General features: G+C 41.2%; 7 protein-coding genes, 2 long non-coding RNA genes and 1 pseudogene across 10 annotated transcripts; 3 read left to right on the forward strand and 7 right to left on the reverse strand.

Annotated features, from left to right (window-relative positions):
• Positions 1 to 5,017: 5,017 nt before the first annotated feature.
• LOC106373475 lies at positions 5,018 to 7,205 on the reverse strand. The gene is made up of 4 exons (XM_013813644.1): positions 7,155 to 7,205; positions 5,584 to 6,927; positions 5,185 to 5,433; positions 5,018 to 5,071 (listed from the first exon to the last, which is right to left on the reverse strand). Exons 1-4 carry the CDS (start codon positions 7,203 to 7,205, stop codon positions 5,018 to 5,020), a joined length of 1,698 nt encoding a protein of 565 aa, XP_013669098.1.
• Positions 7,206 to 8,677: 1,472 nt separating this feature from the next.
• On the forward strand, positions 8,678 to 10,817 carry LOC106374643 (annotated as a pseudogene).
• A 547-nt stretch (positions 10,818 to 11,364) lies between these two features.
• LOC106376452 (pentatricopeptide repeat-containing protein At3g46790, chloroplastic) lies at positions 11,365 to 13,869 on the forward strand. The gene has a single exon (XM_022695012.2). It carries the CDS (start codon positions 11,657 to 11,659, stop codon positions 13,631 to 13,633), a length of 1,977 nt encoding a protein of 658 aa, XP_022550733.2. The 5' UTR covers positions 11,365 to 11,656; the 3' UTR covers positions 13,634 to 13,869.
• A 5,583-nt stretch (positions 13,870 to 19,452) lies between these two features.
• Positions 19,453 to 23,826, reverse strand: LOC111202312. The gene is made up of 2 exons (XR_002655275.2): positions 19,890 to 23,826; positions 19,453 to 19,752 (listed from the first exon to the last, which is right to left on the reverse strand). It is a non-coding gene; the product is annotated as an uncharacterized LOC111202312 (long non-coding RNA).
• Positions 23,827 to 29,102: 5,276 nt separating this feature from the next.
• On the reverse strand, positions 29,103 to 31,452 carry LOC106373476 (protein PLASTID TRANSCRIPTIONALLY ACTIVE 16, chloroplastic-like). Its single transcript, XM_013813645.3, has 5 exons — positions 30,893 to 31,452; positions 30,293 to 30,760; positions 30,098 to 30,166; positions 29,920 to 29,978; positions 29,103 to 29,743 (listed from the first exon to the last, which is right to left on the reverse strand). The coding sequence occupies exons 1-5, from the start codon at positions 31,313 to 31,315 to the stop codon at positions 29,227 to 29,229; spliced, it is 1,536 nt and encodes a 511-aa protein (XP_013669099.2). The 5' UTR covers positions 31,316 to 31,452; the 3' UTR covers positions 29,103 to 29,226.
• Positions 31,453 to 38,358: 6,906 nt separating this feature from the next.
• Positions 38,359 to 45,364, reverse strand: LOC106376454. Of its 2 annotated transcripts, XM_048745986.1 has the most exons (4): positions 44,313 to 45,364; positions 39,240 to 39,739; positions 39,118 to 39,159; positions 38,359 to 38,608 (listed from the first exon to the last, which is right to left on the reverse strand). In XM_048745986.1, the coding sequence occupies exons 1-2, from the start codon at positions 45,053 to 45,055 to the stop codon at positions 39,358 to 39,360; spliced, it is 1,125 nt and encodes a 374-aa protein (XP_048601943.1). In that variant the 5' UTR covers positions 45,056 to 45,364; the 3' UTR covers positions 38,359 to 38,608; positions 39,118 to 39,159; positions 39,240 to 39,357. The 2 variants fall into 2 exon arrangements, with proteins under 2 accessions (XP_048601943.1, XP_048601942.1); XM_048745985.1 differs by having other exon boundaries at positions 39,118 to 39,739.
• A 1-nt stretch (position 45,365) lies between these two features.
• Positions 45,366 to 45,869, reverse strand: LOC125580811. The gene is made up of 3 exons (XR_007318587.1): positions 45,665 to 45,869; positions 45,513 to 45,586; positions 45,366 to 45,432 (listed from the first exon to the last, which is right to left on the reverse strand). It is a non-coding gene; the product is annotated as an uncharacterized LOC125580811 (long non-coding RNA).
• A 7,626-nt stretch (positions 45,870 to 53,495) lies between these two features.
• Positions 53,496 to 54,635, reverse strand: LOC106374645 (receptor like protein kinase S.3). The gene has a single exon (XM_013814627.3). It carries the CDS (start codon positions 54,483 to 54,485, stop codon positions 53,496 to 53,498), a length of 990 nt encoding a protein of 329 aa, XP_013670081.1. The 5' UTR covers positions 54,486 to 54,635.
• Positions 54,636 to 54,866: 231 nt separating this feature from the next.
• LOC106374648 lies at positions 54,867 to 56,593 on the reverse strand. Its single transcript, XM_013814628.3, has 5 exons — positions 56,433 to 56,593; positions 56,012 to 56,338; positions 55,493 to 55,932; positions 55,182 to 55,392; positions 54,867 to 55,092 (listed from the first exon to the last, which is right to left on the reverse strand). Exons 1-5 carry the CDS (start codon positions 56,533 to 56,535, stop codon positions 55,049 to 55,051), a joined length of 1,125 nt encoding a protein of 374 aa, XP_013670082.2. The 5' UTR covers positions 56,536 to 56,593; the 3' UTR covers positions 54,867 to 55,048.
• Positions 56,594 to 58,208: 1,615 nt separating this feature from the next.
• LOC106373478 lies at positions 58,209 to 60,141 on the forward strand. The gene is made up of 5 exons (XM_013813646.1): positions 58,209 to 58,530; positions 58,824 to 58,890; positions 58,951 to 59,446; positions 59,518 to 59,637; positions 59,698 to 60,141. Exons 1-5 carry the CDS (start codon positions 58,209 to 58,211, stop codon positions 60,139 to 60,141), a joined length of 1,449 nt encoding a protein of 482 aa, XP_013669100.1.
• The last annotated feature ends 9,706 nt before the right edge of the window (positions 60,142 to 69,847 follow it).

Raw genomic sequence — 69,847 nt, forward strand, 5'->3', positions numbered from 1 at the left:
GCAGCGGACACTTTACGTCTTAGGACGATTCCATCGTTCACCATGAAGTGGCATTTTTCCCAATTTAGAACGAGGCTCTTTTCTTCACATCTTGCCAAAATTTTACATAGGTTATCGAGACAGTTTTTGAAATTGGATCCATATACTGAGAAATCGTCCATGAAGACTTCCATGAAATCTTCTATCATATCAGTAAATATTGACATCATGCATCGTTGGAAAGTGGCAGGGGCATTACAAAGACCGAATGGCATTCTGCGGTATCCGAAAATGTTCAGTAAGGGCATGTAAAGGTGGTCTTTTCTTGATTGTCAGGATGTATAGGGATTTGGAAAAATCCAGAGTATCCGTCAAGAAAACAGTAGTATTGGTGATTTGCCAATCTTTCCAACATTTGATCAATGAAAGATAAAGGGAAGTGATTTTTTCTGGTGGCAGCGTTTAGCTTCCTATAATCGATACACATCCGATGTCCAGTGACAGTTCGCGTGGGAATGAGTTCGTTTTTATCATTCTTAACCACTGTAATTCTGCCTTTCTTAGGTACAACATGCACGGGGCTCACCCAGTTGCTATCCAAAATTGAGTAGATGATTCCAGCATCTAGAAGTTTGATAATTTCCTTTTTAACAACTTCTTTCAAGTTTGGGTTTAGCCTTCTTTGATGTTCCACTGACGATTTGGAATCGTCTTCTAAGTGAATTCGGTGCATGCACAGATCTGGAGAGATACCAAGAATATCCTCGAGACAATATCCGAGGGCTTTCCCATACTTGCGCAGTTTATTCAATAATAACACAAGTTCTTCGTTGGTTAGGTTGGCGTTTACAATTACGGGGTAAGAATTATTCAATTTTTGGTGCTTTTTCGGGATCCCAATTTTCTAGAGGGGATGGTTGTCGATCGACGGCGGCCTTTATATATCGATCGACTTTGATTTCCGAATCGTCATCCTCCACATCATCGACATTTTCTATTTCTACACTTGCGTCCATCAATCGCGCGTATCATCAGCTCTGATGTCGATGCTAAATGTTTCCTCTTCCGGTAGATGTGAGCACTTTTTTCAGGGGATCATCTGAGCATTGGTCTATGAAGGATTCTTCAGCCAACTCAGAGATATCGTCCACGTAAGAGGCTTGTTTATCGATTAAGGGTCGTTTTATCAGTTTTTCCATATCGATGGTCATTGGAATGTTTCCAACGTTTAAACATATCCGACCTTCCTTGACGTCGATGATTGCACCAGCGGTAGCTAGAAATGGTCTACCTAAGATGAGGGGATCTTTTGGTTCATTCTGGTATTTCAACACAACGAAATCCATTGGTACATGACAGTCGTTAATTCTTATTGGCATGTCATCTAGTACTCCCTCAGGTACTCTAACGGATCTATCAGCAAGAACCAAAGTTATTTTGGTTGGTCTGAACTCGTTGTATCCCAGGGATATCGCGACAGAGTGTGGCATGAGATTCACACTGGATCCTAGGTCACAAAAGGATCGAGAAAACTCTTATTTCGTATGTTGCAATCTAGAACAAAACTGCCAGGATCAGGTCTCTTGATTGGAGTTTCGCCTTGGATTATTGCACTCACTTCTTCCGAAACTATCATGACGCTGTGTTCAGCAGCTGGGAAGCTGTTGGATACCATATCCTTTACATATTTCTTTATCGAAGGTGACACTTTCATGGCATCACTTAGTGGCATTTCCAACGTGATTTTATCAAATGCTTTCTTGTAGATCGCTTTATCCAATTCTCGTTTAGTTTGCGTCTTGTTAGGAGGAAATGGTGGCAAAGTCCTATACACTCTCTCTACTGCCGGTTTGGCAGGAGTCGAGTGTCGAACGACATTGCTTTCATTCTGTCGATAGTCGGTCGATCGACATTATTCCCTTCTTGTCGATCGACATTATTCCCTTCTTGTCGATCGATTTCCACATCTTCTTTCGACTCCTTGGTACGGCCTTGGATAGGCTGTTGTTCCTGGATCACTTGAAGTGGGATGAATTGAAGTTGTCCTCCGAGGTTTCTAACACTCTTTGTACGGATGGACTTCTCCTGTAAGCCATGGATTGCTTACATGATGTATAGCTACTCTCTAGCACAGGTGTTCCCTGCTGGTTGCTAGGATGATCATGTTGGAGATTCCTCTCCTTAGGTGAGTTCAATGTTCTTGATGCTGAACAGAGAAAGCAATAGGACACAAGACAAGCAATAGCTCAAAGTTCTTAGATTAATCGTTTATCTCCAACTTAGTTGGTTACATGACATTAATAAGAAAGAAAGCGGCTACTACTCTAGCTAGGAAACCCTAAGCATAAACCGAGATGGTTTAGGAATTCTAATCCTAATTGTCTTTGGTTTACTTTAATAAAACTCCTAAATCGACATGTCTTTTGGTTCTGAATTTGAATCAATTACATAACTTGAAAACATTAAACCAACAAGCTGGTTTAGTCTTGATCTCGTCCAGCTCCTCCACTTTAGCTCTCACGAATTTGAGTAAGTCTTGTAAGGCTTTCTCTTGGGCTCTGGCTCTGGATCTCGTGATAGGTCCCTCCCTCAAGACCAAGGGGTCTTGATCTGGCACGCTGTTCCCATCTGCCGGTTCTAGCATGCTACTGTCCTCTTGAACTGTGCCAACGTCTTCCTTAGGTTCCATGTCAGGCTTCCAACTAGATGCACCTCCATCGCACTGGTTCACACTTGACCAAAGTTCAGTTAGCTCATCATCCTTGTACTTGTCCTGCTCATCACCTTCCTCATCACTCTCCTCATCACTGCTGGAACTGTCTTGCTCGGCTTCAGTCTGGGCCGCACCATCCCCTCCTCCTTTAAAAGGATTTGTCCTCAAATCCAAATCATCTGCAACAAAAGAATAAAGGTCAGAAACATTGAAAGTAGAACTAATGGGATACTTACCTTCAAGATCAATCTGAGAAGCATTGTCGTTGATCCGTTTGAGCACTTTGAAGGGTCCATCTTTCCGTTTCATTAGCTTGGACTTTCTCACATGAGGAAACCTGTCTTTCCCGAGATGTATCCAAACTAAATCACCAGGTTGAAGTACTAGCTCCTTCCGACCTCTGTTCTTCTTCCTAGCATACATCTTGGTGCGCTCCTCTATGTTCTTCTTAACCTGTCCATGCAAAGACTTAACAAAATCTGACTTTTGGCTGCCATCAAGGTTAGTTTGTTTTTTCAGTGGTAATGCAAACAAATCAACAGGAACTAATGGATTAAACCCATATACAAACTGAAAGGGAGTGAACTTTGTTGTTGAGTGCAGTGATCTATTATAAGCAAATTCCACATGAGGTAAACAATCCTCCCAAGTCTTAAGGTTCTTTTTAATTAACGCTCGCAATAGGGTCGACAATGTCCTATTCACAGTCTCAGTTTGGCCATCAGTCTGGGGATGACAAGTTGTAGAAAACAACAGTCTGGTTCCCAACTTTGCCCATAAAGTTTTCCAGAAATAACTAAGGAACTTAGTGTCTCTATCCGAAACAATTGTCCTAGGCATTCCATGCAATCTAACTACTTCTCTAAAGAAAAAATCAGCTACAATAGATTCATCATCAGTCTTATGGTAGGGAATGAAATGTGCCATCGTAGAAAACCTATCAACCACCACAAAGATACTATCCCTACCTCTTTTAGTTCTAGGCAAACCTAAAACAAAGTCCATAGAGATATCAACCCAAGGATGTTCAGATATGGGAAGAGGAGTATACAAACTAGTCGGATGTACCTTTGATTTAGCTTGCTTACAAGTGACACACCTGGAACACACTCTCTCCACGTCTTGTTTCATCTTAGGCCAATAGAACTGTTCCTGCAGGGTGCTTAGTGTTTTCGCAACACCAAAGTGTCCCATCAAGCCTCCTCCATGAGCTTCCCTAACATACAGCTCTCTCAAAGAAACACACGGCACACACAGGCGGTTATCATAGAAAATAAATCCTTTTCCTTGATAGTAACGACCACTAGCATGCTTATCAGTTTCCTTATAAATTTCAGGGTCATCAGTATAACAAGTCTTTAGGTGTTCAAAGCCTAAGAGTTTTGTTTCCATGGACGAGAGAAGAGAATACCTGCGTGAGAGTACATCTGCTACTACATTCTCCTTACCTTGTTTGTAGTTGATGACATAAGGAAAGGTTTCTATGAATTCTACCCACCTTGCATGTCTCCTGTTCAGCTTCTGTTGTCCTTTGAGATGTTTGAGAGATTCATGATCTGTATGGATCACAAATTCTTTAGGCCAAAGATAGTGCTGCCACGTCTGAAGGGCTCTCACCAGTGCGTACAACTCCTTGTCATAGGTAGGGTAGTTCAGAGTAGCACCTCTTAGCTTTTCACTGAAATAAGCTATAGGTCTCTTCTCTTGCATCAACACAGCTCTAATACCTACTCCTGAGGCATCACATTCTATCTCAAAAGTTTTAAGAAAGTTAGGTAACACAAGTAGTGGGGCATTAGATAATCTTTCTTTCAACAATTGGAATGCCTTATCTTGGGTGTGATCCCATAAGAATCTCACACTCTTCTTTATAACCTCAGTGAGTGGGGCAGCAATAGTACTGAAGTCTTTTACAAACCTTCGGTAGAAACCAGCTAATCCATGAAAGCTCCGGACCTCTCCAATGGTCTTAGGCGTCGGCCATTCCCTGATGGCTCTCACTTTCTCCTCATCAACCTGTACACCCTGTGAAGTCACAACAAAACCTAAAAAGACCAGGTTATCTGTCCCAAAAGAACACTTCTTGTAATTGGCAAACAAAGTTTCTTTTCTAAGCACATCTAGTACATGTCTCAAGTGTTCAACATGTTCTTTCATTGATTTACTATAAATGAGAATGTCATCAAAGTAAACTACCACGAACAGTCCTATGTAAGCTCTCGAAACATGGTTCATCAATCTCATGAAAGTACTAGGTGCATTAGTGAGGCCAAAGGGCATAACTAGTCATTCATACAATCCTAATTTAGTTTTAAAGGCAGTTTTTCACTCATCTCCCTCTTTCATTCTAATCTGGTGGTAACCACTCTTTAAGTCAACCTTAGAAAAGACACATGAACCATGTAACTCATCTAACATATCATCTAAACGAGGGATAGGATGTCTATACTTAAATGTAATGTTATTAATTGCTCTGCAATAAACACACATACGTGCCAGCTCCCATCCTTCTTGGGAACTAGTAGTACTGGTACAGCACACGGGCTCATACTTTCTCGGATGTGTCCCTTCTCCAGCAGCTCATTGACTTGTTTCTGGAGCTCCTTAGTCTCCACAGGGTTGGTCCTGTAGGCTGGACGATTAGGAAGTGTAGCTCCTGGTACAAGATCAATCTGGTGCTCAATGCCTCTGATGGGTGGCAAGCCAACGGGGCTATCATCTGGAAAGACATCCTTGTATTCCTGTAAAAGATTTTCAATTTCTCTACGAATAGAAGGTGCACTGTTAGTTTCAGTTAGTAAACCTCTGTAAATAATCAGGACCAGGGATTGTTGTTTAAACACGGCATCTGTAAGATCTCCTGAGGTTGCTAATAAGTTGAGATGACTTACCTGATCAGCTCCCTTTACCAGTAGAGCTTTTGCAGCAGCTTCGGCTGCCTCCTTTCTTTGCTTGAGGCACATCTGATCTTCATATACTTCATGTGGCGTCAAAGGAACAAGTGTGATCTGTTTTCCTCCATGGGAAAAGGAATGTCTATTGGTGAATCCATCATGCAGCACCCTTCTGTCGAATTGCCACGGCCTCCCCAACAGGATATGACTGGAACCCATGGGTAATACATCACAAGTGATTTCGTCTTGGTACCTTCCAATCGTGAGTGGTACCTTCACTTGTTTTGTCACCCTTAGCTCTCCTCCTATGTCGCTCAGCCATTGAAGCAAGTATGGTCGTGGATGTTTATGTACGGATAGCCCAAGCTTCTCCACAAAGGTTTCACTTGCTGCATTGGTACAACTCCCTCCATCTATGATCAGACTACACACTTTACTTTGCACCAGGCACCTTGTGTGGAATAAGTTCTCTCTCTGCTCTGTCTCCTTGGCTTTAGGCTGGACGTTCAAGGCTCTTCTAGTAACTAACATCTCACCCTTAACAGGGTAGTCCATATCTTCTTCCCCATCAGACTCGTCTTCTTCTTGTTCATCCTCTGAGATAACTTCTCCATTAGCTAAGACAATCATGACTTTCTTACTGGTGCATTCATTGGCATAATGACCATAACCCTGACACCTAAAGCACTTGATGTTTGTGGCCCTTACTGGTGTTGCTGGTCCCTTGCCTTTGTCCTCACGGGTAGTTGTCGATGGTGTTGATGAAGTTGAGGGAGTTCCCTCCTTTGGCTTGGCGTTTGACTTGTCATCCTTGGAGTAAGAAGATTTTGAGTTAGAACCAAAAGGACTTCGTGTGGCATTCCATCTCTTGCGCTGTTGTTCAATCAGTGTGGCTTTATGAACCATCTCCTCAAGGGTATGGAAGTCTTGCATCTCCAACCTGTCTTGGATATCCGTATTCAGTCCATCTTGGAATCTAGCCATCGTGGCTTCAACTTCCTCCTCAACTTTAGCCTTGATCACGAAGGTTTCCATCTCAAGATGATACTCCTCTACGCTCCTGGTTCCTTGAGATAGTTTCCTGAGTTTCTTGTGGAGATCGCGCCCATAGTGGATGGGAACAAATCTGTTTCTCATAACCTCCTTCATCTCATGCCATGAAGTTATTGATTCATCATTGCGTCTCCTGATGCTGGAGAGATTTTGCCACCACGTAATAGTATATCCCTCAAACTCTGTTGCGGCTAGCCTGACTTTCCTCTCCTCACTGAACCTTTGAAGCTTGAATAAAGCATCCATCTTCTGTTCCCACTCAATGTATGCGTCTGGATCAGCCTTTCCCTGGAAGGGTGGAATCTTAAGCTTAAGATTGCCAAAGCTATCATCATGCTGACGTCTGTGGTTGTTGTTGTTGGTATTGTTGTTGTTGTTGTTGATGAACCTATGAAGTTATCTACCGTCTTCCTCATCAGCAAGTTCTTCTCGTTCCTCATCCTCCTCAGCTTGTTCCCCTCTCCTAGCACGTATGGGTTGTTGTGCCAAGGCTCCTCGAACTTCTCCAGCTATACCTGCAGGATCAACTTCACGAGGGTTAGCTTGCGCATAAATCTGTTCGGCATGTCCTCTTAATTGGCGTGTAACATCCGCGAGATAGAAGTGGCTAGGTCAGTGGCGATGGAGCAACCGTGGATTAAAGCTAGAAGATGAAGTTAGAGTTTGCCGCTTTCTTAGTTCCACTTAGGGGAGTTTTTTATATGAAGTCTATGATATAATAGTTAAATGATTTGAACCTAAGTGCTATTTGGAAGAAGCGAGAGTAATGAAGCTCGAAACAAGTATGCGCATTACCATTGACACATCCAATGCTCATTACCAATTGACCGAAGCTATGACATTGACACCAAAATGAGACTATATATGCTCACACTGTGTACAACTATAAAAACTGAAAGTATTTTAAAATTTTCAATAATACGCTTGGAACATGTTCTTACTTTTCTCAACACGACGTCGTTGGAGTTTTTGTACTTTTCTGAATACGACGTCGTTTGTGTACCATGCCACATAAAATCTTGTATAGATAGACACGTACACCACGCGTATATATAATTTATTTATTTTGATTCCTCTTTTTTGAAGAAGAAGAAGCCCAACAAATTAAATAGTTTCAGAATTTTCCTCCATTGATTGGTGGGAGAGAGAAGAACATTCGCAGATTGTTAAACAAGGAAACGTAATCTCCTCTCAATTATTTTCTCGGTTCGGTTCGAGTTCGGTTTTAGTATTTTTCCAATTGAAGTAAACCATAGTTAGTTTAGTTTGGTTTGTGTTCGGTTCGGTTTATATTCGGTCCGGTTTGTATTCAGTTCGGTTTGTATTCGATTCGGTTTGTTTTTTTTGGATCGGTTTAATTAGATTCTTTTTAGTTTAATTTTTCTAAGAGAAATTATGTTTTACGACATAAATTACGTAAATATAAACTATGTGAATTAAATTCAATATAAAACTGAAAGAAAAACCTTTAAGAAGTAACAAAAAGTATATATAAGAATTAAAACAAATGAAAGTTAAATAAAATAAAAAAAACAATGTTATTAGTAATGTCTCTTATATCATTAAAAATTTAAAAATCTGCGATGAAAGAAATATTTTAAATCAAATATTTTGATGATTACATATTAGGTTAGAAAAATATATGTTAATGAATAAAAAAAAGACATGTGGCTTAGTATTAGAATTTAAGTATATTGGTATTACTAATTTTTTTAATATAAATAATTACAAAAACACATCGGTTTCTCGGTTCGGTTCGGTTTTAAACCAAACCATTCGAGTTGGGAAAATCTTTAACCGAATGGTTTGAAATAGACTTTGGTTCGGTTCGAATCGGTTTCAGTTCGGTCGGTTCGGTTTAACTCGGTTCGGTTCGGTTCGGTTTTTTTTGCCCACCCCTAATACAAACTTCCTTCCTTTTCAGATCTGAATCGGTTCTTTAAAAATTCGATATCTTGACTCATCCACCAGCGAAAGGGGTACGTACCTCCACGGTCGTCTTAATTTCGTTGGATCTGTTGAGTTTTCAAACGGTTATGGGTGTTTGATTGTGTAGGGTTGATTTCGAGATCGGAAAATGACGCATCGGGTAGATCAGGAATACGATTATTTGTTTAAGATAGTGTTGATCGGAGATTCAGGTGTCGGCAAATCGAACATCTTGTCGTGATTCACCAGGAACGAGTTCTGCTTGGAATCTAAACCAACCATCGGCGTCGAATTCACCACCAGAACTACTCAGGTCATTCTTCATTTTCTTTCTATTTTCGATATTCTTTTTCATCTCTTGAGATCTAACTGGGTTTGAATCTCTCAAGTGGAAGGAAAGACGATCAAGGCTCAGATCTGGCACACTGCTGGCCAAGAGAGGTACAGAGCCATCACCAGCGCTTATTACAGAGGCGCTGTTGGTGCACTTCTTGTCTACGACATTACCAAACGACAGACCTTTGACAATGCCCTCAGGTGGCTGCGTGAACTTAGAGACCATGCTGATTCCAACATTGTGATTATGATGGCTGGGAAAAAATCTGATCTTAACCACTTGAGATCCGAGATCTGTGGCTGAGGATGACGGGCAGAGTCTGGCTGAGAAGGAAGGTCTGTCTTTCTTTGAGACTTCTGCTCTTAAAGCAACCAATGTGGGGAAAGCGTTTCAGACTATCTTGGGAGAGATCTACCATATCGTAAGCAAGAAGGTGTTGGCTGCACAAGAAGCTGCTGCTGCTGCTAATTCCGTGATTCCGGGGCAAGGTACTACGATCAACGTTGATGATACATCTGGAGGCGTGAAACGTGGATGCTGCTCTACCTAAAACCTGAAGGTAAAAGCTGTTGTTTCGGGTGTTCCTCCCTATTCAAAGGTTTTCAACTTTTTGTTTGCACTTGCTTTTCATTCTGTTTTCAAGTTTTGGCTGATGAAAAATAACTATGCAAAGACCATGTAAAATACTTTACTGTCTATTTGCTCTTCGGTTTGTGTTCATTTAAAGATATTGTGAGATTGTTTAGTCAGTAAAGCTTTGTTAGTAGCGTACGTGGAATGCTGCTGGTGCCTTTTGCTCTTCTTCTTGCGTAGTTTGTTATGGCTATTTCTGGTTTATAAAGTATCCTCTCTCTCTCTCTCTCTCGACAAGCAAAGAAAACTACATAGTGTTTATTCTCTTTTTCTCGTATCCGGTTTAGGCCGGTTTGTCTTGGCTTGGATCATTTTTGGATTTTTATTAATGTAACTATCCACTTCCAAACCCTATGTTACACACTGAGAGGGTGCAACTAATAAATAATTTTGATTTTTTTATTAAGAAGGTTTATATTTTCATACATAAAACTAAGACATAAAGCAACCTTTTTACTTTAAATGTCAATCTCTATAATTTTTAGTAAAGCTTTAAGTAGAAATTAATTTTCATTTCTATTGTATAAAATAAACTGGATGAATACCATATGGAATATAGATATAGTGTTCCTAAACTGAAACACATTTTATGGAGCGTTTATTCAAGGTAATAGCAGTCTCGTTGTCTTAATGCTCGTGTTTAGAAAACATCAGCTTTCTCACACTAACACCTTTTGAATACGTCAATGACAAATTAAAAATTATTCTTCTCTTTCCAAAGGAGTCCATCGAATTCGAAAGAGGTCCAACTACTTCCATTTTGGATTATGGAAATGTCGAGATGTACTGGTTTTTACTTCAGTCATAAGATTTTAGATGATAAAAATCTTGGGTACTGCTCTACTCTAGATGTTAAGAATAGATTGAATACTCAAAACATTGATCAAGAACCATATAACGGTCAAAGGTCAATACGAAATCATGTAGGAATATGAAATAACCTCCGAACGGTGTCATCAAATGCAACTACGATGCGTCTCATCACGAGGGAGATAAGGACTCTGGTATGCGATGGACATTCAAAGACTCAAAAGGAGAGATTATAACATGTGACATGGGGAAGCTTGAAGGAGGACATACGACAGAAGAAGATGAATGTTCAACACTACTATGGGCAATGCAATCAATTCGGTCTCTAGGTTTTCATAAGGTGATCTTTGAAAGAGATAACCAACTGCAGTCAATATTGTGGCTATTTCTGAATTAACAATCTATGTTTTATAAACAGTGTTATTTCAACATTTTTTTCTTGTTACATAAAAATTGTCATTTTAAGATTCTAATATATTATATGTCTAATTTAGGTTTAACATTAATTGAAAAATACATTGATTTATAAAAAATTTTATCTATCTCAAATTTTATTGGTTAAATGGAACGCCCACAACCGCTCTTTGAGATTTATGCCTAACTGTATTGTTTGCACCATGTTGAAGATAATATGCATCATTCACTTTCTCCGAGACTCGAAACCAAAACCTCTCGGTGTATAAGCATTATTAAAAACCCTTAGTTAAACCACTAGACTAAAAAGAAAATGTGTTTAAATTTATATAAAAATTGTCAAAATAACACAATTATTTTAGTTTTTTAAAACAAAAGAGTGTAAGAGAACGAAACACATGTGCATATCTTTTATCTGGGAAAATCAGCATGACATATGTTTGAAACTTATATCACACATACATTAAGAAAATATTTACGTTTTTATATTTATAAAACAAAAACATCATTATTCTTTGTACCAAAAAAATAATCTAGCTAAAAAAAAAAAAAAAAAACTTTTGTAAAAGGGTCTCTCTGGAACAGTTGTGATCCTCCGTTGGTTGCCGTGGTAGAATTTATATCCGGCCGAAAGGATTGGCGATGGAAATGTGATCAACCTTATCCTAAACCATCCATATATGGGCGTCATCCACGAAAAGCCCAATAAAACAGGCATTTTATTACCACGTGATTGGCACGTGAAACCAACCAGGAAAAGTAGAAGAGAAACTAGTGGTGGCATCGGCAAGTTCGCACCCCTCTCTTCTCTTTCATCGATTCGATAGAGCGGTCGCGAAACTTTTATGTTTTCCTTTTTGCAAAAAATTCCGGGAAAATATTAGTCACCGGAAAATGTTCCTATCTCATCCTCCTCAAGCTATACAACCGACTTGTTATACCGTCAATTTCTTGCCTCGCTCTTCTTCGAAACCACCGTCGTATTCCGTTGCCTTTTACAATCATTCGACAACCTCCGCCGCGGGAGCTAAAATCTCAAACAATCATCTAATCCAGTCGTTGTGCAAAGAGGGTAACTTAAAACAGGCGCTTCGCCTCTTGTCTCAGGAACCAAGCCCCCCTAGTCAACAGACTTACGAGCTTCTGATTCTCTGCTGCGGTCGTCGAAGCTCTCTCCCCGATGCTCTACGTGTTCATCGGCACATTCTGGATAATGGGTCTGATCAAGATCCTTTTTTGGCCACGAAGCTTATCGGTATGTATTCAGACTTAGGCTCAGTTGATTATGCACGCAAGGTGTTCGATAAAACGCGTAAGAGAACTATATACGTATGGAACGCTTTGTTCCGAGCTCTTACGTTAGCGGGTCATGGAGAAGAAGTGTTGGGTCTGTACTGGAAGATGAATAGGATTGGAATTGAATCAGATAGGTTCACTTACACTTACGTTCTCAAGGCTTGTGTCACATCAGAATGCACTGCGGATCATCTAGCGAAAGGGAAAGAGATTCACGCACATCTTACCCGACGGGGATACAATTCGCATGTTTACATCATGACTACATTGTTGGACATGTATGCTCGATTTGGCTGTGTGGATTATGCTAGCAATGTATTTAATGGGATGCCTGTTAGAAATGTGGTGTCCTGGAGCGCGATGATAGCCTGCTATGCAAAGAACGGGAAGGCTTTCGAAGCTCTGAAGACTTTCCGCGAAATGATGACAGAAACCGAAGATTCATCCCCGAATTCTGTGACTATGGTGAGTGTGCTTCAAGCTTGTGCTTCGCTTGCGGCTTTAGAGCAAGGGAGATTGATTCATGGGTACATACTCAGGCGTGGGCTTGACTCCATATTGCCTGTGATCAGTGCTCTTGTGACAATGTATGGTAGATGCGGTAGGCTCGAAGTGGGACAAAGAGTATTTGATCGGATGCGTGAGCGTGATGTTGTATCCTGGAACTCCCTGATATCAAGCTATGGCGTTCACGGATATGGAAGGAAAGCAATTGAAATATTCGAAGAGATGCTGGCCAATGGGGCTTCCCCAACTCCTGTAACATTTGTCAGCGTTCTGGGAGCTTGCAGCCACGAGGGACTTGTTGAAGAAGGAAAAAGATTGTTTGAGTCAATGTCGAGAGACCATGGGATTAAACCCCAAGTCGAGCATTATGCTTGTATGGTTGATCTGTTAGGTCGGGCGAATAGGTTAGAGGAGGCAGCGAAGATGGTACAAGACATGAGGATTGAGCCAGGGCCTAAGGTTTGGGGTTCCCTTCTCGGGTCTTGTAGAATTCACGGTAACGTTGAGCTGGCTGAGCGTGCGAGTAGAAGGCTATTTGCTCTTGAGCCGAAAAATGCAGGGAACTATGTGCTGTTGGCAGACATTTACGCTGAAGCTCAGATGTGGGATAAGGTTAAGAAAGTGAAGAAGCTTCTAGAATACCGAGGACTGCAGAAACTGCCTGGTCGGTGCTGGATGGAAGTGGGGAGGAAAATGTACTCGTTTGTCTCGGTGGATGAGTTCAATCCTCTAATGGAACAGATTCATGCTCTCTTGGTTAAGTTAGCAGAAGATATGAAGGAGAAAGGGTACATACCGCAGACCAAAGGCGTTTTGTATGATCTTGAGACGGAAGAGAAAGAGCGGATAGTGCTGGGACACAGTGAGAAACTGGCGTTGGCGTTTGGGCTGATAAATACAGCGAAAGGAGAACCTATAAGGATCACCAAGAACTTGCGTTTGTGTGAGGACTGTCACTTGTTTACAAAGTTCATCTCAAAGTTTATGGAAAAGGAGATTTTGGTTAGAGATGTGAACCGGTTTCATCGGTTTAAGAATGGTGTTTGTTCTTGTGGAGATTACTGGTGATACTTTGGGGACTTTATACGTTTGCTTATGAATAATAAGCAAGGGAAGGAGACATGTCGACTTGAGCTCCCTCTTTGACCTAATCAGGCCAAAGAAATAACAAACAGGTGAGGCTTAATAAAAGTTTCATGTAATATATGCCAACAATATCTGTTGGGGATCATGATTGTTATAGCATACATATTTGTATTTTAGCGGCTGGAATAAAGTTTCAAAGACAGCTGGTCTTAAACGAATTGGTTTAGGAATTGGATTGATTTGCCTCATCTTGTTAGTCTGCAATATGTAGGTCAAAAACAGTCGAACACTTTCCTCACCTCTTTCTCTGGCTGCTTCAGACACCTCTTCCTTGAGTTTTGACGCACACGCATCTGCAGCTGCAGCGGTTTAGTCTTCAGTGTCCTCCGTTCAGCGCTGCTTTCTTGCGTGGCAAGTTTCTTGACTCTACCCTTTAACCGTAGCAACCTACAGGGCTACAATTTAGATGTTTCAGAAGTTCTGATGAACCGCGGTAACGACCTGAGAGCCAGTTTATCGTAGGAGCTTCCCGAGCTGGTATCTGTGGCCTTGTTAAATAAGTTCCCACGGCCTGCACATTGTCAGATAAGCTAGCAGCTTTTGAATTTGCTTCTCTAGCTATTTAGCTGCTGGCGCTGCATCTCAGGATTTCTCAGCTGGGACTTTGGCTTCTTCCTCAGCTCTAGCCCTTGTGATCCCATTTGCGAGCATTTCCTCATCCCATATTCGAGGATTACACACTGTCGTGGATGATATTACATCAAAAAGAGTTCAGATAAACATTAATTTTAGCTATAAACAATCCATGGAGAACGCGTTTAAGATCACTACAACTTTACTAGCAATCCAACAACTTCAAAATCAACAAGAGCCAATGTATATATCATATAGAGGCTTCTTTACTTAAAACTGAAAAGTTCATCTACATACTAAGGGACACAAAAGTTTAGGAACTACAGATTTTGCTCTAGTGTCTGCATATACTTGTGCGATAATTATCACGTTACGTTGTTTTCTGCCATGGCCTTGTTGTGGTGTTTGCAAAACATGTCTGCAACCAGCGATGCGATTTTCAACTTGGGAACCTACTATTGCAAGTTAATCAATATCATTTCTATGAGCAAATTATTAATTTCTTTTTAGTATATAATAATCCTTTTTAATCACAGTATAATTAATTGGTGGCCTAGGATGAACTATTACGTCTAGGGGTAGGAGTGATGTTCGGATATCCCCGTTCAGTTTCGGATTAGATTTTTGGGCATTTGCATATAGGGGTATTTTGGTATATGATTTTATTGAACATATCGAATTGGTACTTAACGCTTGTCTAGAGTAATCGGAATCGCAACGAGAGTCAGTCATCGACGATTTAGACATCGATGATTTAGACATCTAATAGTAATTGCAACGAGAGTTGGATGGCTTACTTATGAATTTGAATTTTAGGATTGATCTTAATAAAATCCTTACCAACTATTTATTTGAGTAGAGTTTCTCTTGGGTAGTTTAAGCATATCAAATTTGGCGCATTTTTCGGGGAGTGTTTGATTCACCATTAGACTATGTGAAAAGGTATAGTCTAGATTTTTGTTTTCTTTGTTATTTATAAACTTTTCTTGTGTCTTTCAGGTGTATGCGCGATCAGAAGCAATAAGAAAGGCGAACTAAATAGCTAGAGAAGCAACAAGAAAGGCGAACTGTTTGACTTCTTGGATCCAACTAAGTTAAAATGCGCGATCCGTAAGCCAAAGCGCTCAGTATCGATCGACACCCTTCAGCGTTGATCGACAACACTCGAAACCAAGTATTGATCGATACACATCAGGCATTAGACGACACTCACTTGCGACAGACAGAGATTGTTGCACCACTTGTGTTGATTCAGAGTGTTAATGGAGACTTGCATGACCGTGTGGGTCATTTGCGTAATGCAGCATGTCAGAAGATAGATGATCATGGAGCTGTAATCTCGAACTTGAAGTTGGGGCTAAGTATGCTGCAGCAGCTATTGATGCTGCAAATGATGAGAATGTTGTGATTGATGGACCCATAACGTTGGTTGATTACTACATACCTTTCAGTACTACGCCAACAAATATGCTATTCTTCCTCTAACTTTCAAGAGGCATGAGTTTGAGCTGAAGCTGGCATACTCCACCCTTGTGGGACAACAGCCTCATCACAGGCTCCCACACGAGCATCTTAGGGACAATTTGAAGAAGTTCGAGGATTTGGTTTCTTCTATTAAAGCCAATGTAGTCTCTTATGACTGCCTTCTATTTAAGCTCTCCAAGTACTCTCTTGCTGAAAATGCTTCTTATTGGTTTAAACAGCTACCACCAGGATCTCTTACTTCTTGGACAGCCATCCTGCGAATTTTTTTTGAAGACACTAAATCTGAAGACTTGAGAAACAGGATCTCCATGTTCACTCAAGGACCCACTGAATCATTCAAGAGATCTTTGATCAGATTCAAATACTAAAGGGATTTTCCACACCTTGCATTCGTCAGAGGTCTTGCGTTCGTCAATCAGATGGATCTTGACATAGCTAGTGAGGAAAATTTCAACACTATAAATCCGGAGGAAGCTGTGAGACTTATCAAAAAATTGGCATCCAACAATAGTACCAAAAATATTGAATACGAGAAGAAGAAGTTTGTTGAAAGTTTGGAGAAGAATCAGATGGCTGAAGTGAAAGCAAAGTTGGAAACAGTTCACATTCTTCTCAATAAAGAGGTTAGCTTCGCAAAAGGTGTAGAGGTTGATGAGACTACTAAGGAGAAAGAAGAAAAGGAAGATGTGAATTTGTTAATGGGACTTGTTTTCAGGATCAGAGGTTTGGAAATCAAGAGGGAAACAAAAACTTTAATAGTGCTGACCAGAAAAATAACTACATCAACGACCAAAATTCACAGTACCAAAAGCACTTCAACAACAATAGTGGCATCTTCAACAACAATAGTGGCATCTTCACCAAGAACTATGGAGTTTCCTCTTATCAAACTTCTGCTGCAGCAACTCAGCAAAGCAAGATGGGGCCTATGATTGACCAAGTCCTGAAGGGTCAGCAGAAAATGAGAGCAGATTTCAATGGAAAACTGGATGTTGTGTACACTGAGCTTAACAACAAATTTGAGGCTCTCAACACCCACGTGAAAAAGCTTGAAACGCAGATTATCCAACCCAAAGAAGCTGGGAAGAAACAAGAAATCCTGGTGAAAGGAAAAGGTGAAGCTGGACAGAGGCACCACGTGAATGTCATCATTGAGGATGAATTTTGGCAAGTGTTGAGGCATATGAAGCTTGGAGAGGGCGACTTTGAAGTTGAACGTTCTATGTCGTTTGGCAGTATACTCACTGGTGTTGAGCGACGACATCCCAGCATCGACTGATACCTCTTGAAGATTCTGAAAACTCTCGACAGGCATCAAGTGTATCGATTAACACCCTTCCGAACCTTCTGCAAATCGGACACACGCTGCAAATGTCAGTCGACAGTCCATGAACATCGATCAACGCCAGCTAAACTATGATTGACGTCCTCTAAAGTACGATGCACATGACTTATTATTTATCAGCAAGCTTCTAAGAGACAAATTCTGATTGGAAAGAAAAAAAAAAAGAATAAGCTAAACATCTAGAGAGAGAGAGACAATGATAAAGGAGATGGATGCCTTCACTAAAAAGGTATTAAAGATCCCCAAAGAGGAGTTTTTGAGGATGCGTTCTACATGCATATGCTTTGGATACTCTACAAGCATAGACATAAGAAAACATTATGCAGATGTTCTATCAACCAAGAAGCAAGATGAACAAAATCATAAAGTTGAAGAAGAATAATGATCAAGGAAAGTTTGTGGTTCCATGTATTGTTGTAGATCACTAATATCCAAATGTTTTGTGTGAAACTTGTTCTTCGTTGAGCGTCATACCCAGAGAAATAGCTGATTTTTTGGAGTTAAAAATAAAACAATGTCTGGACACTTTCACCTTTGTAGACTGCTCCAGATTAAGTTCAAGAGGCACTATCAAGAACTTGGAGGTAAACATTGGAGATGATATCTTCAAAGAGCTTTCATGGCTACAGTAGGAACAATTTGCGATGAAGACGAACAAGTTGTTTCTGACATTTGTTGATAAAGATGTTTTCTATGATCTTGTTCGTGTGTTCAAAGGGAGAGACACCAAGTCCTACATTGAGCTTAGTGATAATCCAGGATTTGTGGCTATTAATGGCGGTGATTAAGATCGAGATAGTAAAAACACAGAGGCAGCATTGATAGACACCCCCATTAGTGTCGGTTGATACCACAAAGATATCTGAGCAGATGAGACCTTTAATGTTAAAGTCTGCTACTTTTTTAGGGCAACCCCTCGTGGACTGCAAACGACAGTCTTGTAAACTGATGAGTACGAGATCTATAGCTATCAAAAGGGTCGTGCTAGAACAATCACTACAAGAAATATCAGCACTTGTAGCGCCGAGAATGTGCTACCATATCGTTTTCGTAGCGTTCGAAGAAAGCCGTGACAGCCGCAGCTATAATAGACTCCTTTCCTATCATAACGCTTTTCCGTGTGCTATAAATAGTAGAGATGTTATAAGTTATAACGTTGATCGTTAGCTATACGATAGCCACTTGTAACATTTAATTTGTGCTATTATGTATTTTTTCATAGCTTTTTTTTAGTATTGTAAAATATTTTATAATGACATAAATATGCTATAATTTAAAATAAAATAGTTAAATTTATTTTATTTTTTGTCAACAATCAAATTTAATTAATTAATTAAATTACTGTAAAATAAAACAAATGTGGAAATTAATTTGTAATTAAAATAAAATTTTATTTATTAATTAAACTTCAATTACAAATAAATGTAACACTAAACCAGAATTAAAAAAAAAATACACCAGAACACATTAAGTAGGGGTTATTGGTTCTAGTATTTTAATGGATTTACAAATCATCTTAGATTTAAAAATCTTTGGTAAATCCAAGATTTTAAAAATCAAACAAGTGGATTTAGGAATAATTTATCGGAGTTTCAAAATCAAAATAGGTAAATTGTTATAAATCAATAAAATGAATTCAATCGAACAAGTAACTAGATTGAATCAATAAAATAGATCAATAAAGTGGATCTAATCACTAAGCAACGAGTTATTACAATTAAGTGGGACTAGACTTTGATGTATTTTAATAATTCAAAATAGGTGAATTGTAACTAGACCTAAATAATGACCTTACTAGTTCATGAAGGAAAATATTTTGGAACAGAGAAATTGTTCGAATATACTAATTTTTGTTGCTTAGTGTTGGAAAGTGACAAGGTAACATTTAGGAAGGTCCAAAACTAGTTAATTACATACAAGAGAATATAACTCAAAACTTTGAACTATTACCGATGATTATAATAAATTGAACAAGTTGAGAATTCATCTGTTACCCAGAGAGAAAAAGGTAATGATGAACACGATAATAATATATTGACTGAATACATAGGTTTAGGGATATTGACGGGGTTAACAAACAGAAAACGTATTATGTACGTGAAAACTTGTCCAAACGTAAAGAAGTGGAAAAAAATATTACAAATCCAATCAAAATAACAAAGTTGAACTCAATATTTACTCCTTTGTATTTTTACTCTAAAAACATGGATAAATCCACTCAAATCCAATTTCAAATCAAATCCGTAAATAAATTTTTGTTTTTGAATAACACTAGATTTTGAAATTTATTTTAAAATTATAAAACCAATAACACTATATTTGAATATAGATTTTAAAATCATAAAAACAATAACACTGTATTTGGTTTGGATTTTCAAATTCATTAAAATACATAAACCAATAACACCCCTAAACCAAAAACTAATTAAAAGACATTATACCAAACCTAACTAACCAAAACCTAATTAACAAATCCTAAACCTAAACGGCCGCATATCAGCTGCGCCTCCGTCTCCGTCAACACAGCGCTCCAACATCTCCCTCCGCTGTTCATTCCGCGGCTCCACCACCACCACCACCGCTAAAACCTTTGCCATCTCCACACCACAACTGCTTCAGATCCGGCTTCTTCCTTTCTCTACAGAAGAATCAAAACACAAAACAATTAGAAAATTAACTGATGAGAACAAACAATCAAATTCAAAACAGCCGCAGCTACAAGATTTATCAACATCTCAGCAGAAAGTTATAGAATAAGTGGAAACAGAAGATTACCTGTGAGCATCTTTGCCGTGAGAACTGTGAGGCTTTTTCTTGGTTGGAGAAATGGTGCAGAGACGTACGAGAGAATAAGATAAGGAGCAAACTACTTTCGATCTACAGAGAACAGAAACGAAGAAGAGAGATGGAAAGGCTCAGTCAACAAACAATTAGAGAAATATACAAGACTTTTTAGATAAAAATAAGAGGAAGTGAGAAGAAAGACATAAAACGTTTTGGTAGAAGTGAGAAAGAGGAAGAGGCTTCTTCGTAAGGGAGAGAAGGAGGAAAAATAGATTTGGGCCATTAGATTAAATAAAATCAACGGCTTAAAATGCAATCCTTGTTATCCTCGTCATTCTCTCTCATTGGTCAAGACTTTTTTCTCTTTTCTCTTTTTGTTTTTCTTCTTCTTTATTGTACACTGTTTTTTAAATTAAATCAAGTTTACAATTTTCAGTTAAAAGTATAACTGAAAAAGATATTTAAGTTCAGAGTTTGGGTTAAAAGTTTTTATTTATAGTTTATAATTTATTTTCGTGACTAAAAGTGTAAAATGAAAATTTTATTATCATGATATAAGGTTTAATTTTCAAATTAAAGTTTGTGTTTTGGAGTTTAAATTCGAAGTATTAAATATTTGAAATTTGGATTTGAAGTTTATATTTAGTAAATTTCAGTATTAAGGTTTTTGTTTAAGAAGTTATAAATTAAGACCAAAAAGATTAGGTTTTGAATTTAAATCTAAGCCTGAAGTTATATGTCAAAAGATTGAGATTTTAAAGTTTATGTTTAGGGTTTGAATTTTAGAATATACTTGGAGTTCATTTTAAAATATATATTATAGGTTTGAGGCTTATTATATAGAATTATGGTTAAATTAAAATTTGAAAAACAAATTTATAAAGTTATAATTTTGTATAAGGAATAGATTTTAGTAGAGTAATTAGATTACTAAAGTTTTTGGTCTAATGTATAAGGTTTGGGATTTATGGTATAGAATTTGAGATTAAGTTTTGAAAATAGATTAAAATAGATTTGATATAACTAATGTTTAAAATGTTTATATATGATTAAGTATACATTAGAGGTTGATAGTTAAGTTTTGGGGTTTAGGGTTTGGGGTTAAGTTATAAAATTTAGGGTTTGCATATAAACTATTCTATAATTATATCAAAACTCTAGTTATCATTTTTATCCTTTGATTTACACTCAGACATATAAATTAAAATACAAGGTTTGGGGTTGTCTTTAAAGTTTAGAGTGTAGGGAATAGGGTTTTTAGGTTATATGTTTATTGTTTTGAATTAAGTTATAAGTTTAATGTTTTGGATTTTTTCGTCAGCTTTAATGGTTTGGATTAAGCGATACCCCCAAACCAATGAAATAATTTAGGTTTTAATTTATATTTAAATTATGTGTTTAAATATTTTTAAAAGTAACCAATTAAATAAATAAAGATGAAATTATGGTTTTGTACGTAGGGTTTGAGTTTTATGTGTAGGGTATCCGATTAAGTTTTTTGTCTTTCTTTTATTTGTCTTTATTATATTATGTTTTTTTACCGAATTCTTATAGAAATTTAATTAATATTTTGTATTGAAATTTAATTAATAGTTTTCTTGTGTTAGATTTTATAGTTAAAATTATTTTATCAAACTAAACCAAAAAAGGTTTAAAGAGTCGGGTCCCCTCTAGAGTTTTAGTTTCTATTCAATTGAAATCAATAAAACGAAGGGCAGAAGAAGAGGAAGAATAAGAGGAAGAAGAAGTGAGAGACGACAAATGTGATGAAGGCGAAGGAGCGACAGAGGAAGGCGAAGGAGCCAATTCGCCATGGATGGAGGAGTTTCGGAAAGAAGAAGAAGAAGAGTCTACGGCGACGAGATCTAGTGGCTTGACGGAATAGGGTTCCTCAGTCCGACTTTGAACTAGGCCAATCCATTCGAGTTTCTTCGATTGGAATGGATAGATCAAGTCTAAGTGAACAGCGAAGAAGAAGATAGACATAATGATTTTTCTTTTACTTCTTTGTGAAAAATAACTTACTTAGGCAAAAAATAACTTTAGTTTTTTTTGTTGGTGCGAATGTGAAATTTCAGTCAAGTGTTTTTGCCTCCAAAATGATATTCCCGCTACAAAACTGATTTCTGCGTTTTTATTTAATAAAACATTTCCGTAGCGCGAATTTAGTGCTACAATAGAATTATGATCTAATTTTGACACTTTTGGTAGCAGTTCGTGAATTCGTGCTACCACGAACTGCTACCAATACACATATTTCTTGTAGTGAATAAAGGTGAACTTATTAATGCATCAGAGGCTGCAATCTCTGATATACTCATAATGTCTTGTGATGGTAGGAAATGAGAATCACATGACACATAAGGCTCTTAGACCCTTCCAAAGGAACAACAAAACCATAAGGAACTACATTGCCTCCTCTTATCAAATTCCATCAGCAACAACTAGAAGAAGCAATAAACATGCTATGCTGGAACATATCTTTATAGGCCAGGAAAAAATGGTAGCTGATTTATGTGGAAAGCTGGATGCAACCTACATCCAGCAGAATAACAAGATCGAGTGGATAAGTAACCGTGGAAGTATGCTGGAAGTTCGTGTGTATCAGATTGGTGCTACTGTGAGGAGATAATAACAACAAAGAGCAAGAGGTGACGATGCCGCTTTGTGGGCTGTTGGTTCAAAATGACTGCAGAAGATGTTGAGACTCTTTTTCCAACAAGTTCTCATTCGCTTCAAGCCTAATTTAAAATTCCAAACGTCAAGCTAAAAACTATAAACAGACATTGAGTGGGAAGCAACCCACTATTAGGTACTTTTCGTTTTTTTTTAATTTTATAAAAAAAGACGAAGAAAACGATTCAAGTACCAGCATTGATCGGCAGCTGGCAAGTGTTGGTCGACACTACTTCACATGAGCATCAATCGGCACTTAACAGTGTCGATCGACACTCATTACCGCATGCATGTATACTCGAGTTTCCTTGTTCAATTTTTACAATTTTTATTTATTTCTTTTGCCAATTTCAGACTGTATAATATTGGAGACAATGTTGGTTAAGTTTGGAGGAGGTCTTACTGATGTTGTATTTTGTTTTGAATGTCAGTTATATTGTTTTATTGGGTCAAAACAAAGTCAGTTGAGGATGATGAAATTTTCTTGGAACTAACCACCTAAGCACTTTCTAACACCATTTTCTGAGTTATTGACTGAAGGGTGTACTGAATGTAAACACCAAAGTAGATTGCCACATTAGGTTTGAAGAAAATAATATAAAATTATTGGATTACATCTTTTACATTGTGATGTTTGGCTTTACGTTTAAATATGAAAAAATAATTATTTAGTGTCGAATCATGAGTTTTTATGTTTTTATAAATTATATTTTTGTAACTGAACTAGAATAAAACTAAAAAGTGAACTCGACTAAACTTCAAACAAAACCATATTAAACCGAACCAAACACAAACCAAACCGAATTAAAATCAAACGAACTAAAATCAAACCAAACAAAACTAATTAGAGTTAACTTTGGTTAAATTTTTATTAGACCCATATAAACCGAACCGAACCGAACCCAAGACGAATCCATAATTAAACCGAAAAATGCCCACATCTGATGTAAGCAATTTCTATGGATACTCTAGTGGTATCAGGCTTGCAATTCATTGTTTTCCCTCGGAAGCTCCATTTCTTTTGTGCTATATAAATTTTATATTAAAAAGGACACAAAGATGGGATATAAAACTAAGCGGCTCACCACGGAGCATCACCGAAGAATATGTCGGCGAACGGAACCAAAGTTTCCCAAAATCAACAAGCCCTAAAATAGGGAACCAAACTTACAAACACCAACATGAAACGTAAGATATAATCCAGATTAAAAATAACCAAACGATTAATATCAACAACAAAGACAAGAAACTCCATTTCATATTCTTTCTAGAGTTTTCGTGACATAATATGTGTAATAGAAAAATATAGGTGTATATATATATGTCTGTGTATGATAGGGAAAAATAACTTTGAATTTGTTTGGTTTTAATAGAATGTAAAATTAATTCAAAAAAAAAACTGTTTTACATCGAGTGCAACTTTTATCTGTCAAACAGTGTAAAAAAGAGGCTGATAAGAAAAAACAGTGTAAAAAAAAAATAAAACAAAACTTTCGTTTTAGCTAGCTTTTTGTGGCAAACCATTTGCCCAGACAATCTGTGTAACGTTTGTCTCCTAGTGTTGTGATAGATGACACTCTTTTTCTCACAATTTTGTCGATGTTCTTCGTGATTGTAAGAGCTGCGGTGGGTTGATATTGTTGAGATATAATTGAAGATAGCTTGAGATTGAAAGTTCTTAATCCTAATGAGATGTGGTTTACAAAATGGATTTGGAAATGAGTTGTGTTATACCTAATGAGTTTAGGATAATTAGATAGCTATATAAGGAGATACAAAGATGTTGCATAACTTGTGAGTTTAGAGAATTGTGATTGAGAGCTAAGTTTTGTGATAGTTTCCTTAAGAGAGATTAATAAGAAGTGTTGTTCTTATTGTGGGAGTTTTACAATCGTGATTCTGAGACTGTTGATTACAATATTTGGCATCAGAGCCACAAGGAACCATGAGTGATATCATAGCTACAATGGGATGTTTGAAAGAAGGTGGAAGTTCCTCGACAATCCAATGTCCCATGCTCAATGCAACCAATTACACGGTTTGTTCCATAAGAATGAAGATTTCACTTAGAGTTCACAAGGTTTGGGAAGTTATTGAGGAAGACACCACAGATAGGGAGAAAAATGATATGGCCACTACATTATTGTTTCAATCAATACCTGAAGCACTTATTCTGCAGGTAGGAGAGTTAGACACAACAAAGAAGGTTTGGGAGACCATTAAAGCTAGACACATGGGAGCGGAGAGAGTTAAAGAGGCACGACTTCAGACATTAATGGCTGAATTCGACCGTCTCAAGATGAAGAAACTGAAAATATTGATGACTTCAACGAGAAACTATTTGAAATATCATCAAAGTCAGCAGCTCTAGGACCTAACATTGAAGAACCAAAACTGGTTAGTAATTTCTTAAGAGTCTCCCTCGAAATAAATACATCCATATAGTAGCTTCTCTTGAACAAGTGTTAGATCTCAACACGACGAGCTTTGAAGATATTGTCGGCCGTTTGAAAGCATACGAAGAACGTATTGCTGAAGATGAAGAAACCACATAAGATCAATCTAAACTAATGTATGCGAATATGGTAACTCAGTCTGGCCAATCGAATAAACCCTATGGACAACAAAACCAAGATTATAATGGATATTGGAGATACAAAGGTCGTGGTGGTGGACGCTTCTATGGTCGAGGCAGAGGTAGAGGAAGATACTATGGAGGACAAGAGATACGAGATGCATCTAATATCACGTGCTATAGATGTGAAAAAGTAGGCCAATTGTTGCTTCCTGTCCAGACCGTTTACTGAAGTTACGAGAAACACAAGAAAATGGCAATAACGAGACACAGGAAGCAGACGAACTCATGATGCATGAAGTAGTCTACATGAATGAGAAGAACATGATGCCAGAGAATTTTGAGACAAATGTAGATAATGAGAACATATGATACCTTGATAACGGAGAAAGTAACCATATGACTGGAGATAAACGGTATATCTCGAAGATTGACAATACAGTCACAGGAAAGGTGAGATTCGGAGACGATTCATGTATTGATATCAAAGGGAAAAAGGTACACCATATCTTTTGTCGAAATGAATGGAGAGCTGAGGAAGATGACTGATGTTTACATTAGTCTGGACTTGAGAAGCAACATCATCAGCCTAGGCCAGGAAACAGAAGCAGGGTGTGACATCAAACTAAGAGGTGAAACACTTACAATGCACGATCAAACCGGAAAGCTGCTTGTTAATGCAAGAAGATCTCCGAATAGGTTATACAAAGTAAGAATGGGAATCAAGAATGTCACATGCTTGTTACTAACGTCAATAAGCGAGTCACATAAATGGCATGCGAGGCTTGGCCATGTCAATGCGGACACAATAAAGCTGATGATACGAAAGGAACTGGTTCAAGGAATCCCTAATGTTGATATTGAGAAGAAGATATGTGTGTCGTGTTTACTAGGCAAGCAAACGCGACAGACCTTTCCACAAGCTACCTCTTATCGAGCATATAAAGTGCTACAACTTATACATGCCGATCTATGTGGTCCCGATCACATCCAGTACACTCGCCAGGAACAAATACATCTTTGTTCTCATTGATTACCATTCTAGGTACATGTGGACGATCTTGCTCAGAGAAAAATGTGAAGCGTTCGAAAAGTTTAAGAAGTTGAAGTACTTAATCGAACAAGAAACCAAAGAGAAAATAGAAACACTCAGGACAGATAGGGGAGGAGAATTTGTCTCTCAAGATTTCAATATATTTTACGACAAGTCAGGTATACAAAGGCACCTTACTGCTCCATATACTCCACAACAAAACGAAGTGGTAGAGAGAAGAAACACTAATGGAGATGGCTAGAAGTATGTTGAAACATATGCATATGCTGAATCATCTTTGGGGTGAAGCAATACACCACGCTACATATCTTTTGAACCGGATCACAACAAGAGCACAAAAGGATAAAACACCATATGAAGCATTCCGAGCTAAGAAACCGAACATTGATCATCTGAGAATTTTTAGATGCATTGCCTATGCTAAGATAGTAAAACCTCAGTCGAGAAAAATCGATGACAGATCAAGAAAATTGGATCATCTAGGGACTGAACCGGGTTCAAAGGCGTACACCGACTACTAGATCCTCAAGCACGTAAGATAGTAGTTAGCCGGGATGTGGTGTTTGACGAAAGCAATGGTTAGAACTGGGGTCAGAGAGAAACATGGCATGTACAAGATGGAACTTTCTCGATTATAATTGGAGCCTTCGGAAATCGGGGTATACAAAGATACACAGATACTGACCAACCACTATCGACAGCCGAGAATCAACAGACTTGCGAGGCAAGTCACGAAGAAGGAGAAGATGTTAGTGGTTCTGGATCACACGAGCCTGAGGTAGAAAACGAAGAAGGTCAACTAATACCCAATCTATGGAGAAGTGAAAGGCAGAGTATAAAACCAAAGTATCTTGAAGATTATATCTTGCTAGCTAAGGAAGAAGGTGAACTACTACTACTATATTTCAACAATGAACCGAGAAACTTCAATGAAGCAAATGGATCAAAATAATGTGTTCTTGCGTGTGAGGATGAGATATACTCTATTGTTAAGAACGAAATGTGGAGTCTCGTAAAACTTCCGTATGGAGTAAAACCGATTGGGTTAAAGTGGGTCTTCAAACTAAAACGCAACGCCTATGAAACGATAAACAAGTATAAAGCACGTCTAGTTGAAAAGGGATATGTATAGAAATATGGAGTTGATTTCGACGAACTCTTTGCTCCAGTTGCAAGAATTGAAACTATACAATTACTTATTAGTCTCGCAGCAACCAACAGATGGGAGGTTCATCACTTGGACGTTAAAACGGCTTTCTTTCTCTGAGAACTCAAGGAAACCGTTTATGTAGAACAGCCAGCAGGTTTCGAGATTAAAGGAAGTGAAGCAAAAGTCTATAAGATCCATAAAGCACTATATGGACTCCGACAGGCTCCGAGAGCGTAAAACAATAAGTTGAACAGCATTCTTATGGAATTGTGGTTTACAAAATGCTCTAAAAGAACCCTATGTTTATCGTAAAATGGTGAATGGATCCCTTCTTGTTGTTTCAGTCTATGTAGATGATTTATTTGTTACGGGAACTAACAAGAAGATCATGGAAGAGTTTAAGAAAGAGTTGGCGTCAAAGTTTGATATGAGCGACCTAGGTAAACTGACGTACTACCTTGAGGTTCAAGTTGATCAGCATGAGCAGGGAATATCTTTGAGTCACGAACGATATGATTTGAAGATAATAGATGAAGCTCGGATGAAGAACTGTAACTCAATTCATATACCAATGGATTCGGGTCTGAAGTCAAAGGCTGAAGATGAAAAGGAAGTAGACGCTACCTGGTACAGAAAGAATATAGGTTTTTGCAATACCTTTTGCATACGAGACCGGATATGTCATATTGTATTGGAGTCTTAAGCAGGTACATGCAAAGTCTTCGTAATTCTCATGGGATTGCAATGAAGCAGTGTCTACGATACCTTTAAGGTACTACCACTCGACTATCATTCAACCGGTCAAGTGAAAGCATTCCAAGACTTATTGGCTACAGCGATAGTAGCCATAACGTTGACCCTGATGATGGAAGAAGCATGACTGGACACATTTTTTTTTATCTCGGAGAAAGTCTAATCACGTGGTGTTCAACAAAGCAAGAGACAGTCGCGTTGTCGTCGTGTGAGGCTGAGTTTATGGCCATAACTGAGACAGCTCGTCAAGCAATTTGGCTCAAGGATCTACTCTGTGAAGTTATGGGATTCGAGTGGAAGAAAGTTGTGATCAGAATCGACAATCAATCGGCAACTCGTTAACAAAAATGCAGTCTTTCATGGAAGAAGCAAGCATATACACACGAGATATCATTATATACGAGAATGCGTTAAGAAAGGGTTAGTAGAAGTTGAACATGTTCCAGGGACGCAACAAACGGCGGACATACTGACCAAGGCTTTAGCACAGATACATTTTAGTGAGATGCGAAGTTTTATCGGCTTACAAGATTTGAAGAAAATTGATTTCAAGTTTAAGGGGAACAATGTTGAGATAAGCTTGAAGATAGTTTAGATGGAAGTTCCCTAATTCTAATGAGATATGATTTACTAAAAGGATTAGGAAATAATGAGTTGTGTTATACCTAATGAGTTTAGGATAATTAGATAGTTATATATAACGAGATACAAAAATGTTGCATAACTTATGAGTTTATAAAATAGTGATTGAAAGCTTAAAGTTTTGTGATAATTTCCTTAAGAAGGATTAATAAGAAGTGTCGTTCTTATTGTGAGAGTTTTACAATGGTGATTCTGAGACTGTTGATTACAATAGACCTCCATGCCGACGTGCATTCCTTTCCCTCCAAACCATGTAAACAGAGACTTGAAAAGCATATACACCTTTGAATTTGTTTTGCGTCAGCTTTTTTGTTGTTGAATTTCTTTTTCAGAATTTACTTAATGAAAATCAAATTACTAAAAACTGAACAATTGATTTATAAATAGTTATAGAGTTGCAGACATTTAAGTCGAAACAGAGGAAAGACAAAGGAAGAGCTGTACGGAAACCCCATAGCGATATCGTTGAATGGCGTATTCAATCGTCGTCAACGTAGATGGTCTCCTGCTTAAACAGTCCTCCGAACACTTTCCTCACCTCTTTTTCTGGTTCCTTAAGACGCTCTTCCTTTTGTTTGGACGCAAACGCAGCTGTGGCTGGTTTCACCACGGCTTTCTTGGGTGGCAAGTTTCTAGCCTTTGCCTGTCCTCTGACAGTAGCGACCTGCACTTTCGGCGTTTCTGAAGCGTTCTGAACCGCAGTTGCAATCTGAGAACCGAGTGTATTCCAGGAGAGTCCGGATCCAATATCTTTCGCCTTGTTAAATAGACCGTCCACTGAGATTCCCACAGCTTCTGCTTTTTTCTGCGCGTCCTCAGCTAGGCTTGCAGCTTCAGCTTCTTTCTCAGAGAGCTTCAGCATTTGCTTCTCAAGCTCTTTGGCTGCTTCCGCTGCCTCTTGGGCTTTCTCAGCTGCGACTTTAGCTTCTTCCTCGGCTCTTGCCTTTGCCATCGCATCTGCGTACATTTTCCTCCTCCCGTCTTCCAGGATAACACTATCATAGTATTTTATCAAAGAAGTTGACACAAACGTTAGTTTAAGCTATAAATTATCTATAGGGAACTCATTTAAACCCAAATTTTCAATTTTTAATACCACTTTAACATATCTAACAAACAACAATGAGTACTGAATAAGTTCGTAGAATGTATGTAGTATAGCTTCTTTTACCTGAAAAGCTCATCCAATGGCCGTGACGGTGCGGATGGATCTGTAGAAACGTCGACTACCTGAAAAAGAAATACACACATAAATGAGATCTTCAAGTTTGTGAACACATGTACAGATACAAACGTTGATGGCTACACTTTTTGCCCTTGACGAGTAAGTTTCATGTGCCACACATTACCTTATTTTCTGCCACTGCTGTGTTAGCAAAAATGTCTGCAACCATCGAGGCAATCTTCAACTTTGGGACCTGTTAGCAATCAGAGCACCAAAGAAGTTCAGTGACGCTCATCAATCACAATCGTTCTATTACAAAATGATTTTGTTTCGAAGTAATGTATTCTATATCCCTTTTTAATCGCATACATTACATTACTTTGTACGCCTCAGATGAACTACTGCCACTTCCGCTGTTACTCCCTTCAGCTGAAACGACGACGTTATAAGATTTCTCCGGGGAGAAATCCTCCGTCAAGCTCGTCTTTATGAGTGTGTAAGCCACGTCAGTTTGAGCCACTTTCTCGATGAGCTCAGAGATTGACAGCGGCTGAGATTGAGCGAACAAGTTGCTGAAGAACGAAGTTATCCCGTCGAGTACGTTGTATGTTGATCCACCGATGCTCCCGTCGTAGACTATTGTCACGTGGCTTACGCCGGCGAGTTCAGCCGCTTGGACCACGACCAGGGCATCTGAGGTCGAGACTGGGGTGTCCGGTCCGTTCTCTGTCGCCCCGATGGTAACCACAACTTTGGTCGCGTTTCCAATGGCTTTGGCGATTGATTCTGCGTCTTGGAATGGCGATTCCACCGCGTTTAGCCTCTTGATCTCATCCTTTGATAGAATCTGTTGAAACGGTTCGTCAAACGAATCAAAAATCTTAAGTGCGATTGCGACCAAGAATCAAGATCATTTTGGCTTTTAGAAATTGGACATTTTATTATGAATCAAGAGGTCAGAACAAAAAGAAACCGAGACCTTGTAAGTAGCCGCGACACGAGCAAGGTCCTGAGCGGCTCCAAGATCAGGAACACCAGCTCGGACACTGAATCCTCGTTGCAAGAGCGTTTGAGCTATGCGTATACCAGCTTGTCCTGTAGCACCGGCCACAAAAACCGTACCGGGATCTTTTCTTCTGTTGTTACCAAAAGCCAAACCGGTGGAAGGGTTCGTCACGACCGGCATCAACGACTTCATGTCAGGTAACTTACCGAAATCAAACCGGAAAGGGTTTGAATCTGGTGATTTCCCGGTTTGTTTTCCCTCCGAGTCATCGCCCTTGGGTTTCCCTAGCTGAAACCCCGTCTGTTTGGCAGCCCACACGGTTAACACTGGTTTTCTCCGGTTAAACTTTGCACCCGGCGCGGTGGTTAACAGGAACGAAGTGGAGCTGGAAGCCATTAGAGGAGGTTGAAGAGTTTAGGCTTAGTTTTATTGTTCCTCAAGTAAACTATGTGGATGACGCTGTCGTAGATTAAAGATGAGACACCATGGGGGAGTGCCCAAGACTTTCGTTGTTTGTGTTTTCCACAGATGCTTCATTATCCTGAAAATGGATTTAGCGCCAATGGGATCATACCACGTCACAAACATATCTTGATGTGGCTGTGTATGAACTTTTCGCCACAGAATCTCGATCATGGGGGCCCAGAAATCAAATAATATATCGACTTTGCCACAAAATTTTCATGTAATTTCATTTGTATTAAGAAGAACTCAGATAATATTCCAAACTTAATAGTTTTTTAAACTTCTCTTAATAGTTTTCTTTGATGTAAATTTAGAAACGAAGATTAGGCTGAATGATACAAAGAATAAATCATACTAGGTGTCGTTTGGATAATGATAAAACTGATTCTAGAACTGATTTTCTTACTCATAAAATAAAAAAATTTAAAATCACTAACAAATCAAATTATAATATTATTTTTCAAACTCTCTATATGATTGACACCTACGAAAAAAAATAATTAAGTGATTTCTCATTTTATATAAAAATAAAATTTCAAAATATATTTTATAAGTTAATTTATAAACTTGTATAAATGACTTAAAACCTCTTATCTTCTATATACTAAATCACAAGTCACTTGGCCAATTATTCTACGCCACATCATGTGGCCCACATGTCTTGTGCAATACATTTTTAAAAATTAAAAAACAACAACATAAATTGATCAAAATGTATTAAACGCAAGAAATAACTTCCTCCGATTTCTATTAAATTATTATCATAAAATAAAATTAAAAATCACCTAGAATCCCTAATTTTTCTCACATTACGCCCACTATGCCACGAACTTTAAAATTGATTGCTTTTCACAAAATATTAGTCACGATGAACTCAAGTTCTTATCTACATTCATTCAGAAATTGTAAATCTCTAAATTTTCGGCAACAAAATTATTATTTTTTGGTTCCATTCATTATTTCTGTAATTGGTTTCGTTGATTATAATATTCACATTGCTGAGTCTACCGTTTGGGAACAAAGTTGACTTGCACCAAATTGAACAGGTACATATTTTGTTTTTTCGTTCTTTTTGCATCAGATTTTGTGTGTTTTATCCTGCCTCCCAATTTCCGATATGAATAATATGTATCGTGACAACAGAAGAAGTGACTATATTGAGTGATTGGGAATGTCCAAATGCATAAGCAACAACAACAGTCTCTGCAGGTAATTAATTGAAGATCCACATATTTTGAGATTTATCTTATTAGTATAATCAAGAGACAATGAAAATTTGACGATTTTACAGCTTCAAGCGAGGCCAAAATATTAGCACCTAAAGGCTAAATCTATATATAGCAAGTGGGTTACCATCAGCCTTTGAGTCTTGAAGTTAACTAGCCTGATAATTTTTCACCATATTGTTGTGATGAAGCGTTAGTGAGATTTATAACGTTCAAACTCTTCAATGCTCTTCTTAACTTGAACTTAACGTTGCTTTCTTCTTTTCTCATATATATATAAACTACATATGGTGAAAAATAAACAAAATCACATTTCAAATGCTCTCCTCTTCTTTGATGAAGAGTATTAATCTTTTGGTTTCAACATATTTGGTGTTGATTTTGTAGAAAACCAGAATAAAAGTTCACCTTGAAGCACAACTACGAAGCCCCAAAAAGCAACACAAGAAGAAGAAGAAAATACTAGAAAGCTAAGAGCAGAGCCTAAGAAACGCAGGTGGTAGTAGAAACGAGAACGACCCGGTCAAGCCATATGTTAGTTTTCCATTTTTATGTTCATAAAGTTGCATTAATTTTGTTTACATACGGATCAAAATAGGTTTTGCTTTGTTCTTAATAATATAGTTTTACCAGATTTGTAGCTTTTCTCTGAAATAAAATGGGGAAAGAATTATAGCAATGAAAAGGAAAAAAGGTAGAAGAGCACAAGAAAGAAAACTAAATATACATACATAGGAAAAGAAGACGGGGAAGACTATAAAGTTGGAGCAACTGGATTTTATGTCCTCAAGCCCAATTATTTATTTGTCCCTAAAACCATGAGAATTTAAAATGTCATGGGGAAGAATAAAACTGCGCACTTTGTCTTCTTCTAATAAGTAGATTACCAGCATGCTACCTAATTACTTATGTTCAAAATTAGCCCTGATAATAATATAATTTTTTAAGCCCCAAGCCTATGTCTGATTGGCTTGTACTCAGGCACAACCTTTCATGTATGATCTATGCTTAGTGTAGGACCATATGTAGTGATCCTTAGCATGTCCCACATTGATGGTAAGAATGTGTTTAAGCCCGGTTCTCATCAAGCAGGTTAGAGACCTTGAGTGATACATCATATGTTATGTTTCTTATTGATTAGTCTTCGCGGAGCACCATCCAGAATCCAATTGTCAGACCAAACATAAGTATTGTAACCATTCCTTACTAATTTGAGAAGCCCACACTGTAATAGTTCACGTCCAAAAAGTATGCTTCGCAAGGCCCTTACCACTCTCGAGGAAAGAACAGTTAGCAAAGTACCGGCCCTTAAAGATTCTGAAGATGAGGCTATCTGGTTCATTAAAGATTCTCCATGCTTGTTTGGCTAACAGTCCTTTATTGAAGTCCTTAATGTCTCGAAAACCCAGACCTCCATTTTTTTCGATTCACACATCTTCTTCCAAGCAACCCAATGAATTTTCCTCTTCTCTCCTGTTTCATTGAACCAAATATCAGCCATCACTTTCATAATCTTTTGACAGTGATGCTTAGTGGGGCAAAAACAAGATTTTGCGTACACTGGGAGAGCCACTGCAATCGATTTCAGGAGTACCTCATTTCCCACAAGAGGAAGCATTTTGGTATACCATCCATTCAGTCTCTTTTTAAAACATTTCTCCTATGAATGGAGGCAATTTTTTCTTAGATCCATTGAAGCACTCAGGGCGACCAAGATACATCCCTGCACCTCCTTCATTCTCTATGTTCAGGAGCTCTGCAGTGAGCTATCGCATGACTGGATCAATGTCAGCTCCAAAGGTGATTGACGATTTTTTGAAATTTATTTCCTGCCCTGAAGCGACCCCATACAAACGCAGACACCTTAAGAAGTTCGAACACACAATCAGTGATGCTCGACAAAGGAAGAAACTATCATCGGCGAAGAGAAGGTGTTGAACAAAGGGACAACGTCTAGAGAGTTTCATACCAATGATTTCGCCCATAGATTCTGCTCTATTCATGACATATACCAAAACTTCACACAATATGAACAAGAGTCAAATTCAACGCTCAGGAACAATATGACCAAAGACTTGTCCATTCATCATGACTGAATAAGTGACTGACCTCACAGATAACATTATCCAGTCCACCCATCTCTAATGAAACCCCATCTTCAGAAACAATGTCTCAAGAAAATCTCACTTTACTCTGTCATAGGCTTTGGACATGTAAGTTTAATGGTAATGTAGTCTTCTCTAGAACTCGGATTGGTCTTTAAACCGGGCATTATCTCATGCGTAATCAGAAGATTGTCAGAAATTAATCGACCAGCCACAAATGCACTATGAATCAGAGAAACTATATGTGGTAAACTTTCCTTAAGGCGAGAGCATAACACCTTTGATATGATCTTGTACGTCACATAGCATAGACTGGTCGGCCTGAGGTCAGCCATTGCAGTCGGGTTGAGAATCTTTGGTAACAACACCAACTGAGTGAAGTTCCACTCCACTGGCAGCACACCCTCCTGAAAATAATTTATGGACTTCACTGGTGATCTTCGAACCTATGACATGCCAGTATTTTTGGTAGAAATGACCAGTCATCCCATCAGCACCTGGAGAACTATCACTCTTGATTGCTTTCACTGCATGTTTTATCTCCGCCGCATACACAGATTTAATTAGTCTGTCATTCATACTAGCACTTACCTTCCTTTGTAACAATTCTGCAGCGTCAGACGGGTTAAAGGACCGAAACGATTGCGTGAAATAGTTAACAGAAATATCACCCTTGGCTTCTTCCTCAGTTATCTCCACACCCGAATCATCTAGTAATGAAGGTATTGCGTTCTCATCTTCCTTGATTCCGCCCATCCATGGAATACTTTTGTTTTCATGTCACGAACCTTCAACCATGAATTTTTACATTTCTGCTTCCAAAAGACTTCTTCCTCTATATACAGTTGAATAACTTCATCTTCATCTCAGAAATAAATCGTATATCATGTGATCTCTTCGATTCTTCTCCTTCAAGTTTCCTTCTGAGCATGTCAATCTGTTTTTCAAAGTTTTGAACTGCTCTTCTCTTCCATTAAGATAATTCCTCACGTCAAGATGATATACTTCTCGTGACTTCATTATGAGGGACTCAGGGTGTGAGTCCTAATGTTTGCGTACTATATTTGTCACCTCAGCTTCAGAGACCATCTTTATCAAACACAAACCTCCCCACTCTTCTATGTTTGCATTTCTTCATGCTGATGAAGATTGGTCTATTGTCTGAACCCAATCTCTCTAGGTATTGCAGGTGTTTTTGTGGGAATAGTCTAAACCATTTTGCATTCCAGAATGCTCTATTCAGTCTCCATTGTACCCACATGTTTTCCTTCATCCCATACACAATGTTCCCAGAGCTCGGAGTTTCCTTTATTCTACATTCATGTGCCATCATTCTAAAGTTGTAAAAGGATGCTTACGACCGGCTTGGACCACCAAGCTTCTCTCCATTCTTAATAATTTCATTGAATTCACCAATTAACCCCCATCCTTTGTTTCTGTTGAGTCCGATCGCTTTTAGTTCTGTCAAGACCAGGTTCCTTTGCTGCCTCACCGGATCCCCGTAAATGAATGTCATGTAGCTCAAATTACCCATTTTCACTTTGGTGTCAATAAAGCGATTATTTGTAGGCAGTATCTCAACCTCATGAGATTTCCTCCTAAACAAAACCAAACCTCCTCCAAAACCCACTGGGTTCACCAAGATATAGTGGTAATAACCCAATGATCTTTAAAAACCTTTCACGTGACCACTAGAGATTTTAGTGTCTAGGAGAAACAAAAAAATCCTGAAGATGTTCAAAAAAACATCTCCTCTAGGCGTCGAAATGTGAGGTTGCTCGTCAAACCCCGACATTGAGCATTGGATGGTTTCTGGTGAACCATCAAACCCGTATCTTGCCTAGAAATTTTTGAGGAAACTTCAGCCTCATCATTTCTTTTCTTTTAGTGTGTCAATCTGCCTCTTTCACAACACTCTCTGGTTGCCCAACACTTAGTGTGCCTCCTTGTTTCAACAAACCTTGAATCCTACGGGTGAATGACGCTGTCTTTCTCTTTGTAGCACGAGACTTCCCTCCAGAAGTGGAGTATTTGCCAGCCCCAATAACAAAACCACCTCTGTTTTTTCAGGAATAGAATCACCTAAACCCCCATGCCCAATACTCGGGATCGTTAATGCCACATGAGGTACCAAAGGTCGTAGTGTCTCCATCATCTCCAACCCTTTTGTACGAGAGTGGATTAACGTCTTCCACGTTTCTACCACCCCTTTCACTGTTGACTGAGTTTCTATAAACATAGGAATTTGAAGTCTTTGATCGCTCCAAGTCTTGACGCTGCTCTGCACCACGAAAGTCAAACTCTCTCCCCTAGTTCTGATTAGTTGTTTTAGCTACCATAGGCGGAAACTCCAACCGCATAAAGGAGTTTTGAGCCACATGGTCTTTTGAGAGCGAGCAAGAGCATTCTTCATACAAACCTCTCTTATATGTATTTCCTCCGGATCTGTGCAGTCCATATAGATTTCATTTGCTCAAAAACCTCTGGAGCGAACACATTCGACTGAGAGTAAAAACCTATAGTAACTGACAGCGCAATCAATGGTATCAAAGCATCCACCAAATTAGGATTATGTTGTCTATTGAGAACTGGAGTAATAGGGATTTCTGGCCTCTTATCCCTACCTTGTCACTTTGTTCCTTCCTCCTTTAAACAGAGGGCATCTTAGCTTCTCGTGCGACAGACGACAGCAGTGAAATTTTTTTGTGAACTCTCATACTCCACATCTACTATAGATTCACAGATTTTGTGTTTCGGAGTGGCGGTTGAAGATCCACGATCACAAGTGCCCGAACATATTCATGCAGCAATGGCTTTTGAAGATCATATTCAATCACATTCACATAACCCACACCACCAGCCACCGCATTAATGGTCTTCAGCGTGAAGTAGCTGACCGGGATTTTGTGTATACGGATCCGGTGTCGTTTATAGGAAGTTAGAGGGTGGATATTTCAACCATCTATCCATCACCATTCCCCAATCATCACACGTCCAAAATACGTGCTTCATGATCGTCGGAAGGTCTGTTTCTAGATCGAAGATGAACTTAAAGCTCTCATTTGTTAGCGACTTAGTGCTACTCCTCTGACTCGTTCATATATTTTCATATTTTAGGCATCATTCCCAGCATTTTCCCCATGTTCTGCACTTCCAGATTAAGATGTCGTCCAATCAGACTTTTTGAGTTTTTCTTGACGGCAATAAAATCATCCTCATCTGGTAGATTTATGGGTACGTCTAGGGATGTTAAAACGGGCTACCCGAGCCCGTTTAAGCCCTGTCCGTTTAGTGCCCTGCTCGTTTAGAACCCGTTAACTTCATGCCCATTTAGAACCCTGTCCGTTAGAGCCCGTTTAACTGTGGCCCGTTTATAATTGTGATGCCCGTTTACTCGTTTAGACCCGTGAGCCCATTTTTTTTTTGTCAACTTCTAATTACAATTTAATTAATTTGTAATGACGTTAAACCTTATGCTTTTTTTGTATGCTTTTTTTTTGTAATGACATTGTCATTAATTATTTCTTTTATTGTTATTGTTTTTTTTTTTCAAAATGCAATTTTAATTATCTTAAGATATGATTTTGTGCAAACTTCTTCAAAACCTATTTTTAAATGCAGTTTTAATCATTTACATGCTCAATAACATGTAATAAACCTGATTTAAAATCTGCAGTGTATCTAATACATATTTAAAATCTGCAAGTACATAAATCTGAAACTTAGAAAGTGAAATACAACAAACCATTGAGAATCTGAAAGCACATAAAGCTTGTGTCTGAAATTAAAAAAAAAAAAACTGCAAACCATTTAGAAACAAGACATAAACCAACTTCATCCTCCTCTCTTAGTCTCAAACCAACGATCCCTGCTCCATCTACATGAGCTTTGATCTGCAAAGAAAAAGAAAATATTATTGCAGCCACACAAAAGAAAATGGGAAGCTCGGACGAGGGTGAATGTATTAGTGTTTACACGTTCTTCTCTATTAAAGACAGAAGCAGGTCATGGTTAAACCAAAGAGGCCAAACGCATGGTGTTATCAGCACCAAAATTCTCACAGAAAATGAATCAAATCTCACAAAAAAAAAAAAAAACTAAACCTTTCTCCTGAACTAAGTAACAAGACGCTTGCAATAAAACTCAATTAATAGTCAAGGTTACCTCTTCACTCATGCTCATTCTCATGGCATGTTTGAAACTCAAATCGAACAAAACTAAAGTCATCTTTTCTACACAATTACAAAACTGCAAAAGAGAATTGTAATGAGACTAAATAATCACTACAAACAGGTTCCATTACTTCAAAATCCTATTAATGCTCATCAGAAAGAATCTTAATCCACACAAAACCAAAGAGACTCCATTACTAATGAGACTATGAGAGGTCTTATAAGCTTACCTGAAAGTGAAGATAACTGATAAGTCCAGGGATTGAGCTTATCTGAATAGAACAGAAAGGGGAGAAGATTGACGAAGAGCAGAGGTAGAAGAGAAGTTAGAGAAGAAGAATTAGGGATTTACCCAAATATGTTTGTGATCGTTTTTCGATGATTTCTTACAAAGACAAAGTAGACTTATATAATAACATGTAAATAATAGACTTGGGCTTTTCTTGATTTACTTCATCCCCGAAGCCCACTTAAAGCCCATTTGGAGACTTATCAATACTCCCCCGATGGAGAACCAACTTGTCCTCAAGTTGATGAAACGTTCGAAGCGTTATCACCCGTGCACCATTGTCGTGATCATTCAGTTCTGGTGGCCTTGGTGATTGAAACCAGTCATAGAAATAGAAATCCATTACCTCTTCCATGCCTGTGAAAAACAGTACCAGATATGCAGTAACAAAACTATCTGACGGTGGGGTTTGAGCCAAATAGTATGTGCTCGTGAACGGTTCTTCCCGAGCCACCATAATTTGGAGCTTCCCCCTGGTGGGCCTGTCCATTGGATCCCACGCAAAACCAATCACAACAATCTGAGTACTCTTATATTCCACCATAACATGAATGTCCCCACATGTTTGTTAGTTTATTTGATTAAGTCTTTTGTTGTTCGAATAAGACTCCTGGTTTATAGGAGAAGTAGTTGTTGAATTGTTCTTCCTGTTGTAGAAAATCCTCCGAGAATGTAGGAGGTGGGTTAGTGGTTTAGTTGCATTGTAATGGCTATTTAAGAGCTAAGATAATAAGAACAAAGGTACGGTTTTGTTCCAGCTTGTTCTCTCGATTTATAACATCTGGTATCAGAGCAAAATCTGAGAGTTGTGAGTTTTCTTAAAACAGAGTGAGAGATCATGTCAGGCGATGGAGACATGAAGGTGGTGACGACAATACCAAAGTTCGATGGGGATTTCGAACATTGGAGCATGTTGATGGAGAATCTCATACGGTCCAAAGAGTGGTGGGATCTAATTGAGGAAGGCTATGTTGAGCCAGACAGAGGAGTAATCCTCACCGAAGCACAGAGACAAGAGCTAGCAGAGAAGAAGCTCAAAGATCTGAAAGTGAAGAACTACCTGTTCCAAGCAATCGATAAGTCTATTCTGAAGACAATAATCCAGAAAGATACCGCCAAGCAGATGTGGGATTCTCTGAAAACAAAATATCAGGGAAACGAAAGGGTCAAGCGAGCTCAGCTTCAACGTCTAAGGAGGGAATTTGAAGTTCTGGAGATGAAGGAAACTGAGACCATCACAGAGTACTTCGGGAGAGTGTTGCTGGTAGCAACAGACATGAGGAACACTGGCGAGGACATGCCTGACAACAAGATTGTCGAAAAGATATTGAGAACACTGTCTGAAAAATTCACCTACATTGTGTGCTCGATCGAAGAGTCTAAAGACATAGAGAGTCTTTCAGTGGATGCGTTGCAGAGCTCACTACTGTGTCATGAGCAGAACATTGTGAAGCATTCTAAAGGTTCTAGCAGCAGTGATCAAGTACTGAAGGTGACTGAAGAATTCAAAGGGTGGAGTGGAACAAGAGGAAGAGGAGGATCTTTCAGAGGTCGAGGAAGAGGTAGAGGGAGACAAGGCTACAATAAGGCCTTGGTGGAGTGCTACAAGTGCCATAAACTGGGGCACTATCAGTTTGAGTGTCCTGAAGCAGAGAAGCAAGCAAACTACGCGGAGTTTGATGAAGAGGAGGAGCTTCTACTAATGGCACATGTGGAGGTGCAAGGTTCAAGAATGGAAGATATGTGGTTCCTGGACAGTGGCTGTAGCAATCACATGACTGGGAAAAAGAAGTGGTTTTCACAGATAGATGAAAGCTTTCGTCATTCAGTGAAACTTGGAAATGGAGCTAGAATGCTGGTTCAAGGAAAAGGGAGCATCAGGATCAGAGTAAGCGGTATGATTCAAGTTGTTCAAGATGTCTACTATGTTCCTGAGTTGAGCAACAATTTGCTGAGTGTGGGACAACTACAAGAAAGGGGTCTCGCTATTCTCATACGAGATAATGTGTGCAAGGTCTTTCACTCAGAAAAGGGGCTGATCATTGAGACTTCAATGAGCATCAACCGAATGTTCATAATCGTTGCACAAGTGGTAGGAGCAGAGTCATGTTTCCAGACAGAGACAGTGAATGACGCTCATCTCTGGCACTGTAGGTTTGCGCATTTGAGCTATGGAAGTCTTCATACTCTGAGCCAAAAGAAAATGGTCAAAGGTCTTCCACAAATTGAGACAACAAAGAAGGTGTGTGAGAACTGTCTAGTGGGAAAACAAAAACGAGGGTCATTCCCTAAGAAGAGCGCGTGGAGGGCAAGTAGAAACCTGCAGCTGATCCATTCAGACATTTGCGGTCCGATCACTCCACGCTCGATCGGCCAGAAGAGGTACCTTCTCACTTTTATTGACGATCATAGTAGGAAGATGTGGAGCTACATAATCACAGAGAAGTCCGAAGCTTTTGAAACGTTCAAAAACTTCAAAGCTGCCGTGGAGAAGGAGTCTGGTTTGCCTGTGTGTGGCCTAAGGACAGATCGAGGTGGGGAATTCTGTTCCAAAGAATTTGATGAGTTCTGCAAAACTCTTGGGATCAAGCGACAGCTAACTGCAGCCTACACTCCACAGCAAAACGGCGTGGCAGAGCGAAGAAATCAAACAATCATGAACCTGGTTCGAAGCACACTCACAGAGAAGAAGATGCCTAAAGAGTTTTGGGCAGAAGGAGTCAAGTGGGTAACGCATGTTCTCAACCGCAGTCCCACTGCAGCATTGGAGAATCAAACACCTGAGGAAGCATGGAGCGGTATTAAACCAGACGTGACTCACTTCAAAGTCTTTGGATGTATTGGTCATGTTCACGTACCTGAGGCAAAGAGGATCAAACTCGATGACAAGAGCTGCAAGTGTGTCTTTCTTGGAATCAGTGAGGAGTCGAAAGCCTACCGCATGTACAATCCCATCTCTAAGAAAATTCTGATAAGTAGAGATGTTGTTTTTGAAGAAACAAAGCAATGGGATTGGGGAAGGAATGATGTTGAAGGCATAAGCACAATCTCAGAAGTATTGATGTGGGAAGATGAAAGAGATCATGTGCTTGAGGAAGAAGAGCTAGATGAAGAAGCAGAAAACGCAGAGCAAAATGAAGATGTTCCAGAGCTTGATGAAGACCTACCACAACCAGAGGCAACAATGATTCCTGAAGAACAACCTGCCTCACACGGAGAACCCAGCACCAGACGCGAAAAGAGACGTCCTACCTACCTGAATGATTACGAATGTGGCGTGATCTTGGAAGAAGGAACAGACTTTGTTGGTGACATGATGGTGTTGCAAGCAGTCACTGCAATTGGAGATCCCATGAACTTTGATGAAGCAGTGGCACATGCGCATTGGAGAGAAGCGATGCAAGCAGAGATAGAGTCAATAGAAAGGAATCAGACTTGGGAGTTGGTTCACCTACCTAAAGGTATGAACACTATCGGTGTCAAATGGGTTTTCAAAACCAAGTACAATGAGCATGGAGAGCTAGACAAATACAAAGCGAGGTTGGTTGCAAAGGGGTATGCGCAAAGGTTTGGAGTTGACTATAATGAAGTTTATGCACCAGTGGCAAGGTGGGACACAATCCGGATGATCATCGCAACTGCAGCAAATCAGAACTGGAGCATCTATCAACTCGACGTAAAGAGTGCGTTCTTGCATGGAGAGTTGCAAGAAACTGTGTATGTTGATCAACCGCAAGGCTTCATGAAGAAAGGTGAAGAAGAAAAGGTCTACAGGCTGAAGAAAGCTCTCTACGGACTCAAGCAAGCCCCAAGAGCCTGGTTCAGTAAGATCGAGAGTCATTTCATTAGGGAAGGATTTAAGAGAAGCGAATCAGAGCACACACTGTTCGTCAAAGAAGAAAAACAAGGTCAGATTCTTATTGTTAGCCTGTATGTCGATGATTTGATCTTCACTGGAAACTGTGAGAAGCTGATGAACGATTTTAAAGAATCAATGAAGAAGAACTTCGACATGACAGACCTTGGAAAGATGAGATATTTTCTCGGCGTTGAGGTGCTACAGAGAGAAGAAGGGATTTACATCTGTCAGAGGAAGTTTGCTAGAGAAGTCCTAGAAAGGTTTGAGATGAGTATGAGTAATGGGGTGCATAATCCAATAGTTCCTGGAGTCAAGCTTTCGAAGAAGGGTGGAGGAGCAGTTCTTGACACTACTCTCTACAAGCAAATGATCGGTAGCCTTATGTATCTCACTGTTACAAGGCCTGATTTGATGTTTGTAGTGTGTCTTGCAAGTCGCTACATGGAGAGTCCGACTGAAGCTCACTTTCAGGTGGTAAAAAGGATTCTGAGGTATGTTAAGAACACTACAGAGCTTGGGATCAAGTACAGCCGTGGGAGAGACAAAGGGTTTCAAGCCTACACTGACAGTGACTATGCGGGGGATTTAGATGATCGGAAGAGCACTTCAGGCTTTGTGTTTCTAATGGCAGGAGGAGCTGTTTCTTGGAGTTCAAAGAAGCAATCTATTGTTGCACTATCAACAACAGAAGCTGAGTATATTGCTGCAGTCTCATGTGCAACACAAGGAGTTTGGATGGCCAGGATACTTGAAAAGATTGGACAGAACATTGAAGGATGCGTCACTGTCAAATGTGATAACAGTTCAGCCATTCAACTTTCAAAGAATCCAGCTCATCACGGACGCAGCAAACACATTGAGGTTCGATTTCACTACTTGAGAGAGTTAACTGCAGATGGGAAGGTGAAGTTAATTCATTGTGGTACTCAAGATCAGCTGGCAGATATCATGACCAAACCATTGAAGTTAGTAACATTTGAGAAGCTGAGGGAGAAGCTTGGTCTCGTGGAGACACCGGAGTAAACTGATTTGCTTACAGCTATCAGTTTAGGGAAGGAATTTGTTAGTTTATTTGATTAAGTCTTTTGTTGTTCGAATAAGACTCCTGGTTTATAGGAGAAGTAGTTGTTGAATTGTTCTTCCTGTTGTAGAAAATCCTCCGAGAATGTAGGAGGTGGGTTAGTGGTTTAGTTGCATTGTAATGGCTATTTAAGAGCTAAGATAATAAGAACAAAGGTACGGTTTTGTTCCAGCTTGTTCTCTCGATTTATAACAATGTTAAGTTCGACGAAGTATGGTTGGTAGCTGCCGAAATATGTTGAGCTTGTTTCACTTCTTTGGACTGAACACTAGCTGTCTCAGTCAGATCATTCACAGAATCTCTAGTCTCATTTATCTTCTCATTAAGGTAGAAAAGAGTGGCACAGATCAGCTCTTCCTGTCTTGACATGTTCCACAGTTGTCGTGAGCTTCCCTCTACTATAAGAAACGTACGTAGTACAGTGATCGCTCTTATCTCCATGGTGTCTCTTATCGCTGTAGCTCCAATAATTACAGCACATAACCACCATACTGCTGGAGTCGTTCCCAATGCCATAAGGAGTGAGAGTTCAGATACAAGAGTGTTGTATCTCTGTTGTTGCTCCTCACTCTTCTCACCATAGAACTTCAGTGTACTTCCCGGTAGAATAACAGCCTTGTCCTCGAGGCCTAAAAAGTCAGTGATTGAAACAGTGATCACATCTCCATAACTTGGAAAGGTCTTGTCGTGAAACACTATAGCTTGCCCCGGGTCCCAGACCTTTAACTTCTGATAAGGAGTCAGTTCCTCAAACGCATATAACATAATTCTCCGGTCAACGTAATAGCACTGCGACAAGATGTCTCTGTTGTGAGTAGCTGCCCTTGACAACTTCGCCCCTTCATCCTTCATGTGATGCGCCTTTCTCCTAAGCAACTCTAACTCAGAGTTGGCAAAACATTTTTCTCTCGTCTGTTCCATCTCAAGCAAACCACACATTATGTTGAAAACGAATTCTTGAGTTTTCTCAAAGCTAACTCCACCAGGATCCTACTGATACCAATGATAAGCCCAGGGATTGAGCTTATCTGAATAGAACAGAAAGGGGAGAAGATTGACGAAGAGCAGAGGTAGAAGAGAAGTTAGAGAAGAAGAATTAGGGATTTACCCAAATATGTTTGTGATCGTTTTTCGATGATTTCTTACAAAGACAAAGTAGACTTATATTATAACATGTAAATAATAGACTTGGGCTTTTCTTGATTTACTTCATCCCCGAAGCCCACTTAAAGGCCATTTGAAGACTTATCAATAACCCACCAAACACAACAAAAACCCTCACAGCAGAAACGTACACTTCAAAGTTACCAAACCTCCTGCAACCCAGAATCAAAACCCAGATTAAATAAAACATCATCTTCTCCAAAAATAGATCACACGAAACAAAGAAACTCACTTGAAGTATTAGGATTTAGGACGCTCACAGTCTCACAGCAAAAACGTACCCTTGGAACCAAAGTAGGCTGCAATCTATAATCAAAATTAGAAGAAAACAATTTCGAAATTAGATGAGAAAATGAGAAAATAATTTCGAAATTAGATGCTTACCTTCTCTTAGTGAAGAAGACGAAGAGACCCAAAATATTGTTTCTCAAGTTCGATTCATATCATGTTTCTAAGTTTCATCGAAACAGAGCTTAGAGGAGAAGAATTTGACGGCTGCGAGATTCTAATTTCTGAGATCAAAGGAAAGCATAATGATAATACGACGACGTTTCACATATTCTGAAAAAAAAAAATTTAACGGGCACCCTTTTATTTCGCGGGTACACCCGTTTAATAAACACTCTTAAAGGACCGATCCTGTATGAGCCCGTTAAGTATAAACACTCGTACCCGTTTGGGTACGGGCTCTGCCCGTTTAGAATCCGTCCGTTAAAGCCCCGGGCATGAAGTCCGTTTTAACATCCCTAGGTACGTCCTCCTCCAGAGACATGGACTGCATTACTTGCGCCAGATTCTCGTCCATTAGAAGTAAAAACAGTGAATTGGTTGTGTTTGGTTCTTTTTTCGCTTGGTATGAGTGCATGTTTTGTGAGATGACTGCGCGATGACCCCTAGACAAACACTCAATGTCGTGGAAAATTTGAAAAAATATTAAAGAGTTTTCGAAACTCGAAGATATTCTTGATATACTTCTTGGAAATTTTCCAAAAGAATTTGAAAATTGGCAAAGAAAAAATCCATCCGTAAAGTTATCTCCATTCTGATTGGTTGATACACACCCTCATATCAAAGGAGAATATTTTGTTTCTAGAGAAAATTTCACCAGAAATAATATATAATTCTCTCTCAGGCCCGACTCCCAAGACTGGTTTACCAATTTGATTTGAGTGACCCACAATTTCTATCTACCCGGTTAATTTCCTCTTTTTGGAATCTGAAGTTGACCTGCCACCTTCTGACTTGCCTCATCTACCCGGTTTCCCTTCGTTTTTGGCAAATTTTTAAATTGACAAAACCACCTTTCTCCTTCAGCCGCCTCCTTGGTTCTTCCTTCTCCGGGTTCAGCCCCCGACTTGTCGGAGGACACGCAGCCTTGCCCCCCTGAGGTCCGTTACGTTCTTTAAAATGGCCGATCTTATGCTCTGCTCTCTCCAGTTGGTGGTTGATTTTCCTACTCAGGCCTTCTCTGTTTGGAACCTGCGACGATAAATTACCACCTCTTCCTAAGGTTGAGTGCTTAACCTCATAATACTAGCCTATCTAGTCCTTGCTCAGTTTGGGATTGTTAGTTTCTTCTTGGTACCAAAGATTCACGCCACATCTCGGATTCCCCTTGCGAACTTTCCTCTACTCCAATTGCTAGACGTTACTCTACCTCTGAGAAGGCTAAGTGGACCGCTACTTACCAGAATCTGGTTCGTAGAGCCCCTAAACCGATCCCGGCGACAAACACCGAGACTCTTATTGAACAGAACAAGCTCTTGCTCATTGGCATAGTTACAAATCCGTCTGCTCAAAATACTCGAGCTCTGGTTGATTTTTTTCGTCCAACACTGGCATGTCTCAGGCTCTATCACAGTCCGGGAGCTCGGCCCCCATCTATTTCAGTTCACCTTTGAATCTGAAAAGGACCTCCAAAGAATTCTTGCTAAGGCCCCCTACCACTTCAAACGTTGGATGATTATACTTCAGCGGTGGGAACCTATAGTTGTAGACAACTTCTCGTCCATCATTGCTTTCTGGATCCGCATCCATGGAATACCGCTACACTACTGGACTAAAGAAGCCCTTGAGGCCATGGGTTCTGAACTTGGACACGTCGACTCTAAGGACGTTCCCAACGGAAGGGTCCGAGTCTTCATTAACGGGCTGAGACCGTTAGAGAGACACCTCGAGATAAGTCTACCTTCGGGAGAGGTCAAGGAAGTGGAATTGGAGTATGAGAAACTTGAGAAACATTGCTTCTCTTGCCTTTACCTCGCCCACGAACAAGATCAGTGTCCCTCGCGATCCTCTTCTACTCAACCCCCCGCGGGTATCAACCAAGCAAGAACTCTGGAAAAACTTGCTGAGCGAAGAAGATTTGAAGGAAAAGGGGTGAGGACTGATGCTCGACCCTTTAAATCTGTGAGGCACTATGATTCCTCCTCCCAACATCGCTCCGTTTATAATAACGGAGACCGACGTATCAGACATCCTCAGCCATCGGAGGAGCGAGGTTATAGATCAGAACGTCGAACTGACTCAGTAGAATACAGACGCCCACCCCCCAGATCCCCTCCTCGTCGATCTGAGCCCTCAAAAAAGGAAGCCTGGATGCCACGTAAAGACCAAGAAGCGGATTCTGCTCCTCGCTCTGATCCTAGAGGCTTTGGAAGACTTTCGGTGAGAACTTCCAGACAACTCCCGGTCTCTCAGATCTCTCATACCCCGCCGCCTCGCCTGGCCAGAGAACCTATGAGAACGCCACCAGGGACAATATCAAAGCGTAATGGGTCAAAGGAGCGTCGTCCTGCCTCGAGAGAATTTCTCCGGTAGTGAGCTTAATTGCTTCATCAGAATGACGTCTGGATATGGAACGACTTTCTCTGCCCTTTAATGGAGAAACCTTGCCTCGTAATGAGGATGTTACTATTAACTCTGGTTTGCTATAAGATGTAGAGGTGCAGTATTTTGAAGAAACTATGGGAGATGCTCCGATCACTGGTAGAACTGGTGCCTCAGGCTCTAAACATGCGGAACAGTCGCCGATCAGAACTCTCAGTGAAGATAGACTACATGTCTCTATGCGGCTTGGCCCTGTATCCGCGGAACCAGACGTTACTGTAACGCTACCTTTAGGTCCCCCACCAAAAAGATCAGAACGCATTGCTGCTAAAACGTTGGGCAAACGCAAACTTCCGCCTCAAGCGGCACCAAAGAAAGTGCCCAACACCGCTGGACAAGGAGTATGCGTGAAGAAAAGAAGGATCACTAAGGTGCATAACTCACCCAAAAGAAAGCCAACCCCAGCTGCGGAGAGCTCAAAGATGGGTGGGCGTGCCCGCAATGCTTTCCAGACGGGGCCTTCTACTAGGGTCTATCCAGCAAGCAAGAAGAAGGTGGCGGATTTTCGGCCACTTCAAGATCCGCTTCCTTAGCATGTTTGAGCTGGAACTGTCAAGGGATTGGAAGCACCCTGACGGTCCAGCGACTCAAAGAGATACGATCTCGTATTTCTCCCGATATCTTGTTTCTAATAGAGACAAAAAACAGTGATGAAACTGTTCTCCGACACTTTCAAAATTCTCTATATAAGCAACATTTCTCTGTCCCACCTACTGGCCTGAGTGGTGGACTTATGTTGTCTTGGAAGGATGATATAAAAGTTGATGTATTGTACTCCTCTTGCAATATTATCGACACTCACATTTGCGCCAACAAGTCTTCATTTTATGCTTCCTTTATTTACGGCGCACTGAGAAGAGAAGATCGGCCAGACTTCTGGAACAAAATTGTTGATTTGGGAAAGGCCCGGGGCGATGCCTGGTTTATAACAGGAGACTTTAATGATCTACTCGACAATTCCGAGAAGGTTGGAGGCCCTCAACGGTGGGAAGGCTCGTTTGTAGCTTTCTGCAGCTTTGTCTCCCAATCGGGCCTGTGGGACCTCCCACACGCTGGTAATCATCTTTCATGGAGGGGAATGAGGCATGACCACTTCATCCAGTCCCGCCTAGATCGAGCCATGGCTAACTGTGCTTGGTCTGAGCTCTTCCCTTCCGGATGCTGTGTCTATCTCCGGTTCGAGGGTTCGGATCATCGCCCGCTCCTCACCCTGTTTGATCAAATCAAAACCCCAAGGAAAGGCACCTTTCGATTTGATCGACGCTTAAGGAAAGATCCTGCTATTCAACAGTTGGTGCAAGAGCAATGGCCACAAACTAGAGACGAGGCGGTGATATCCAAACTCGACAGGATCAGGAGGAAAATCATAGACTGGACAAAGGAGCAAAACATCAAAAGTTGTGAGGTTATCAAAGAAGCTCATCAAATCTTGGAAGCAGCTTTATCGTCTCCGGCCCCTGATATGGATCTGATAAACTCCACCACCGCTACGTTAGAAAAAGCCTATCTTGCGGAAGAGGAGTTTTGGAAACAACGAAGTCGCATCTTATGGCTTCAATGTGGAGATCGGAACTCCGGCTTTTTTCATGCTATTACCCGAGGACGGCGGCAGGTGAACTCCTTTGCGATTCTGGAAGACGAGGAGGGCAGGATCGCTGATACGGAAGAGGGGATTGTGCATACTATTTCCCAGTACTTCCGCAATATATTCTCCTCGTCTGGCTCCGACTGCCTGGAGACTGTTAACGAAGCATTATCGCCGTGTATATCACAGGAAGACAATGACCGGCTGATAGCAATACCAGACAAAACCGAAGTGCATAATGCTGTTCTTGCCATTCACGCGGATAAAGCGCCCGGCCCCGACGGCTTCTCGGCGGGCTTCTACCACTCCTTTTGGAGCACCATTGGAGATGATGTGTACCGAGACATTCGGGAGTTCTTTGAGACAGGCTACCTACACCCTCGTCAAAATGAAACCCACGTCCGTTTGATCGCAAAGATTTCAAGTCCGAGGAAGGTCGCGGATTTCCGCCCCATAGCTCTCTGTTCTACCCACTATAAGATCATTGCGAAGATCCTTACGAGACGCCTCCAACCACTGTTATCTCGGATCATCTCACCGCATCAGTCTGCCTTCGTCCCTAAACGGGCTATTGGAGACAATGTTCTCATTACCCACGAGATTCTTCACTATCTACGCACCTCTAAGGCCAAAGTCCGTTGCTCCATGGCTATCAAAACGGATATGAGTAAGGCGTATGATAGGATTGAGTGGGCCTTTTTGGAAGCAGTGCTGCGACGGCTCGGCTTCCACGAGCGGTGGATCTCTTGGATCATGGTCTGTGTGACCTCTGTCTCCTACTCGTTTCTTGTGAATGGAGCTCCACAGGGTAAAGTTAAACCATCACGTGGGATCAGACAAGGTGACCCCTTATCCCCGTACCTTTTCATCCTATGTACGGAGGTCTTATCGGGATTGTGTACACAAGCTCAAGAGTCAGGATCTCTTCCGGGTATCAAAGTTGCTCGCAACTGCCCTCCCGTCAATCACCTGCTCTTTGCCGACGACACCATGTTCTTCACTCGATCAGACCAGGAAAGCTGCTCCAATCTTCGATCTTTGCTGGCCAAATATGAGAGAGCTTCCAGTCAATGTATCAACCCGGCCACATCAACCATTACTTTCTCCTCCAAAACTGCGCTGCCTGCAAAAAATAGAGTTAATCTACCTGTCCATTGACAAAGAAGGTGGCATTGGGAAGTATCTTGGCCTTCCTGAACATTTTGCGAGACATAAGCGGGACATCTTTAACAGCATCATCGATCGTATCAGGCAAAAAATCTTGAGCTGGTCTACAAGGTTTCTTTCGGGAGCGGAGAAACAAGTGTTTCTCAAAGCTGTCCTCACCGCCATTCCAGCCTACGCTATATCCTGTTTCATGCTACCAGCCTCGCTGTGTAAACAAATCCAATCCTTACTTACTAGGTTCTGGTGGGATTCAAAACCAAATATTAGAAAAATGTGTTGGGTGGCCTGGTCTAAACTCACTCTGCCAAAGAACTTGGGAGGTCTTGGATTTCGGGACATCGAGTGTTATAACCAGGCTCTGTTGGCTAAGATTGCTTGGCGGTTGACCCGAGAACCTACTTCATTGCTGGCTCAGACTCTCCTAGGTAAGTATTGCCACTCTGAGTCCCTGCGGGACTGTGCTTGCCGATCATCGGCCTCTCATGGATGGAGGGGCATCATTTGGGGCCGGGACTTACTCCACCTGGGACTTGGATGGAGTGTGGGCACTGGATCTCAGATCAAGGTTTGGTCTGAGCCATGGCTCTCTTCTTCCGAACCTCTAACCCCCATCGGCCCTCCACCATCTGCTGTAAGCCAAGACCTTCTTGTTTCAGACCTCATTAACTGTGAAACGAAGGAATGGAACCTCCAGTCTATCAGGCGGCACTTGCCTCTTTATGAGGAATGTATTCTCCAACTCATTCCCAGTGACTACAATAAACGGGATGAGCTGTTCTGGCTACCGGAGGCCTCTGGCTCCTATACGTCAAAGTCAGGCTATGCTATGGCTCGAAAGGCCCATCTTCCCGCCTTGAACCCTGATTTCCCTTGGAAAAAATGTAACTGGAACTTGAACACTCCTCCTAAGATCCAGGCACTATTATGGAAAGCAACAAATGGAGCCTTACCCGTAGGACATACTCTGCGTGTTAGAGGCCTTCGAGCTGAAGCCAAATGCAAAAGGTGTGGAGAGATAGAAACTCCACTACATTTATTCTTCTCCTGTCCTTTTGCTGCCCGAGTCTGGGATCTTGTTCCTGCGATGTTTAAACCAGTTGCAGGTTCTGTCTCTACAATGAGAGAGCTCCTGATCAGTAACACTAAAATGATCAACCTACCACCTACGGGACTGGGACTCTCACCGATCTACCCTACACTCTACTGGCACCTATGGAAGAACCGTAACAGACTACTCTTTGAAGATAAGTATTATACGGAATCGGAACTGCTCCTTAGAGTCTTGAAGGACGTTCGCTGTTGGGAGGAGGCTTCTCAAACCGAGAAATCTGGCCGACTTACCAACACACGATCTCCTCCCCCTCCCCTTCCTCCTACTGGCCTCAGGTGTTTCACGGATGGAGCTTGAGACCCTGCCTCGAGGAACAGTGGACAGGGCTGGGTGTTTACTGATCTTGCGGGTGTCGAAGTTAGACACCACTCTGGTATCCGTCTTCATGTGGCTGCGCCTATTGTGGCAGAAGCACTAGCGGTAAAGGCTGCACTGTTGGATGCAGTCAATCATGACTTCTCTCAGGTGATCGTTTTATCTGATTCGAAGTCTCTCGTCAACCTTCTCAACTCCTCTTCCTCGACGGTGCTACTTCATAGTGTATTGTTCGATATTAGAGTTCTGAGTTGTAGATTTGATTCTATCTCATACTTTCATATTCCCCGTTTACAAAATGTTGTCGCAGACTCACTAGCTAAATCCGCTTTAAGTTCTGTTGTAACCCCTCCCTTGGGAGAGTAACTATCTTTTATTAATGAAATAGTTTGATAGAAAAAAAGAGAGAAATTCGCCATCCTCTGAGCATATGAGATTGATCCGGTTAGTATTGATTCCCGATTTCTAATGCAAAGAAAAATCGATATTGAATTAAGTTCTATTCTATACAGAAGAACGCTAAATCAATCAAATTTCCCGCGTATTGAAATCGGGAAGATGTTTGTGCTCAGAGTTTCTCTCAAAGCGATATTCTGGAATCAATAGATCGAGTCGGTTGCTCAACATTGTCTCCAACCGGTAAGCTGTTCGATGTCTGGACACGATTTAACGGTTCAACACTAGAACCAAAACTTGAGATTTGTCTCGGTGTTTGGTTATTGAATGTGATTTAGAAAGTTTCCTTTTCCTTTTGCTTGAAGATTAATGCTGGATGAGTAATCTGTTGAATGAAATATCACAAATCTGTGTCTTTTCTTTTTACAGTGAATGATTAAATGGTGGGCTACACCGAGCTCTAGAACATTCTGAACGTATACACCATTAGGCTGAGTGAAACTTAGCTTAGAGGTTAGAAGTTATTGAGAGAAAATTGCTCACGAGAATTATAGGAAAACTCTTAACTATGATATTATATTATTATTGTCATACGTTTATGATAAATTTTTCATATATAAACAGTACAAGCGTGTGCTGGCCATAATTGTTGTTATGAAGTAAAGTACAATCAGCAAGTGCAGACCTTTCAATGGTTGGGCAAATTTTTGAAGGTGTTTGAAGAAAGTAGACTCACTCATGACACTATGCCGCTAGGCCAGAACTTCGTGGTATGGTGTGGGAATACTGATCCCAGGAGTGTCTGGAGGCATCTCAGGCAAAACATCTTTTCCTTCAAGATAACTCACCACTTGTGCCATGCTTGGCCTGTCCTCTGGGTTGTACTGTACACAGAGTAGCCCAAGCTTCAGTACCATCTCTATCTCCTTGCTGACGTAATCTCCTTCCAGTCTAGCGTCTCGGGCACCGACCAAGTTCCCTCTTTTCGAGCATTGACATACCCAGCTGATTAGATTAAACTCTTCAGGCTTCCCTGGATACTCTATGAACATTCTCCCACATGCAAACTCAAGTAATAAAGCCCCAAATGAATACACATCGGCTTTGGTTGTTGGCATTCCTGTGATGATTAGCTCCGGAGCCACGTACCCTACGCTTCCAAGCATAGGGTTCCTGTTTGTGCCGAACATAGCCAGGCCAAAATCTAGCCGACCGTTTAGATCCTCATCCAAGAGTACATTCGCGGCTTTAACATCTCTGTGGAGAACGATCTGCTCGTGCAAATAGAGAAGAGCTGAAGCCACTCCCTTGATGATGTGAAACCTTTGTGACCAACTTAGCTTAGGCTTCTCTTCATTAAACAAGAAATCGTCCAGGTTTCCGTAAGGCATGTAATCATAGACCAATAGTAATTCACCTTTTCTTCTGCAGTATCCTAAGAGCTGTACAAGGTTCTTGTGCCTTAACTTCCCAATACCAACAATCTGAGAAACAAGGTGCTTCGTATCTTGCTCTGCATCTAGTGCGACTCGCTTCACAGCGATATGTGCATTGGACGAAAGCTTTCCCCTGTAGACTGTCCCGTTTGCCTCTGTACCAAGCAACTCGCTGTCTTTGAACCCTTTGGTGGCTTTGTAAAGAGCTTTGTAAGAAAATCTCTGAGGGCTGTAATCTTCCTCCCATTCTTCTCTGACTTCTTCATACTTGCTGTTGGCATACATTGATCTTAAGGCTGCTCCCATTTCCAGAAATCAATTTTCAGTTTTTGTTTTGCAGGTTCTCAAGACAGCTTTTACTTTGTTGTCTGAACCAGTTTTGTAAATGGCATTGTTGTGTCTGTTGCAACTTTTTCAAGCCGTCTCCGTTTGGTGAACTTTTGTGTTTGTGGGCAATGAGTTGCCTACCACTTTCTTCCAGGGGGCAAGGTCAACTGTTGTACCGGACCGTCCATTCTTGTTCTTTAATGGGAATCAATCTCTTAAAATGGTATTTAATAATACGAGTTGCATTCATAATCTCGAATTAAGATCTTTCATCATCAGTTAAATGTTATTAAAGTTGCACGTTGAACAGATTCATCTGCTTGATCACCTGGATGAATTCAATTTTAAAATCCTTTTTTCTGAACGTGAAATATTTTTTTTTTATAACAGAAGTCGACAACAAGAAAGCAAAATCGTGTTTTCAATAAAACTAATGGTCAATTAAATGAATGAAAATAAAACAAAAATGATGTATTAGTATCTTCAATCTCATAATACAACAAATAGATGCCAATACAGATTTAACACAGCCACTTTGTTCTTTAGTTTGGTTGAAGCATCTTCCCATGATTTTCTTCCTTAACAACTGCATTTCAACAAATGAATCAGAATACAAATGCAGGTTGAAATGGTTAAATAAAATTGTTTTATTTAAAGATAAGAAGAGGAACTCACTCTCATTTGTGTTGGCTAAAATGGGAGCTTTGTTGTCTGATGAGTTTGAAGCAGGCACCATGTTTGTGGCTCCATTAAATGTACCAGCCTCGGAAGAGGCTTTGCGAGGGCTTATAGCTTTAGATATCACTCGAGAAAGTTCTCTATCGTCTTCCCCAGGCGTAAACTTCTGGCTTATGTATTCCTTCATGGACACGCCTTTGTCCCATACCTGATTGCCATTACAAGCAGAAAATGGTTGACTAATTCATTTATCCAAATGCGCAGACGCAGATGGAGAGGTAACACTTATAATAAACAAGTTATAGTACCTTAGTGTTGAAGCCAGGAGGCTGGTTAGTCCCTGCGGTGTTGATTTCTGAAACATCTTTTACCTCCGGCTCTGCATCTGTTGTTTTCGGGAAAGCCATATCTTGAATCTTCTTGGTTATAGCGTGAGTAGCTTCAGAGACTTTGGCATAAGCAGGTGCTAGCGTCTCTGTTACGGTTTCTGCTACTGTCTTGCTTGGACTAGTTGGTTCCTTGTTTGTGTACTCTTTCCCTTTCTTCTCTTGCTTGACATTCGACGAGACATTCTTCTCAGAGATCATAGGGTTTTCTCTGTTGGAACCAGTACAATATTTTTGTTGTTCAGCGTGGTGATTGGCTGGGAGAACAGACAAGACATTCGTCTCAGTGATCACAGGAGTTTCTCGGGGATGCTGTCTCGCAGTGGCCTTTAGCTCTTCAGGTGCCTTCTTTGATTCATACACTACACAAGACCATCAATCAGTCTTAAGCAATTTATAAAAATAAAATAAATATTGTTTGTCAATGCAGTTTTGATTTACTTGGGGCTCCGAGATATTCAGGATCTTTTTCTTCTTCTAATTCTCCTTCTTCTCTTACTTTATGGTCTTTAGACTTGTCACGTGGTGAAAGTGTGGCAAAACCTCCTGCTTCTTTAACTTGGTGGTCTGCGGATCTGCCAAATGGTGGCGACATGGTTGCATCACCTTCTTCATCATGTCTCCTCTTGCCGCTGAGACTGTGCTGCAGCTTTTTTGCCTTATCCTTCACTTTTGAGAACAAAGATTTCTTATGGTGGGAATGTTCTCCATGATGCTCATTTTCCTTTCTTGGTGAGCCAATAGGCGACAATTTAGACGCTTCACCAGCTAGAAAAAAGTATGAAAGAACATCAAAATAAGTTAGGGAGAAGCAACAAAACAAATATATTGTGAAATCAGATAATTTCTTGAAGAGATTTACAATGATGACGCTGGCGAAGTGTTGAGAAGCTAGGGCTTCCTGGTTGATGAACATGTGTTTTTAAGGTTTCGAGCTCAGCGACCGGGTCAAGTTGATGCGACATTTGAGAAAAACAAACAGTCTTGTAGGTTTTCTGTTTTGGAACTTTGATTCTCAGATGATAACACAAGATGAATATAAAGACAAGAAAGGGTGGTGTGCATGTCCCTGAATCTTGTTTATCCGAGGTTCTTGGAGAGACCACAAGAAAATTGCTTAAGAATAGCCATGGCCTCCAATGGAAGAAACATTAAAAAAAAAGAAGAGACAGTCTTTGCCTTAGGTATTGACTTTTTGAGCTGAATAATAGGACTCGCATCTATAGGGTTTTCTAGAGAAAAAAATGGAAGCAGAAAATAGAAAGACACTCCTTAAAGAACTCAAGCAAGACTCGGAACTTCTGACCCAAAATATTGCTTGTGTGAAAAGGAAAATAGTGAACACACGAAATTTAGTTGATATCGAATTTTAAATAGCTCCGGATCAGTCCAAAGCACATATAACTTCAATGAATGTGAATTGAATAGAAAGAGAAGTAAATATAATGGAGAATAGAACCTGAAAGTTATGAAGAGGCAATGAATGATCTTAACAACGATAAATAGACAGATGCAGCAGAAGAAGAGATGACGTCTCTGAAGAAAAATCACACTTGGAGTTTGATTGACAGACCTAAGGATCAAAAATCGATTTGTTGCATAAAGATCTTTAAAAGAAAACCTGGAATTGTTGGAGTAGAGTCTCCCAGCTACAAAGCACGGCTTGTAACCAAAGGCTAGTCACAGAAGAAGGGCATAGATTATCAGAAGATGTTTGGGCATAGATTATCAGATGATGTTTGCACCAGTTATAAAACATGTATCCATCAGATACTTACTGTACGTAGTAGTACATTTCAATGTGGAACTACAATAGCTTGATGTAAAGACAACTTTTCTCCATGGATATTATCGATCCTAAAATCTACACTATGTATTTATTAGTTATCGGGAGTTTGATCTAGGGAAGATAAAATGACGTAGACAACGATATCTTTAGAACACAACGATGTAATCAGTTTCCAGTAGGCAAAAATAGACTTTATTGATGAATAAGGATGAATACAATGAACGAATTAAGATCGAATGTTACAGAACGAGATCGATAAGATCAAACGCTAAAACTAGATGAAAACAAGGTCGAAGTATGGGTGTAGCTCTCTCTAGGGTTTTCAGCGTATCCTCTTTCTTATGCATCGATCTCTTCTTATAATGGGCTGCTCCCGTGTTCTTCGCAACCGTTCCGCGATCTCCGGTTCTTCGAAGTCTCCGTCTCGAGCTCGCGTGCTCGTTATGGGCTTTAACTCTTCGCAGCCCATATCCTTGATCGTGGCCCATTAATGTATTAACCGAAATTGGGTCCAACATTTTTCCTCCAGCCTCTTTTGGTTTGAACGAAAAGAAAAGAGGCGGTTTGCTTGAATTCTGATTTCGTCGCTTGGTAACTGGTGCGATTTTGGTTTGACTTCATGATAAACTTTGAAGACCGTTGTTTGGCACGTTTTTATTCTTGCGCGTAACGGCTATATCAGCCGCCGCTAGGGCGAGTCCTAGGTCATCATTATCCTTCTCGAGAATGACGATAGAGCCGTTAGGGTGGCTATAAATGCGCAAGAGATTTTTTTTTGTCTCAATTCCGATTCTTCTTCTTCATCTCCTTTTGTTATTTCTTTGAGATTTCTTGATCATAGAACCTGAGATGTCTTCCTCATTCAGTTTCCCTCATCCGACGACTGAGACCGACGATCTTGAGGATCTCCACAAGGTGTATGGAGTCGACCGCACCGTCATCCTTGACTTGGCTTCTGCGTCTGAGACTCCCGAGACCATTCGAGGAGGATATTGCAGAGCTTATCTCCCTTTCTTCCAATCTTGCGGTCTTACCTTCCCGATTCTGGAGCCTATCCTCGAGATCTTGGCAGAGCTTGGTTTATCGTTTAATCAAATCTGCCCGAACTTCCTTAGGCATCTCGTAGCGTTCTTGGTTAGAGCTATGGAGGAAGGTCTTTCCTTCGGTCTTGGTGAGTTCCGTCACCTTGTTCTGGTGAAGCGGAACAAGCAGAGTCCCAAAACTTTCCTCGTGTCTCCGTGGGTCGCCACATTATTGAGGACATCCCTTATCGCGATGAGAAGTGGCGCGAACATTTTTTTGTCTTTAAGGTGGATCGAGCGTCCATGGGCGACTTCGATTTCTCTCGACTTCCCCGGAATTGGACTAGGAATATAGGTTAGTTCTTTCCTAATCTTAATGTCGATCATTTTTTCTTTGGGGGATTTGTGATTCAAATCTTCGTTTTTTCTTTAATTGTTTCAGTTCATTCCGGAAGTTCTTCGATGTTGGACGAGATTCGGGGTTTGATCGGAGGGAGTCCTCCGGAGAGGTCGTTCGAACTGGTCATCGTTTGACCAGACCCGGATCCGAGCTGCTTTTGCCATGCCAGGAGGAACAAACAGGGCCCCACCGGTTATTGGCAACTCTCAGGAAGTCATTGCGACTCCTTCCATCCAAGCTCAGTCTTCAGACCGATTGATCAGGCAGCTTGTGAGGAGATCGTTGTTTCGTACTTCCGGGTCGACGTCGAGGAGCAGAATTCTGATAGACCTCCCTTGATCTCGATTCGGGATTCCGATGATGAAGATGCTCCTGAGGAGCGACGATCTCCTGTCTCGTTGAGCCCTGGCTCAGAAGACAAAACCATTGCCGTGACCCGTAAGCGACGTCAATCGTCGAAGGCCGCCTTGCCTGGTCCGTCCCGTTGTAGGCGAGAATCAACCGTCCCGGGGCCTGTTTCTGAAGGTGATGGTCCTTTTTTTGTGGCTCAGGACGACCTGATCTCTCTCACCGGTCGCATGAGGTCTGTGGGTTGCCGTCTTCCGTCCCTTACTTCTCTGACCGAGAAGGAGGCTTACGCCAAAGTGGCGGTCGTGAGCTCTAAGGTCTGTTTCCTGCTTTCTTTCCTTCTGAAAGGTGCTTTGAGGTTCTTATTTGTAAGCTTCGCTTTCTTTAGGTTATGGAAGCCTTTAACGAGTATGTTGTAGCGATGGAGGATTGCGTTGAGGTTTCTCAGAATGACAAGGAGATCAAGATCATCGGTTCTGAGATCAAGAGGCTTTCGGTGGAGCTTGAAGTCACCAAATGAGAGGGTAAAAGGGATGCTGAAAAGATCGAGGCCTTGACCGATGACTAGAGGAGGACTCGCCAGGAGGGCACGACTCTTGCGGCCCAGGCCGTTGCTCAGAAGGCCAAAATCGTAGCACTTGAAGTCGAGAGGGATCGAGATATTCGTCGTGCTTCTCGCATCGCTCGCCGTGACGTCGCGGGACGATATCGAGAGATTCTAGAGTCCTTGAAGGAGAAGTGGATGAACAAGAAAAAGGAGGTGTCAACTGAGATCCAGTTGCAAGAGGTGGTCGCCAACATCGATCTTCTGAACGAGCTTAAGGATGGGGGCTTAACCGTGGATGCTGAGCTCGCTCGTTTGAAGGAGATGGAGAAGGACTGTGAAGGTCTTGTTACTTTGGCTACCGTATCGGATTGGTCAATCTCCAAGCTCGATCTTCCTCAAGTTTCTAAAGATTCGGTGGATCAAGCCGAAGGGTCGTCTGTTCCCGATGGAGCCGATTCAAGTTAATCTTTTCTGTTTCTATATCTCTTTTTTTTTTTACTATCTTTTTTGTTTCAGGCTTTTGTTTTCCGCGATATTTGATCGCGAGTTTCGATTATCTTGAATGGATAAACATGATTTTCAGAATATCTTTGCTTCCTTAGTCTTCGAGATTCATTTATCTAGATAGTTGAGATACGGAGACGCCTTGGTCTTTATAAAGTTTTACTTCGCTTAGGGTTTATCACAGTGCTCCGATAGATTCTTGTTCCCTTTTGCCGAAAGGACATGGCATCGAGAAGGACGACCCTTCGCGACTCCGAAAGGATACGAAATCGAACTGGTTGTGTTAGTGCGGAATGCATCCGATCCGGAGACTTGAGCGAAGCGCTCACAGAAGTTCTTCGTGAGGAGACCCGAATCCCGCGAGCTTCACCTCAAGAGGGAAAAGACCTCGAGGGCGAAAAGTCTGCTGCTCGTATAAAGTCGAGTAGCCCAACTGGTTCGGAGGGGCACGATCGTCCTCCGAAGAAGGCCAAAACGAATGGTTCAGACCATCGTCTCGGTGTTTCGGGTGATACGGTTGTTGCTGAACCGTTTCATTTGCAGTTTTCTCACTCCAAGGATTGTTCTATCACGGAGGATCCGGATAGTGTTGCTCACTTGGTGAGGCATTTCAAGCATGCTAGATGTCCACTTCCTTTGTTGCGAAATATGACGGAGCACAAGGCTGATGTGAAGATGGCTATCGATCATGCTAAGGTTGTCTTTTTGATAATTGTAACTTTAAATCTTTAGCTTGTTTTGTTCGTGCTGACTCGTTATGTTCCAGGCTATGGAGGCAAATAACGAGTTTGCGGCGACTTTGGAGAGGCGTCTGCAGGACGTTCCGCGCTCCGACGAGCTTTACGAAATAAAGAAGGTCGTTCGGGAGATGAAACTTGGTCTGAAGATGGCTCAGGATCGAGAGCGTGCTAACGCTGCTCAGCTGGCCGCTGCTGAGAAGCTGGGAAATCAAGCCGCTTCGCTCGAGGCTCGTTCACGAGCCGTGAGTAACGAGAGGAAGTCAGCCCTTGAGGAAGTCTCTTTTTGGAGGTGAAGGTCGAATCTTCCGCTAATAAGTTCTCTGATGACCTTCTATGCGCAACTTACGATGCTAAAAAGGCTTTGGCAGACATCTACTTGGATTTGCTGATATCTCTGAAAGAGAAGTGGAAGAAGAAGAAGGCCGCAACATATTTTGAAGCTCGCCTTAGGGAGGTCATGGCAAACATAGATCTCTTGAAGGAGATCATGAACAACAACCTCTTGGCTTCAGATGAGTTGTTGCGTCTTCGAACGAAGGAGGTCGAGCTCGGATCCGAGCTCGATATGATGGCGGTTTCAGATTTCTCTGTTGAGATGCTCGATCTGCCTCAGATTTCGGAGGATCTGCCAGAAGATTTCTTTGCTAAAATTCCTTCTATGGTGAATGGCACGGGTGAAACGACGAAGCGCGCGGGTGGCCAGTTCGAGGATGGTGAATTCGACATCGAAGAGTAGTTTTAGGGATTTTCTTTTTGTTTTTGCTCTTCCCCTTTGTTTCCGTAGCTTTATTATTATTATTATTATTTTTTAATAAAGAAAGGATTGTGAGTTCCCGAGTTGTTTGTCACTATTTTCTTGTTCATGCGAGGCTGATCTTTTGAGGCCGTGTGTCGATTTGTCGTAGGTACTTTTACCGACGTGCGCTTGATGTAACAAAAGATTTTGTTAACTAGTTTTCGCCGCGCTCGTTGGCAGAGCTGGCTGTAACCAAAGACTTGATCAGGGTCCTGGTTTACAGTCAGCCGTTAAGAATATTGCGATTTTCGGATATAAGAAATCTATTAAGCTCGAACAGCGAAGTGTAAGAACTGAATTCTATTAAAATGTCAGGTTCCGGTTTGTTACAAATTTGGGACAAAGAGGGTAGCTTGTCTTTTGATTCGAAGTCGATGGTGTCGTGCTAGCGTACTTCGGATGTTGTGATGCGCATCCTTCGAGCTTTGTATTTTGTGGGTGACTGAACTCATGTCGTGAGTTGCCTACGTACCCTCGGCGAGGGATCAAGTCGTAACGTAGTTCGATTATTTTTCCCAGGGATAGGGTCTTTTGTTCGGTGGTTCATGTACGTGTGTACGTCTGTTGTTGATCTTGATTGCTTGATTTGGGGTGCTGCTTGATATCCTTGAATCTTGCGAGGTAGCATGTTCTGAAGCTCTTTTGGCTTCCTCTAATAGTTTCGATTCCTTATGGAGTTTGGGAATTTCAGGCACTGGTGGTAGGTTGAGGGAACTGCCTTCATGTTGTATAGCCAGAGCCTTCCAAGGATTGCATTGAACGGGGCTGAACGGTCTATCATGATGAATTCCACGATTTTCCTGACTTCTCCGGCGGTTACAGCGAGCTCGATTGACCCGAGGGAGTAGGTGGTTTCCCCTGCGAACCCGATCAGAGGGGTTCGTTCTTGCTTAAAGAGTGCTTTGGTGAATCTCATTCTTTTGAACGCGTCGTAGAATAGGACATCAGCCGAGCTACCGGTGTCGATCATTACTCGAGATAGTTCACAGCCGCCGACGTCGAGTCGTATTACGAGAGCGTTGTCGTGTGGTTTGTCAAGATCTGCGGTCTCATTTTCGTCGAAGGTGATTTCGTGGTCGGGACCCGATAGGGGCTCTCTGACTCCTACGCTGTTTTCGGCTCTTCGTTGATATGCTTTGATTGAGTTAACCGAGTTGTAAAATTTAGAGCCTCCGTAGATAAAGTCGATTCGTTTTTTGCCTTTGTCGTACGCCGGAAAATTCCGTCTTTTGGTTGGTGTTGGTTGGTAGTGTCTCTGTCCCCCAAACATGTTGCGATTAAGGGTTCGCATGCTGTCTTTCTTTTGAATTTGTGGGGCAATCGGTCTTTCTAGCAGTTCGCGGATTCTGGCCATCTTATGCCTTCGCTTGAAGTTGGGGATTTTCCTAAAGGGAGACCTCGCATTTGGGTTGTATCGAGTAATGCTAGGAGGAGGATTAGCTTCATTGAGGTTCTATGCATACTCTTCCTTCGGTCTGTCCCTCGATTTTTTTAGGTGTATGGCTTTCTGACCCCCATGAAATCATGTAGACTCTTTTCTTTGGCGATGGGGGTGGAGAGCTAGGCGATTCTGGCTCGGTTTCCCTGTTTCTTTTATTCGAAGAGCCTTTAGTTTTTCGATTGGATTTTGGAGTCGCTGGCTCTTCTTCTTCTTCTCCGGTATCCTCGCTGGTCTTTTTATTTTTGTTTTGACTGCGAAGTGCGGCTCGACATTCCACGGTCGAATGACGTTTACGTTCATGGAAGGCACAGTGTTTGTTGGGATCGTACGTTGATGATTTGTTTTGCGGCGAATTGTTTATCGCATAGGAGTGTTGCCTTTTTTAGTTGCTGGTTCTTTAGGAGCATTATTCTTTTTGGCGGCGTTATTTTTGTTTGCGCTCTACTGTTCCTTTAAGGCTGCGACTACCACTTCGTGGGTTGCAAAGTAGGAAGCTCGGTGTAGGGCATCGTCCAATGAGATTGGTACTCGTACTGCTATTTCTTCCCTGAATTTGGATGAGAACCAGATGCCGTTCTTTAACGCCGCCAGGGCCACGACTTCGTTTGGGTTTGATTTCTCTGAACTTGTTTATGTATGCTCTTAACGGCTTGAAAGGCGCTTGCTTGAGATTCCAGAGGTCCGCCTCGTTAACTCTTGTTTCTATGAAGACCGAGTGTTGTTTGAGGAACGTAGACACCAACTGGGTGAAATTGTCGATTGATTTTTCTTCCAGGCCAGCGAACCACTCAAGGGCAGCCCCGGTGAGATTTTCGGCAAAGAAGTGGCAATAACCGGCCTCTTATTCATCGTCGTTGAGGTGTTCTCTTGAAATCGCTAGTCAAAAGGCTCGCACATGGGCTTTTGGGTCTGTGTTCCCCGTGTACTCGGGGAATTTCAATTTTCCCACATGGTGTAGCTTTACGCCGGTGATTCGGTTCGTGAATGGAGTCCTTCTAGTCTCCTCGATGACCATATCTATGTCTGGAGCGGTGCTCATCGCCATATGCACGATGGCGTGTATTCTTTTGAGCTCGGCATTGTTTCTTTCGATATAATTCTCGAACGTTCCGGTTTCGCCCGGGATCTCCAGGTCCTCTCTTTGAGGATCCGCGTCGATGGGTCTGCGGGGGTCGTAACCTTAATCTTGCCCTATTGGGTCACTGAAACCCGTTTGCTGAACGGTTCTCGCAGCAGATGGAGTTTGATTCTCGGATGTCAGGTTTCCCAGTGGTGGCATTCGATTTCTAGGCTCCCCGGGTCTTTCCATATATATGTTTTGTGATTGGATCGGAGTACTTCTTTGGGCTTGTAGTCCGGTTTCTATTTCGTCCAGCCTGCTGTAACTCAGGCTTCGCTGAGGCATGCTCTGCTGCGGAGGTCGCTGTGAGTTCTCTCCCATGCAGCGTCCGGATCGAGCGCTCGGGATCTCTGGAGTACGGAAGGCTCCGGTATTTTGAGGATTTAGTGTTTCCCTTAATGGATCAGACGGCGGTTGGTTTCATTCTCTGGCTTTAGCTTGGTGCTCCCCTATTTCCCGTTTGGCTTGATCCAGTCGGTTAGCGATGGTTGGATAAGCGGCCTTGTAACACCCCCGAGCCATTTTAGACATCGGTCAGTCAGCCGGGAAACAATCAAACAAGAACATGCCCGAACGACCTTCCTCTGCCAAGTCCAGAAGTGTTACGACGAGCTGAGAATAGACTTTCCAAGTCACAAACATAATTCTGTAACCCAAAATATCCATTCAAAACCCGTTTCCTCTAATCTTCGGCCTGAGGCTTTGTAACTCGTACCGAGTCATAGAGTTGTGTTAGGTTGGACTAACCTAATATCAGATTCAACACGTCACGAATATAAAACATACTTTATATCATATATGTAAAACATAAAGTTCACAAGCCCAAAATATTATACATAGGGTTCATGGACGCAACCGAAAGTAAAACATACATTCATATATCTTGAAAACGAGTCTTTGGCAAAAGATGTCCAATCTACACTAGCTCCTACAGTTTCGCGAGCGCTATGGTCCTTTCTACTGGTCACCTGCACAAGGATGTGAGGAGTGAGTGAACTAGTTTCACTCAGTGAGCCAGGTTTCCTGCCTAGCATATACAACTACCCGTCATTCTAAACCCAACCCCAAACACAAGCAAGACGGGTAGTTCAACAATCAATATCCAAAATCATAAAGCATGACCGATTTAAGCAATAAACCATTACACCATAATAAATCAAAATACTCTTTATAAGTGTCACATCAATCAACCATATATATATATACTCATAGGGCCAAACAGAATCATTCTTCCTCCACATAAGGGACATCAACAATCCCTTCACTATTACACCACACAGGCGTAGGCGCTCGGGAATTGCCCGGTCACGGTCCTCAATCGGAATCGCCGTGCCCCGATCTTCTATCGGACTCGCCGGGGGCTGTCACATCCATGTGTGACACTCGGCTTTGGTGATCAAGCCAAGTTAAACCGAGCCCACCACTTTCCGGACCACGACCGGCTTAGTGGTACCATTTGAGGAAGCAATGACCTACTAGAACCACCACGAGGTTCTCACACAACAGTACCAACACGAGGTACACACCATAGCAACATATAATAATCACACAATCACGATAACCCAGGTGCTTAGACTAGTCTTGCTATCGACTCAGCCCATGCATCGTCTCAAGCCTCGGATCCACAAACTGACACCTAGACCGGTCCGGCTTTCCTAGCTCGGAAGCCGTCTCCGATGTCAGGAACCTGCATTAAAAATTGTTAACAAACAATTAACCGTGACTCACAGTGATTAAGCGATGTGGCTCGACTCTTTGATTCCAGATGTTGACCAAACCCCTTTTATCCCCTCCAAATCTTTGTCTTGGTACCGTGATGTTAAATCCCAAAACCCAACGTCAATGTCTTGAATGGACTGGTCTGGACTGATCAGAACTCGGAAAGAACCTTATTTCACTTCTGGACAGTCTTTCGGAACTTTCGGGCAGTATTTCGGTCCTCGAAAACTCTCTAAAATTCTCGTAACAGCTCGGAATCTCCTGATTTCTTTTTCTACTTCTGTATCTCTTTCTAACCCACGTCTTTATGTGTTTTGGGATCAATGAAAACGAGCAGGGGAGCTGAGTATATATAGAAGACACCGGCCAGTTAGGATTCACCACCCAAGCGCATGTATGTCATCCCACATGCTTCCGGTTGCATGCGTGGCGACACATGGACGTACACATGCCCTTTTGCATGCTCTCTGGCCATGCCAGAAGACACCTTCATGTACACTTGCCCTTCAGCATGTCTGGTGTTCATGCATCGCGACACACGGGCCTCTGCATGTCGGTTCGCATGCGCAGATTGCAAGTACTGCGACACCTCGTGCTTCTGTGTCTCGAGCTGCATGGAACTGCTTCATGCACGTCTACACCTCCTTCTTGTGTTGACCCTCAGCAGGTTAAATGGTTGACACCACGTCCTGATCCCTCAGATCAAGCTACCTCTAGCTTCTCGGTCGATTTGCGTGATTTCGGTCCTTCTGGTGAATTTTCGTCCCACGATCAATCCCAATTTTTTTCCGTTCCCAATCTGATGAGCTGAATATTTTTAATAAACTCCAGATTAACTTTAATCATGAGGATAAATATTTTCCGAGCCTTCGGCTTGCCCGAGAAACTCCATAATATCGAAATTATGGTTTTTTTTATTTAAGACGGGGTATTACATCCTCCTCCCCTTATTAGAATTCGTCCCCGAATTATCTAAGGATCCGGTGATCCCCCTTCTTCCATCACTACATCTTCGTGGAAGAACTCTGGATGCAACGCTTTGAATCTTGATTCATCCTCCCAGGTCACAACTACACGGTTCCGCTTACCCCAGAAAACTTGGACTTGAGGAATTTCTCGATTCTTCAATCTTCGTATCCGACGTTCACCTATTCGGATTGGTCCCTCTGGATAAGTGAGGTTTGTTTGCAGGTTTTCGATTTGCTCTGTCTCAATAGAGTTGGGATCATGAACATGTTTCCGGAGCATTGATACGTGAAATACCAGATGTATTTGCATCTCTCCAGGTAGTTTTAGACAATAAGCTACCTCTCTGATTCGTTGTATAATCTGGTAAGGCCCAATGAATCTTACCGCTAGTTTCCCGACCTTCCCGAGTCGATCCTTTCCTTTTTGAGCTGACACTTTCAGATAAACCCAATCACCAATACTGAACACCATTTCTGTCCTTGATTGATCAGCGTACTTTTTTTGTCTATCCTGCGCTTTCTTCATATTGGTTTGAATGATCTCCAACTTTTTCATTGTCTCTTCTACAATTACGGGTCCAAACTCTCTTCTTTCTCCAACTTCGGTCCAGCATAAAGGTGTTTTGCATGGCCTCCCATAAAGCGCCTCATATGGTGTCATACCTATGCTAGAATGAAAGCTGTTGTTGTAGGAGAATTCGATTAATGGTAAATGCGTTTCCCAGCATCCCGTCCAATCCAATATACACATCCGCATCATATCCTCTATGGTGCGAATGGTTCTTTTGGTTTGGCCGTCCGTCTCGGGATGATACGCAGTGCTCATGAATAACCTAGTTCCCACTGCTTCTTGTAACGCCTTCCAAAAGTTTGAGGTAAATCTAGGATCTCGATTGGAGACTATATATGTTGGCACACCATGCAACCTCACAATTTGGTCCACATACATCTCTGCCAATACTTCTACTTTATCGGTTTCCTTCATAGGTTACAAGTGCGCCACCTTCATCAGTCTGTCAACAATCACCCATATTGCGTTATTTGATCTACCTCGAGCCGGGGGTAACCCAGTGATGAAATCCATGGATATGGAATCCCATTTCCACTGAGGTACTGGTAAGTTTTGTAACAACCCTCCTGGAATCTGATGCTCGGCTTTGACTTGTTGACAAGTTTGACATTGAGCCACCCATCACGCCACTGATTTCTTCATTCCTGGCCAATGATAATACCTTCGGATACCTCAGTACATTTTCGTACTCCCAGGATGGATACTGAGTAACGAGTAATGCGTCGACTTAAAAATATCATCTCGTAGCCCTTCTCCCTGTGGTACTGATATCCTCCCATTAAGTAATAGTGTATCATCTGCCACCACATGATATCCACTTGCGTTTGGAGCTTCTTGATTTTTAACTTCTGTGATGATCCCTTTTAACTTTTCATCACGCTGTTGCTCCTGTCTGCTCCGTGCGAGTAAACCTGCCTGGTTTACGGTACGTATGCCTAAAGGCTCACTTGGCTCCCCTTAAATTGCCCATAAAGTCATCAACTTGAGTTCACTTGATAACGCTTCCACTTCCTTTCCAACATCAGATGCCAACTTTCTATGACTTAGTGCATCTGCGACCACATTAGCTTTGCCTGGATGATATTGAATCTTCAGGTCGTAATCTGCCTCAAACTCCATCCATCGCCTTTGTCAGAGGTTCAAATCAGGCTGTGTGAACAAGTACTTGAGACTCTTATGATCTGTGAATACTTCCACGACTTCTCCATATAAGTAAGATCTCCAAATCCTTAACGCAAACACCACTTCCGCCATTTCTAAATCGTGTGTTGGGTAGTTCTCTTCATCCTTCCTGAGTTGCCTTGATGCATAAGCAATTACTTTGCCTTCCTGCATCAACACACAACCCAACCCAACCCTAGAAGCATCTGCGTACACAGTGTAAGGTTTACCTTTTTCAGGTAATGTCAATACCGGTGTTGTGGTCAAAGCTTTCTTCACTCTCTGAAATGCTTCCTCTGTTTCTTTTCCCCAGATGAACGGAACTCCTTTTCCAGTCAACTTCGTCAGGGGCTTAGCGATCGAAGAAAAGTTCTTGACAAACTTTCGATAATACCCGGCTAACCCGAGGAAACTTCTTACCTCGGTTACCGTTGATGGTCTTTGCCATTCCTCAATGGCTTTCACCTTTTCCGAATCTATGGAAACTCCTTCTCCAGACACTCGGTAGCCCAAGAACCCGATCTCTTTTTTTCCAGAAAGAACACTTGCTGAATTTGGCATACAACTTTTGGTTCCTTAACCGTTCCAACACTAGCTTCAAGTGTGCGTTGTGCTCAACCTCTGTCTTGGAATATATTAAAATATCATCGATGAAGATTATCACGAACTTGTCGAGATAATCGTGGAAGACTTCATTCATCAATCTCATGAAGGCCGCTGGTACGTTAGTAAGGCCAAAAGGCATTACGACGAACTCGTATTGTCCATAACGAGTTCTAAACGCAGTCTTCATGACATCAACTTCTGAAATTGGAATCTGATGATAGCCCGACGCCAAGTCGATCTTTGAAAACTAACTTGCTCCCCTTAGCTGATCCAACAACTCGTCTATCCTCGGAAGAGGATACTTATCTTTGATGGTGATATTGTTGATTCCTCGATAATCAATGCAAAGCCGCATGCTACCATCCTTCTTCTTGACAAATAAGACCGGAGCTCCCCACGGGGATGAACTAGGTCTGATGAAATCTTTCTCCATTAAATCTTCAAGTTATTTCTTTAACTCTGCTAACTCTGCAGGTGTCATGCGGTAAGGAGACTTTGCTATCGGCTTCTCTTCAGGTTCCAAGTTAATTGTGAAAGGGTTACTC

This window comes from Brassica napus, chromosome C1 (assembly GCF_020379485.1).
Source record: "Brassica napus cultivar Da-Ae chromosome C1, Da-Ae, whole genome shotgun sequence".
In the NCBI taxonomy this organism is placed as follows: Eukaryota; Viridiplantae; Streptophyta; class Magnoliopsida; order Brassicales; family Brassicaceae; genus Brassica; species Brassica napus.

Coding starts and splice junctions, on each gene's coding strand:
- LOC106374645 (XM_013814627.3), bottom strand. CDS start 54,485: ATGGGAGCAGCCTTAAGATCAATGTATGCCAACAGCAAGTATGAAGAA.
- LOC106373475 (XM_013813644.1), bottom strand. CDS start 7,205: ATGCCGAACAGATTTATGCGCAAGCTAACCCTCGTGAAGTTGATCCTG. Junction 6,928..7,154: donor TCGTGAAGTTGATCCTGCAG/GTATAGCTGGAG, acceptor CCACCCTTCCAG/GGAAAGGCTGATCCAGACGC. Junction 5,072..5,184: donor AGAAGGATGGGAGCTGGCAC/GTATGTGTGTTT, acceptor GTCTTTTCTAAG/GTTGACTTAAAGAGTGGTTA.
- LOC106373476 (XM_013813645.3), bottom strand. CDS start 31,315: ATGGCTTCCAGCTCCACTTCGTTCCTGTTAACCACCGCGCCGGGTGCA. Junction 29,979..30,097: donor CAGCAGTGGCAGAAAATAAG/GTAATGTGTGGC, acceptor TTTCTTTTTCAG/GTAGTCGACGTTTCTACAGA. Junction 29,744..29,919: donor CCATTGGATGAGCTTTTCAG/GTAAAAGAAGCT, acceptor ATACTATGATAG/TGTTATCCTGGAAGACGGGA.
- LOC106376452 (XM_022695012.2), top strand. CDS start 11,657: ATGTTCCTATCTCATCCTCCTCAAGCTATACAACCGACTTGTTATACC.
- LOC106373478 (XM_013813646.1), top strand. CDS start 58,209: ATGTCTTCCTCATTCAGTTTCCCTCATCCGACGACTGAGACCGACGAT. Junction 58,531..58,823: donor AGGTCTTTCCTTCGGTCTTG/GTGAGTTCCGTC, acceptor TAATTGTTTCAG/TTCATTCCGGAAGTTCTTCG. Junction 59,638..59,697: donor GGCTTTCGGTGGAGCTTGAA/GTCACCAAATGA, acceptor ACCGATGACTAG/AGGAGGACTCGCCAGGAGGG.
- LOC106376454 (XM_048745986.1), bottom strand. CDS start 45,055: ATGTGTGGTTTGCTTGAGATGGAACAGACGAGAGAAAAATGTTTTGCC. Junction 39,740..44,312: donor CATACTTCGTCGAACTTAAC/ATTGTTATAAAT, acceptor AAACTAACAAAC/ATGTGGGGACATTCATGTTA.
- LOC106374648 (XM_013814628.3), bottom strand. CDS start 56,535: ATGTCGCATCAACTTGACCCGGTCGCTGAGCTCGAAACCTTAAAAACA. Junction 55,933..56,011: donor TGAATATCTCGGAGCCCCAA/GTAAATCAAAAC, acceptor GGTCTTGTGTAG/TGTATGAATCAAAGAAGGCA. Junction 55,093..55,181: donor TTTAGCCAACACAAATGAGA/GTGAGTTCCTCT, acceptor GTTGAAATGCAG/TTGTTAAGGAAGAAAATCAT.